The following is a 50,545-nucleotide window of genomic DNA, read 5'->3' on the forward strand; positions in this document are numbered from 1 at the left end:
AGCACTGCTATGTTCCTCCTGTATAGTCACAGCACTTTAGACTGCATTGCATGGACAGTGAGCAGGAAAGCTTCCTTGGCCAGGCTAAACTCCTAGTGGTTCATTTGCATTTCGATGGGATAGAGCTAGATCTCTTCTTCCAGAAACAAGTTAGGCATGCCTTTGTCAATCTGGGGACTGCCAGGGCAGAAAGTACAATGAGGGCAGTAAGCTTTGGCGGGGGAGGGGGGCTCTTGGGGTCAAGTCTAGTCTGTTTTGGCCATTGAAATAGTACGTGACATTGAGGACTAGGTGATGGCTAGCAGCTGGTGGGCAAACAGAACCTAACTGAAGCATGGTATTCTAATGGGGGCTAGTATCCAGTGAGAGCCTAGTCTGAGCCCTGTTGTTGGCTGTGGAACTTAGACAAGTGGTGGAGAAAGAGCTCTGCTTTCTCAGATTCTTTCCTAGTAACTTTCCTAAAGGATGAGCATAGAGAGAGTGGAAGTGAGACAGCCAGGGGAGCCTCAGTCTCTTTTGAGTTCATGGCCAAGACTTATGTCCTAAACTCACACTATGGCCCTCTCAGTTGGGAACCAGCTCCCGTTGTCCCCTTCTGGACACCATCCCCATATAGAACTAACCACACAATGTGTCTCTTATACCACTGTGAACATGGTGGTGCCACCTAGTATCTGGACAAAAGCTTGTAGATGATGCTAACATGAGAATATGATATTGACTTAGATAAGTTGGTACATAAGAGTGACATAGCTGGTCCCAGCACTTGGAAGGCAGAGGCAGGAGGATTTCTGAGTTCGAGGCCAGCCTGGTCTACAAAGTGAGTTCCAGGACAGCCAAGGCTACACAGAGAAACCCTGTATCGAAAAACAAAACAAAACAACAACAACATAAAAGAGTGACATAGCTGGGACATGGACATGGGAGTGTCACATAGATGGGATTTGCACCCAGAAGTGTCACATAGATGGGACATGGACACAGGAGTGTCACACATAGGGGATATGGACACAGGAGTGTCACACAGGTGGGGCATGGACAAAGGAGTGTCACACAGATGGGATATGGACACAGGAATATTACCTGAACAGGACATGGGCACTGATGTGCCACCTGGATAGAACATGGGCCTAGTGGTGTCTGTAATCTGGAGAGAACATAGGTATAAGAGTGTTACTTATATAGGACATGGACACAGAATATCACTTCAATAAGATGCAGGCTCAGAGGTATTAGCCAGGAAGGACATGGGTATAGAGATCTTTCTATATACAGAAGGGAAACCTTCTAGACCTTCTAGACACATAGATGGGACACATAGGTGGGACATATAAACACATAGATGGAACACAGACACAGAGGAAGCTTTTGGTCGGGACATGGATACAAAGGTGTCATTTGTATGGGGCATGGGCATAAGAGTCCCATAGGACGTACACAGAGGTGTTTCCTGAATGAAACATGGGCACATGGATTCCACAGGACAACAACACAGAGTTGTCATCTTGAATGGATAAGGGCACAGGGGTGTCTCCTGGATAGAATGCAAGCATAGAGATGACACCTGGATAGGACCTAAGCATAAAGGTGTTACCAAGATAGGACACAGACATAGCTGCCTCCTAGATGGGACATGGGCATAGGTGTCATATGGAGGGGATAATGCCACAAAGGTGTCACCTGGATAGGACATGGGCACATAGGTGTCACCTTGATGGGACATGGTCATAGAGATAATCACCTGGGTAGGACATGGGCACAGAGGTGTCACCTATGTGAAACATGGGCACAATGGTATCATCAGCATGTAGATATAGACACATTCCTATCCAAGGATGGGGATATGAATACCAGGGTATGACTTGGATAGGGACAGGACATAATGTGTCATTCAAAGAAGATTGGAGATGCCATCTATAAACCATATACAACCTAAGGAGAAATCAGTTCTACAGACACGGGCACCTTGACTTTGGCCTTGAAATCGTGGGGTACAAGAAAACTGATTTTTGTGTAGGAAGATGGTCTCTTGTAGCCCATGCTGACCTCAGACTAGCTATGTAATAAAGATGACCTTTAAGACCTCTGATCTTTCTGCCTTCATCCCCTGAGTGTTGGATGATAAGTGCACCACCATGTCTAATTTATGATTCTGCTTTTCTGAACTCTCACTTCTTAATGTTTCTTACAGCCCTTGGTCAACTAGCCTAAATAAGATTAACCTGGAGGGTGGAAGGATGTAGTAGCTTGATGGCACCCATAGGTTCATAGATTTGACTACTTGGTCAACAGGAGTGGCACTATTTGAAACAATAAGGAGGCATGGCCTTGTTCAGAGGAAGTGTGCCACTGGGCTTTGGAGGTTTCAAGGGCCCAAACCAGGCCCAATGGCTTTCTCTTCCTGCTGCCTATGGATCTGGATGTAGCAGACTAAACCTCTGAAACTGTAAGCAAACCCAAAATAAATGCTTTTTTTTTTTTTTAAAATAAGAGTTTCCACAATCATGATGTCTCTCCACAGCAATAGAACACTGACTAAAACAGAGAACAACAGAAACTGTGTGTCAGAAGGTGGGTTTCAGATGCTTGCTGCTGCAGCCCAGGTGTGTGGTGTTAGCCCTTTGCTGCTCTAAGTAGCCTACCATCTTGGGCTTGACCCTCAGCTGGTATGAGTACTGAGCTGAACGCTTTGCAGCTTCCTCTTGAAAGGTGCCAGCTTGCCTTGGCAACCCCTCACTGTTGTTTGGGAGTATGTGTGGGTATTTGGGGGTTGCTTCCAAAAGCAGGAATTTATTCTAGCACAGCTCTGGAGACCATAAATCCAAGATCAAGTTGTTTCTCAGAAGGCTTCAGGAGGGGGTCCTACCTGCTTCTTCCAAGCTCAGGAGATCCTAGGGGTCCTTAACTTGTGACTACATTCCCCAAACCTGGGCTTCTTGTTTACAGAAGCTCCCCCTGTGTGTTTCTGTCTGTGTCTCACTGTTCTCTTCTAATGGATGCAGACACCGCCATCAGATCCAGGGCACCCTTACCCTGAATAGATGAGGAAGGATCATTGAGTCACCTGCATCAACCCAATGTTCAGGTGAGGACAGGCCTGAACTGGGGAGACATATTGACGCAATCCAAAGTGGCAAGGGAGACATAAGTTTGACTGTCCACTTGGGTTCCCACATGTCCATGTAATGTCCACATGGCCTGGGACTTGTCCTGCATCTTGCACATCTTTTTTCTGACTTGGTCTCAGAACCTGAGCAGCAGTCTGCCATGGAACACTGTGACTTGCTCATTTCTGGTTTGACCATGAGCACTGTGCTTTGGTCTGCAGCCATCATGGGTGTCCATTGATGAGCCCTGGCAGGCATACTGGGTCTCCTACAATATACTAGGTAGACACAAAGCATGACAGCTTAGTCCCAAAAGAGGATTCTGGAGATGGGGATAGAGAGAAAAGAGGGAGCTGAGCATGTCTGAGGGACTGTCCAGTGCTGAGTCTGGTTTTTCAGTCACCACTTTGAGGCCATCTATACATGATATCTCCATTGTTTCAGCAATCCTGGTTGCTTTCTGACTCTGCCCTGCAGCCTTCCCAAGAGCTTTGCTTGCTGCAGCAGCCCAGGTGTATGTTAGCCCTTTGCTGCTTTAGCTAGCCCACCATCTCAGGCTTGACCCGCAGCTGGTATGAGTACTGAGATGGATGCTTTACAGCTTCCTTATGAAAGGTGCCAGCTTGCCTTGGCAACCCCATCTGTTTTCTTCCTCATCCTTCTGCATCTATTACAGTGTACCCTAACAGCCTCATCACTGTTTTTGCTCTGGCTGCAAAAGACATATGAACATCATCTTCGATCTGAGTTCTTATTCGGGGACTGAGCAAACATACACAGACCCTGACCTCGAAGACAAACTGTGTTTTCAGGAGTCCTCCCTCACTCCTGCAGGCTGGTCTTACCAGGTGGGCCAGGCCACCATCCATGTTCCCTTGCATCATAGGACCACCACTATCCCATGAGCTATCATGTGAGGTGGGTGAGACCCAGGTAGGTGAAGAAGGTTCTTAGGGCAGGTAGTAACTCATCAACTTGATTTCTAGGGGCAGAGTGGGTGCTGACCTATATCTATGTATGGACAATAACTGGAGAGAAGTGGCCCCGGTGCATAAGGGGAGAAGCTGGCAGATCAGGCAGTGAAGGGAGGCCAGGCCAAATCCAGTCTTGTGACAGTGACCTCTTGAAGGCTACCACCTCACTAACTACTTAGCAAAAAGTGGTGCTGACCAAGGTTACCACTCACAGAGCATGTGCTTGCTGGCTGCCTCTCCCCACCATGGATGCCCCAGCCACAGCTTTAGGATACATTTACTGAAGGGACCAGTGATGGACTGAGTAGAATAATCAAATGGTGCTTGGAGGAAGAAAAATAGGTCACCCTGGTCTGTCTAGGTGGAGGATACTGTCCTGGTTTGCATTCAAAAGGGAACAAGGGCCTCCTTCCTCCAGCCTTGTGGATTGTTCCTGGCCCTTCTGGAATCATCTGGAAGTTAATCCTTTGGAAAACAAATATTTCAGACATCTCAACAACACAAGCCCTCCAAGTGAGAGCTGAGCAGATGGGCCAAAAGGTCTGGAAACTCTCCTCTACACCCAGATGCTTAAGCCCCCCAAACCTCAGCAGTGTCCATAGGGGACACAGACTGCGGCCAGGAAAGTGTCAGAGCTGCCGGCCACCTGCCTGGGCCTCACTCCTGGGTCCTGTCCATTCTCTTTGGCAGCTCTGGCCTTCGACAGGACATTCCTGAAGGCTGAGGCTGTGCACTGGGGGCTGCTGTTAGAAAAGCTAGAGGAAGGTCCACCGTCACCCTGGGGCCCTTGCTGTTCCCTGGCTCTTCCACTTTCCCACACTCTCCTCAGGGCTTGGGAACTCACCAGGAAGTGGGACATTTCCCTTGTTTCTTTTCCCAAAGTCCATGTTTAGGGACCCATTTGGTCCTTATTTTCTGTGACCATCCACTGTACACTGGCGTCTACTTGGGCTAGCTACACCCATGCCCACACGCTCCTTTGTAGGTAGAGCCCTTCTTTCCCATTCCTTTACATGGGTCTGGGCTATACTTGAATCATCTAGTCGAAAGCCCAGACTGTCTCCACTCAACAGAAGCACAGTATGACCCAGCTACAGAGTCCTGCTGCTATAGGGCAAGGGTACATACTATCCTGAGCAGGTCAGCTCCATCTGCAAAGCCTACGAGGCCATCATTGTGAGCACAACAGAAGAGACCTTAGGATAGTAGAGAGAAAAGACTTAGAAGTGGAAGGCCAGGCCATGGTGGGGAGAGGTGGCTAGGAAACACCCACTCTGTGGTAATGTTCCCTGGCCTCACAAGTGGCAACACAGTCACTTCTAATCTGGCTCATAAAGGTTTCCAGAAGGATCTTCCCCTTTCTCTCCTCTGCTCCTAGAAGGAAGGGCATATTGTCCAAGGGTCCTAGAGGTGCAGAGCCACAAGATGGCAGGAGCCCGGGATTTCTTTACACACTTAATACTCTTTAGTGTTGGCCTACAGAGACATGTGTTCATGGTGCTAAATCCCACTGTCTCATCGGGGAATAGGGAGCCCAAGAGAACAGAGGGGTGGTGGGCTGCTCTACAAACAGGGAGTGTAAACCATAGGCAAGGGTCATCTATGGCATGTGAGTACTGAGGTGTCTTTAAATAATAACTGGGGAATCCTTGTTGGTGTGAACAGGCAAGGCTTGGGCGAGGTTGGAGGTAGGGCAGGGGACTCAGTTGGAAGGCCACCATCTTCATGGCCTTGTTGATCTGGAGGAAAGCAAGCTCACAGTCTCCATTCCTACTTTGAACCTTGTATCCCAACTGACCTGGATCCTCCTGTGTCACCAGGAGTTGGGGACAAGAAGAGAATGAAGGAAAATGGTGGTAGGGGCCCTGGGAAGGGGTTTCGTGATGCGTGGGGCCAACAGTGTCTGTCTTAGGGAACACACAGGCATGTCCTTTATCTCACCCCTTATGCTACATATTTCCAAAGAAATCATTTCCAATTTCAAAGGCTCCATGGAGGCGGATTTTTCCATCTGGGCTCTGCTGATGAGCTAGTTGGAAGGAACTTATGCGTTCAGTCACTTCCCTCAGCCTCATGTGGGGACTGGGAGGGGAGGCAGGGAACCCATGATGCCTGGGAGCCCCTCAGACCTCGGAGGCAGCTGGTGGCTCCAGTCCCTTCCTGGGCGGGTCTCCACCTGGCTGGTGGTGTGACTGTGAGTCAGGGGTCTGGGTCCCCCTCAGGAGACCAGCAGGATCCGGGCAGAGGGGCCATGTCTCTGCACGTGCAACCAGTTCGATGGCCTCCCACCCCTCTCCTGGGTCCCTCTCACATCCTGCTCTGGCGAGGCTGTTTCCCACACTGTGGCGTCCAAGTACTCAGCCCCCACTCAGCTCCCTCCTTCCCCTGGCTGAGATGACTGACTGCCTGTCTTCCCACCAGGGCCCCCCCACACTCCCTGCCCTGGGCCTCACCCTTGGGGCCCTGGAGAGGAGGACACTTCCATTGCCTGCACCTCTCATGGCCTAGCTTAACTCGGCTCCAGTCTGGTTTCTTCCTCTGTGGCAAGTGACCCCCGTGACACAGATCTGCTGCCCTTCTCTGCTCCTTGCTTCCTAAGTGTCTGTGGGTATCCTGCCCCAGCCTTCTCCTAATGTTTCTGCCTTGGCTATAGTTGAACAAGATTGGTGCCGTTGCTAGGATATGGAGTCCTGTGAGAAAACGGCTGGGTCTGCACATTGTAACTCCATGGCCAGAGTAAAGAGACCCAAGGTCACAATTCAGTGTCAGTGAAAACACAGTGGGGTCTCCACACAGATAGGCCATACACACACACCTCTCAGCTCTCCTCCAGACCTCCTAGAACCTGTGGAAAGCAGGCCAGGTTAGAGCTTGTTTCTGGGCAGGCCTCAGGCCTCTGTGGAACACCTGGTCAGGAAGGACTCCTCTATTCTCAGATATATTAGAGAAGAGAAGATGGGACAAATTTGGTGAAGAGCCCAAAGCCTGACTCTGGCTGAGACCCTAGGCAAAGCAGCTCAGGTGCCCAGCTCCCTTTGGCTGACTGAGAACTGGGTACTAGTCCAATTAGAGCCTACTCTGTAGGCCCTGGAAGAAGTACCTTCATGTGGTCTCAGTTCCCACATGAATATCCAGGGGCACACACTTGACATAGGGCAAAGGGGGCTTCAGATTTAGAAATGCCATGGGGATACCTGGGAGATGGATGCTGGCTTAACATGGATTGCTATGAACTAAGTTACCAGGGTCTCCTGGTACAGTAAACTTGGGGTCTCTAGGCAGGAGAGTAGTCTGACCTCCTGGCCTAGCACCTCCTTAGACACCATCTTCGAGTGGTGAGCGAGCTGTGGTAAGTGTGGGGCCTCCATTTCCCTGTCCCTTTGGAGAATGCCTGGCAAGCAAGTGCCATCAAACAATGTGAAGGCCATGAGGAGCCATTGCCTTTTAAGGGGTTACTGCCATATTACCTATCAAGCTTCCATTACAGTTTTACTAAATCCTCAGGCATGAGGCCCTTGACAAACGCAGCCAATGGCTGGATCCTTTGGAGTAACAACCAGGGGCTGTTTCACTGGTCTTCTTGGTGCCCCACTTCAGAGCCAGTGTTGAACTGACTTAGCCTATCCAGAAGACTCCAGCTCCTCACTTAGCTCTGTGCAGAGAGTTGGGTCTCTGAGGCTGACCCTGGCCCCTTGGAGCTGCTCCCCTGACCACCTGGCCCCTTGCCTGTTTCTCTTTCCTATGGGACTTCCTCTGACTTCATTGTTTTAAGTTGGTAGTTGGGCCAACAAACAGTTTGAATTTCACCTCCTGTGGCCTCCCTCCCCTCCCCTCCCCTCCTTCTTCCTCTTCCTGGACTCTTCCATCTCGTTGCTACTCTAGGCCCAAGGTGGCACCGGGGCAAGACTGGAGCAGGAAAAGTATTGCTCAGGCTCAAGGGCCTTAGGGGAGAAAACAAAAGAAAATCCGCCCCACTAATTCCTCATCCTCTTGGTGCTACAAAGAACATACTGGCTTTTCTGCTATACTGGATGCTGCTGAGTCCTTGGGTTTATTTTAGGGGGGATGTGGGGACTTGTAAGAAGTAGAGTATTTGTTTTCTATTGCGTTTGGAAAAAAAAAAGCAGCAGGCTCTGGCTGTTGCTCTAGGACTCTCTTCTGCTCCCAACCCTGTGTAAGGCATGGAAGAAAAAGCCTAGTGAAGAGCCCTTATGTTCCTTCCTCTTACTAGCCTTCTTTTGAGGGGCTGAAGTGAAACCAGGGGAAATGAACCCGTGACCTTTGCCCTCTGGCATCTTTGAACTCAATGGTCTTTAATGTCTCAACATTCACAGAGGTTTCCCCCAAACCATGGGGTAGGATCAGGCTTGGGAGAGTGGTCCCTCCTTAATAATCCCTTGGGAACCCACATGAAGTTAAGGACCCTTCCCAAGTGTCCCTACCAGTCCTCATTAGAGAGCTGGGCAAAGTGCAGATGGGGTGCCAGGCTCCCTTGTGGTCCTTCAGGTCCTTCTCCAGAGCCAGGGCTTCCTCCCTGATCCTGGGTCATCTGTGGTCCTTGCATACCATAGGCTACAAGATTCCCCCACTGAGAGAGAGCTGATAGGCTCTCTGGACCCACAGCAGTTTGCACCTCTCAGAGAATACCCTCCACTTCTGTCAGACACCTAGAGAGGCTCCCATTTACCTCTCTCCATGCTCCAGCCAGGACTCCAGCCACCTCTGGGTGGTAGGTGTTTGGGCTGAAGCAGATCATCACCTGATGCCTCTGTAGGCCTGGCCTTGGGTCCCCTGCTGACTCTGCTGTTGCTTGGGCACCTCCTGGACCCTGAGTTAGGCCTGCTCTTGATTGCTGGGGCATGCTTCTTTACAGACCAGGCACTCAGTGGGACAGATAAACCTCTCTGCTCATTTAGCAGTCACTTCTTGCAACCCTGACATTATGGGATATCATTCACTCACTAGGCACCCTACAAAGGGACAGAGAAACAGAGGCCCCATACCTTCTACAGCTTGCTCCCCATGTCCAACTAACCAGTCCCTTGTAGCGAGATAAAAAGTGTGTGTACGTGTTGAGGGGTGCTAGGCCTGGAGGCCAGACTACTTCTCTGCCAAGCTAAGGAGTCCCAGCTCCCTCCTGACTCTTTGGAGGTAGTTTAGAGATGAAACTAAGGAAGACCTGGGCCTTGAGTAATAAGGGGGTGAACCTGTACCCAACTCTAATGTGTTTTCTTTACTGCTTTCACCATTTCCTTTTCAGTCCTTCCTGAGGTCTCTCAGTCTCTTTCTCCATCATTTTCCTGTAGTCCTATTCAGGAACGGCCAGAAACCACCCTGAACATGATTGTATGTGTCCTAAGGTATGTCCTGGGCTGGGGCCAGATCACACTGGGTTTCAGTCCTGTGTGGGTGGGCCTGAGTCTGAGCTTTGCAGACTGAACAGAGAAAGAGAGCATCAGGGTTGGACCGTGGCTCTGGGCTGCTGAGGGTCCAGTGGGTGGGCAGAGGCTAGAGGCAGGGCCCCAACCCTGAATGCCAGTTAGCTCCCTGCCCCCGCCCCATCTCTACCCGCAAGTGGAGCCTCTGCCAGGTTTCTGAGGAACATTGTTGTTAATACTATTATTACAGCCACTGCAGGAACAAGCACGAAGCCTCTGAGTGATTTATTTAGTGTGTGGTCCTATTGATTAGGGTCAGCTTTCCATGGTGGTGGGGGAGGCTATGCCTGGGCCTCCAGGAAACTCTGGCCTGGGAGGGGAGCGGCCGCCTGCAGGGCGCCTCTGGGCAGACCCCAAAGACTCAGGTCTTTCTTCTCCTGCCCTGAGGGAGGCCCCTTCTGCTCAGTGGCCGTGGGAAGAGGCAGCCCCTACTCTAGGGAAAACGTCCATTGTGGGAGGGGGCAACCCCATTCTAGAAAGTTCAACAGAGACTTGAGTAGCCACCAAGCCTTTAATACTGGCCTTGGGTATGCTAGCAACATAATGGTTAGGCTTTGGACCTGGGTGGGTCCAGAACCCACTTTCTGATCATGCCTTACAGCCTTCAAGAGACAAATTGGGAAAGGGGGCTGTAAAAACCTGAGAAGCTACCCAGAACCCTGGGTTAGCTCCAGGCTTGTTACCAGGGATAGGAGATACTTGGCCCAGAACAGCAGCACTTTGAGGACTTCACACCACGTCTTCAATGAGCCCAGTAGCACCAGCCGGCCTCCCCAGATAATACTGAGGCAGAGAAGTCCTCTTGCCTCTGGTATTGGCTATTCTGAAAGACCTTGATTACAGCGTCATCCCTTGAATGTGGCCACCAGCTCTACCCACAACCCTTGTGGGATTCGAATTCTCCCATCTCCCCTCCTAGATAGGGCCAAAGTCCTGTGCTGAGAAAGAAAGGGAGCCAGTTAGAGGGGGACCTTACCAGACAGGAGTTGCCTCTTCGCCCTTGCAAAACCACTTGCTCTTCAGCATGCGGAACAGTTCTTCCCCAGTGGAAGGGCAGTGGGATTAGGGGTGGCAGCACCTGCTTGCCAACCATACTAATTCCCAGGGATGACCTTGATCATGGAGCTCAGAAATGGGCTGAGTGGGGCCCCTGGCCCAAGGCTTTACCTAGATAGATGCCTTCTTGCATTCTAGGAGGTATTCCCAGGCATCTTGAGCACATCAGACCTAGGGTTCTAGGCAGCAAAAAAGTTGGAGTCTATGTAGAAAGTTGAGGGATGGAGTAACTGAGTACAGGGTAGGCAGAGGTTAAGGCTACACACACAGGTCCCCTGTTACAGGCCCTGAGGTGGTGGCTGTCCTAGATGTCCTTCCTAGTATTTTGTCTTGCTTTCAGTCTGTCACTGGAATGCTTATGTCTTAACCCAGGACTTGGGCAAGTACCCTTTACAGCTCTGATTCCTTGAGTCAGATACCTGGGGCTCTGGCAAACTAGAGGTAGCATTGGAGAGATAAGCTTGAAGGCTTCTTATTATTTGGGGTATAGCTAGAGGTCATGGAACACCTTAAAGTTCATGGAGAGGCAAAGGAGAGGTGACATAGTGACACATGAGGCTGACATCCAAGAGATGGAAGGTCTGTGCAGCCCGACCATCCTATGTGCTTCAAAGAAAGCTCAGATATAGGGATGCCCTCAGGACAGCAGTGTAGACCCATGAATCCCCACCCTCCATATTACCCTTCTCTCTGTTCTACGAAGCCCCAAGTGTTGGGCTCTCTGGAACTCCTGGTTGCCCTCTAGCCATGATTCATGAGGGTCCAAGGGACCCTTCCCTGACTTGAAGTCCATCCATCCCCTGGCCCTAGATCCCAGGAGAGGTTCTGACTGGGACTGTTTTTGAAGACTTATCTACACAGCCTTGGGCCTTTTTCTCCAGCCAGGGCAGCAGCTGGGCTCCAGCCCCAACATGCTGCCGTTTCTCCTCCTGTCCCTTTTTATGACTAATAAAAGGGATTGTAAAACCCGTGCATGTACAAAGTGCACCCTGTAAATGGGTCCTGGTAATAATGACATCTGCAGCAGCACTCCTTGGCCAGGCATACTCAAGGAGGAGGGGAACCTGCTTTGGACTCTATAGCATCTGGCCCACCCAGGGGCAGAGTGCTGGGCTCAGGTGCACCCCCCACGACACCCCTCTCTTTGTAGGACTAATGGGGGCTGGACAAGAAAGAACCCCATATGTAAAGTCACCCTTCAGGTCTTCACCACAAAGGACATGCTTCTTCCCTGGAGAGCTGGCTTTGAAATGGGGTCGACCACCTGAGGGAAAGTGAGATGCATTGTGGTCTGTGCCCTTTTCTGTTGAGCCCTTGAACCCAGAGACTCAGTTTCCCAGCTGACTCTCTTAGCCTCAAGGAAGCCTGGAGTTCTAGCTCATACCCCTTTCTCAGGGAGCCCCTCAGGCACAGGTGACACAGGTCCTGTGTTCCCCACCTCCCACTGCCATGCCAATGGGAGTCAAGCCCCCAGGCCACGGACAGCATGGGAGGTGGGAGGCCCAGGCTGATCATGAACTGTGACAGTCTCATCAGCCAAGCTCCCAGGAAGGCTCTGGGGATTAACTCCTGTTTTCCCTCCTCCCCAACAAGCTGCTTCTTGTAGAAGGTGGCCCTGAGAGGACCCCCTCACCTTTTAAGGTTAATTTCCTATTAAGATTCTTCTGTTTGGAGAATGCTGAATGGAATGTATGTGAGCTAATCCCACCCAGCCAAGCCAGCAGGCGCCGGCCCTTCACAGTGAGAGAGACAGGTAGAAGGGACCCGCCTGAGGCAGTAAGCCTCATGAGGAACTTTTAGGGAGTATTCTGTGTCCCCAAGCATCCATGGCAGGGTGAAAGGCCTCTAGTGTGTCAGATCTGCCCTTGTTTAGATAGAATAGTTTCCTCTTAGCAAGTTCTTGGGAAACATTGCTAATGATCGTCTTTTGTAGAAGGACCTGGCCCCAGCCATCCTAAAGAATGGAGACGCTAAAACAAAGAGCTCTTGGGAAAAAGAAAATTTGTCCACTAGTTACCATGGTGTAAAGATTCCATCACGGCCACCTTTTATGTTGCTGCAGCCTAGGTAAACTCAGGATAGGCAAGAACTGTCATGGAATCTTGTGCTACCACAGAACCCATGGAGTGAGCCAGGTGCAGAACGTTCACCGTGGGACCACCTTGAGGGCAAGTCCATCTTCCTTCTCCCTTGTTTCCCAGGACCACTTTGGTCCTTCCACCTTGGCCCCTGTCTTGAGTAAGTTCCTTCCAGGTAGCCCATACCCTCCTTTTCCCAAGGCCAAGAAAGTACCATGTTGTCAAATCTATGTCCCCTCGACAGATGACAAAGGAGTAGTGAGGGAGCTGGGGCTGAGGTCCACCATTCACCCCACCAGTGGTTTCAAACCTTCAAGCAGGTGCAGACACTGAATGGACTTCTAGATGGGTGGGGTCTGGACTGCTTTGGGAGTCCTACAGGCCTTTGTTAATCTGCCCAGTGCCTTAGCACAAAGATACATGCTAATGAATGTTTGCATGTCCTGGTAGGATAGACGTATCCAGAGAGAAGGGATGCAGGGCCCTCTCTGCAAGGGAAATCTCTGATCAGGGATGCTGGGAAAAAGGGGCAGGCTTGACACCCATGCTGGCAGCCTTCCCAGCTTGGCTGAAGCCCCCTCCTCCCCTCCCTGCTGCCTCCACACCCGGTTTTCATTATCTTACACCTGAGCTATTGTGGTAGCCCTGCCTGCCTGGCCCTGGCTCATGCTGGCCCCAGTACTCAGTAGGCCCCTTCTGCACACTGAGAGCCCCAGTCCTTGAGTTGAAATAGTTGGAAGCCCAGGGCTGCACACTCTGTTGTTGTCTGTTTACAATGACCTAGTGAAAGTTCCAAGCTACTGCTCAGGAAGATGGCCTATCTCCCCAACCTTCGTGTTTAAGGAAAATTCACAGGAGACACTTTTAGACAGTGACTGGCAGGCCTAGGGGTCTCTGCTATCTTCAGCCACTGTATCAGGCATATTCAATTTGAACTCCCTGTTTTTGTTTGTTTGTTTTTTAAGACAGGGTCCTATGTAGCCTAGGCTGGCCTCAAACTTCACTACATAGCCAAGAATGACTTTGAACTTCTGCTCCTCACTTCTGCTCCTCTAGAGTCCAGGCATAACAGAACTGAGAGAGTCAGTTCATTGGTAAGGTACCAGATATGGTACATAGATTTAAGAGCAGAGCATACATGAGGAAATCCTGGCCAAAAGCCTGACTTATGATCATTGGAATTCCTGGCCACGCAGGGCTACCTAGGGTGACATCTGGGTGCTTCTATTAAAGCAACCAAGATAGAAGCCTCCAGTGACAGGAACATTCCAGACCATCACTAGCCAGCCAGGAGCCCAGCTACAGAGCTCCTGATGTATGGCTAATTTAACTCTAATTTGGTTGTGGGCAATTATGGTCTTGGATGACAGAGCAGAGGTGTCATTGCAGGAATGGTTAGAGGACCTGTCTTGCTCCAGTGAGCACTCATTCTACCCTGTGGTCTAGGGTCACTGGATAAAGTGTAACATGCTAACTAGACTTGGATCACAGATCAACCAAAAGGTTTCAGTATGAGCTACGTCTCACAATGGCTGAGTCTGTACTGGGCACACATTTGTACTATCTGTAGCCCAGGGCAGTTCTATTTCAACCAATGTGGCACAGAGGTTAGACACCCTTGTCTTAAATAGCACACATTCTTGATCTGAATGTATATTTTCCAGGCATCTTTTATTTTAGCAGTATTTTTATTTTTTGCCATGCTGGGTGCATTTGATCCACTACCCTATAGGACAGCCACTGTTAAGACCAGCTGTATAGTGGGGAGTCTGTACATTTGGTGGAAACCTACCTACCAGGTGGACCCTCTGGTGTTTTAAAGGCAAATGAAGTCTTGGCTGAGCCGTGGGTAGCAGCAGACTTGCATCCTCTGGCTGTCCTGGAGCCGGCATGATACTGCAGACATTCAGAAGTTGTGTGCCTACTCTGAGCAAGCTTGAGTAGTGAGGTTGCAACAGGAGAATCCTATCTCAGCCCTGCCTTCTTTTAATAGCCATCAATGTTGGGGAGAACCTGACGGGACATCCAGACAGGTATGTCTCACCATGCCACATGGAAGGCCTTTTTTAGGAAACCAAGACCCTTGATGCTTTGTGATTATTATTGCCCTTGCTCAGATGGGCTGACAGGTTATAGGACCCTTAGGTATCAACTCCAGCAGGTATTTAAAGAGGAACCAGTTTCTGGTCTTGTCCTAGGCCCCTCACTGATTCTCTGGGTCCCCAAAAGCCTATGTTCATGACACTCAACCCTCATTCCAGCTGGGAACACCAAGGAAGAGACCCCTCCTACCCTGTCTGTCTGAGCAGCTCTAGAGAGTGTGTAGACCTATGAGGAGAAAGGGTTTCAAGAAGGTGGTGAACCCCAAACATTTGTTCATTTCTATTGGCAACAAGGCTGAGTATATCTGAAGACTAGGCTTGGAAGGCTGTGGCCTTTGTGCACTTGTGTGCACAGGTGTGTTTTCAGAAGAGAAAGAGGGACAGGGCCAGACAACCCTGGAGGCAAGGCCAGCACTCAGCAGACACCACCCTGTGCTATCTCTTCCCACCTGCTCCTCTTCCCAGCTAGGGGAAAACAGATCCACAGAGTTTGATCTGGGCTCAACACAGACCTGGGCTCCATTTGGGGGGCAAGGCTGGTCCCAGTCCTCTCTTTTGTTGGAGACAGAGTGCAGTAGCAGGCTACCCTCAGGTATCAGTGGCTGAGAAACTCACCTGCAGCCAAGACAACATGGGGCACTTGGCCTGGGACATAAGGGGACTCTGTGACAGCTTCAAGCACCCCCCATCTTTGTCCTGGGGAATTCATCAAGCAGTTTGAGCCCCAAGGATCTCTCAGCCAAGGCTAGCTGACCCCACCAGCCTGGGCGGCTTTGCGGCCTTGACCTGACTGGTCAGCTATGAGCAGCTCCTGGCTACGGGCTGGCCATTCCACCTTCATTTCTGGCCATCTTTCAGCCCCGCTGCCCCCAGCCCCTGCATAGCCATCATGTCTTGCCTGCAGCGGAGGTTGGGGGGGGGGGAGAAGAAGATTCCTGAACTTCGTGTCTGAGGCCCTCTGTGATTTTGTACATGGAGAGCGTGTTCGGTTACATTTAATAGCGGACAGGAGAATTTCTTCTCAAACCACCTCGTTGGCTCCAAACCAAGTGTGGGAAAGCAAAGCGAACATCAATCTTTCCCCTTTTAAAACATTTTTTTTCTTTCCTTTTTTTTTCCAAAGGAAAAAATTCCAGGCACCATCTTTCCACATGTGCATTCCAGACAGGGACCCCCTCCCAGAGCCAGTGTGGACCACCAGAGCCATGGAGCAGGCGGTTCCTGGCACATATGTGGGTGTTGCCCCTTGTCTTACAGGGTTCCCTGGGGCCGGGTGTTACAGAGGCATACCAGAACTACTCTCATGGAAAGGGGTGTTCATAAGACTATGTGGACCTCACCTTCTGTGCCAAGGCTCCTACAGAGGTGACAAATGAGGCAGGGGCAGGGGAGAGTGCTGGCAATCTTCTGGAGAGGGGCTGAGATGCTATAGAAGAGGCATGCCCTGGCATACCTAGTAGGAGTGTAGTGTGCTACACTACTCAGAATTGAGATCCTAGAGTCTACATGTCTGTTCCACACAGAAAAATGACTTCCCCATATATAACTGAGCAAGTTGCAATCAACAGCCCTGAAGCAGGTGTTGGAAGTCTTAGCTATGGCCAGACCCACTACCACCATGAGCACCCAGAGGTGCCAGCAGCTCCCTTTGTTCAAGTCTTCAGCCTCCCTGTCTTGAGGTGGCAGGGGTGTCTGTTGAGACTGACCTATAAATGGTTAGGGTCCAGGCCTTGGAGAACCCTGTCAATTTTCGTGCGATGAGGACATGGGCCTGCCTGGCTTGCAGATAATATGCACCAGCCTTGCATACCCCAGAGAGCCTCTTGCTCTGAGCTATAGATAGGAAACCTAGTCACTTTAAGGAGGCTCCTCCACCGAGTGGAGACCCAGAAAGACCATGGGAACAGAAAGTTTCCACATAGACAACTGCCAAGGACTAGGAATAGGTCATTGTGAGTGTCTGTCTACATACCTTGCCCACTTTTTGCCAGTAAATGGATGTGAGTGGCCATATCACTGTGGGGAGCCTATGAGAAACCCCAAGGAGACCCCCCATGGCCCCTCTTCACTTCTGACTCCAGCACATAGTTTTCATGTTCCTAGAAGGTTCTGGTTATCTTCCACCATCCCAAGTGGATGCTAAAGAGGAAATATGTGTTGTATAGGGCTTTGGCCTCTCCCACAGGATGCTGGGGAAGGTGTTGTGAGGGCCCTTCATGCTGGTCCAGAGCCTAACTGGCATGTGGCCTCAGGAAGGCTCCTAGTAGACAAAAACTGTACCCACCCGTGGATGTCACTATCTCTTTGTTTAAAGGACTAGCCAAAGGCCAGGTTAACCCTGACTCTCACATAGGTCCCTGATCCATGTCCATCCACCACATGCTGCCAGAGGAAATTCCAGAAAGGGGCTGCCAGGGACAGAAAGGGAGATTGAGCTCTGGTCTGACACATGGGTTTGGACTAAGAAAACCAAATTAGGACGGGACAGTAGGGATGTATACAGAGCTGGGTAGGCCCTTAGCTAAGCTGAGACCCTGAGAGAAAGGGCAGAGAGTAGGGTTTTTAGAGAAGAGTGAGGATCCGCTTCATAGGAGCCTCAGGGCTGGCTATAGCTGGGTGGAGCTGCTCTGCCTTCTTCTTTAACACACGGAGAAACTGAGAGCACAGTGCATGGAGTTGAGGAGCTCAGTTTTGACTCTGAGGACATTTTTCCAGAGTACAATTTTATTTATACCTGGACTCCCCAAGTCGGGGCTCCGGGCACGGGGACAGTGCTAAGTCTGGACCTCTGTCCCACCCCGACTTTACTTGCACAGCTCAGAACCCTCAGCTGGGTCCTGGGTGTCTTGCCTGGGAGTGGAGAATGAGGCTGGGAGGAGGGAGAGGACGGTTTGGTTCCCAGGATAAGCCCTGCCAAGTGTTCCAGGAAGCGGTCATCGGAAGAAGCCAAGTCGCACAGAGCCGGCTCCCCGGCTGCCCATCCCAGACCAAGGAAAGCAAACACGGGCAGCGGGATGCAGTTGAAAGAAAGAAACTTCAGCAAGTGAGGGTGCTTGAGGCCAGGGCCTCCAGGAAAGAAACATCACGCGCAAAACATGGCACAGGGCCGCTGCCCCTGCTGGGCCGCCCGCAGTGCACGTTCTTTCTGACCCAACAGCTGCTCCAGGCTCCTGCCTTGGGCCCTCTCCTCCAGCCCACCCGCCTTGCTCCCCACAAGTCCAGGACCAAGGACCCCCTGACAAAGGGAGAAGGCCAGATGCAGGCAGGCCAGAGCTAGTTGGGGCAGTGTGAGTGACTACTTAGGCTCTTTCTGAGGTACCCCTCCCAAGCTGTCCCTCTAGAGAGGGATTGCTGCCCCTGATGTCCTTAGGGGCCTCCTCAGGACACAAGGCACAGCTATTTCCAGCTTGAGAGATCAGCACCTTTCCTCAAGAGGTAGGGAATGTGGGCATGAGAGACAGCTGGGATGGCCAGGCTCTGAGAGACCCCAAAAAGGGCATGAGCTGCTGAGCTGACAGGAAATAAAAATGGCAGAGCAGCTGGCCTTCTCAGGTTTCTCAGATCAGCTCTCTTCTTTCTTTGCTGGTGCCCCCCTCAGCTGCCCTTGTCCCCAGATCCGTTTATGGGACTGTGAAGGGAAGGAGCTGTCAGCTCTGGCACTGGGTTCCATGGTTACACCCAGAGCAGAATTTGGGGACCCTCTCTGGAGACATAATAGTTAACTAGCTAAGGAGACCACTGAGCCTGTGTGGGGGCTCCAGGATGGAGGGAGATGGCAGGCAAGATGGGTTCTGGTCAACATGGGCTTGGCAACCTCTCCTTCCTCACTCTCTGTGCCCTCTTCCCCACCCTAAGTCCTGCCTCCATGGACAGAAGGATGCTCCCATTGTCCTTTCCTGCTCAGCTGTCTTTTTCCATCTCCATTGGTCCTGACAGGTGGAAAATGGCAGCCTCAGCTGCTATGGCTGCTTGGCCTGGACCCACTGGCAGGTACCGCTGCCAACCTTGTTCTCAACTCTCAGGCCCCCACCCTTCCACTTGGGGAGGCTGTTGTCCTTGTTTGGGCCTGTTTGTTTCAGGGTCACATGTGCCACTGGGAGCAGACCAATCAGCACAGTCACACTGGCCATGGAAGAGTAGCTATTCCCAGCCTTGGTGTGGATGTTCCTGTTTGATTCTAAAGAGGGAGAGAATATAGACACTACCCAATAGGCTCCAGCCAGGCACTCCAAGACCCCCAAAAAGGACAAAGAAGGGAGCAGAAGTCATCTCGGGCTTATCTGGTGTTCTTTTCTTCTCCTGAGCTACTCCAGCAGTTTCAGGGCCCCTCACCCCAGGTTTGGTTACAGCCTTCAGGAAGCCCACCTCTCCTCCAAGTTGCTAGGGTGGGCTTGATTGCCCTTGATTTTCATCCCATCTTATACCTCTCTGCCCCTGGGAAGCAAAGGGCCCCAGCTATGGATAACCCTTAGTATTCAGGTTCTTCTGGCAGCCATTGTTATTCTCTGGTCCACCTGGCCTTGGTGCTTTCATCATGGTGGGACCAGGCTCAGCAGGTCTCAAATGACAAATGAATTTTCTTATGACTTGTCAACTAGTGAATGGCAGAGCTGACACAGGTTAAGAATGATTTTAGGGATAAGCTGCTCCAGGACTGTGAGGCTGGGCATCTACAGTCACAAGCACTAAGAGACTGTGCCATCCAGTGCTTTGTGGTACTCCTGGGGTGGGGGGGGTGCAATAAACTGTTTCCTTTGCAACTGGGTGTCTCTGCTTTCACTAAGCCTGCACAGTCAGAGAAGCCAGCCCTACTTCATGGGTCTTTTCCACAGTAGCAGGATGAGAAGGGCAGGTAAGAAACGAGGCTCTCCCCACTTCACCCAAAGAGGTGGGCAAGAATAGGTACGAAGGCGAGCAAGTGGAAGCATGTGAAACTAGCTAGCATCACTATATCTGCTCCCAAGCTTCTAGAAATGCCTGGTCTCACTAGAAGGCTATGTCCCCCAAGGAGACACCCTGGCTAGTATTTCCCATGACTAGAGATGTTCAGATGGAGTGTGCTTTTTCTGGGGAACAGGTGAAACTGACACTCAGAGATGGCAAGATCATTAGAACCCAGGGCACTGGGATACCAGGCAGAAGGAATCCTGGGAACTCTCAAGACTAGTTATCTGGGCCCTATCACAAACACCTTCACAACAGGCCGACTCAGTCAAGGCTGTTCCAGCATGGGAATCCAGGAGCCCACAACTGACTATACCCATTGTCTCCCTGAATTAATGTTCCTCCTGAAGTGGTTGTGGCTTTTGGGGGCCAGCTGGTCTAGTTAAGCTAAAGATCACTAGGTCTTGGGGTTCTGCAGTTTCTGTGCTACCTCATTCTTAGACCTGGGGATAGTATAGTCCTTCATCAAACCTAAGCTGCAGTTAAGGGGCCTGGGAAGTTGGATGGAGGATGCTGAGGACAGAAAACAGAGAGAAGTTCTTGGGGGGAATATCTGGGCCTGGACGATATGTCACAGACACCAGGCTCTGGAAAGCACAAGATTACTGGGGCTATAAAATGGACTATTTTTCAGGAGGGGCTCAAACTTGGGATCCAGTGCTCAGTCTAGGAGGGAGCTTTGGATAACAAGCCTTACATCTCTCTCTACAAAGCCAGAAAAGTGGTATGAGGTCTTGGGTATTCAGGCTCCATATCCTTGACCACCATGTCTGAACTCCAGACTCAACCCTTGGTACTACTGACACCAGTCCAGGCCCTGTGCAGGGACAGGGGTTGTCCACACATAGTCAGAGTTGGCCATTTCCCCATGGAGTATGTGCCCAGTGGCTGAGGCATCTTGGGGCTTTTGGGAGCTCCCACCCCCTACCATCTCCTAGGGGAAAGGGACCTTATTCAAGTTTCCACTTCCCCCACCTTCCAAAGCCATCCAGGGATTCCATCAGTCCCTAATGATCCCTTCCTGCCCTTTACATTTTATGTCAGACTCAGTAGTGTGTAAAAGTGTTCCCAACCATTGCACTAAGCTCACAATGCAAAATCATGGGCAGATACTAGAAGTTGAAGATCCTTTCTCCCAGCTGAAGGCCTGTCTGGTGCAGGTGAGTTCCAGACAGGTGGAAACAGGTAAAAGAGGGACCAGGGGCCTAGCACCCTAGCTGGGGCTATAGTCTTAGGCAAGGCCACATGGTTGCCTGAGCTCCTGTGGGTTCCAGGGACCCAGAGATGCCTGCTGCCCACTGGCCCATGCCAGGAAGTGAGTTCTCTGCCAAAGAAGCCCAGGCTAAGCGCCTGTCCTGGCGGCTGCTGAAACAGCCCGGTGTGTCAGCCATGTGTCCAGAACAAGGCACACTGGACCGGTGTCTGCCCCAGATTTGTGCCCTCAAAACCGAGCCTTGTGAACCCTACAAAATGGCCCATGCTCTGACTGCTGTGCATGGAGAAGCCATTCCCTTTGCCTTGCCATGGAGTTTTGTGAGCAGCTGAGAGAAGAGCAGGGTGGATAGAGAGAGTTTGGGTTGGGATAGAGGGTCTTGGGAGTCCAGACAGACAACAAATCCTGGCAGATGATGGTGAAGGAGCTCTGGCCAAGGGGAGTCTGGGTGGGTTGATGGTGGGGCTGTGGGGTCCTGGCCAGGGTGGCAGAGCAGATAGATGAGCCAGAGCTAAGAGTGATAAATGGCTTCCCTGAGTCGAGCAGCTCTGCCAGGGTCTTAGGTCTTGGAATTCAGTCTTATTGACCCTGAGGCCCAATGGGGGCCCTTGCAACAGGGCAGCTTTGTACGATAGGGTGATGATTTGGGGAGTGTTGCTGGTAGTGGGTTTGTATGTGCAGAACTGGCATGGGGGCACAAGAGGCTTCCAGAGGGCCCTGCCAGCCCAAGGTAGGAAGTCCAGCACTTGGGGTGGGGGTGGGGGAGCTTCAGACTGGGAGCCTGGGGTCCTATAGGCTTGGAGATCTAAGCTCCAAGCACACAGTACTATCCTGTATTGAGGCTAGTTAACCAATAAGCAGAGATCTGCTAGGGATATTGCTTCCTCCAACCATGTGGGGACAAGGGTCCTGCCTGCAGAATGAGGTACAGCGGGTTCCTTCTTCTTGATTGGCAGTGTTGTACAGAGATCTCTTTCTGGTCCTATCTCTTGAGTCCTTAAAGCCACGGAACCTAGGAGGTATCTTTAGTAGGCTGTTAGGTATCCTAACCACCAAAGGTGCCTAACCCCACTTCTAACTCTAACCCTTAGCCCTCACCAAATCTCTGGTCCTCGTGGCTCAGTGCTCTATGTGGCTTTTCACTCCATGCCCAGGGGAAGCCAGGGGACAGATTATGCTTTTCCTAAGCATATTGAAGGTGAGGTAATCCCACCATCTCTCTTCCAGGATTCCTCTCAGTCCTTCTGGCTCTGGGACACATCATGTGGTCTCTGCCGCTAGAGGAAGCAACTCCTCCTGGCTCAGAAATACAAAGAGTTCTAGGGGTCCCATGGCCTCCTTTTCAGTGCTGTAGTAGAGGGTCCATATAGCCTTTCTCTCCCCACCAGCCCTACGTGTCAAAGCCCTGGGCTTCATGGGCACAAGGAAACCTGGACACTTGGAAGGTGGACTCCTGGTGGCTGACGGGGTGAGTTGTGATGCCCCTTTTTCATCAAGGCTCTCCCTGCCTGTAGTTCTCCCATGGGCTTTGGTTTCCACTCCACACAGAACCCTTGGAAAATGGAGAGGAAGGAGGCCTGGTATTGGGCGGCCACAGTGGTTTGGGTAGGCTGGCCGCCTGTGTCTTTGGCTCCGTGGGACCCTTTGCACTCCTGGGCCAGGGAGGAAGCGGGTTGGGCCTGCCATGGAGTCTCTTGGACCTCACAGGGCCTGTGGCTCTCTAATTACTCTTTCTAAGAAATCCCTCAAAGTCTTTTCACAGGAAGGCAAGACCTAGGAAGAGTGGGCCAGGGGCCTCTTCCAGGCCGCTGGTGTGTGAACAGGTTGGGTTTGGGGAATGCAGAGATGCCTTGAGCTTGGCACAGGGTTTAGAAGCCATCTCCTCCAGAAATGTGTTTTTCTGGACCCCAAATTCCATCTCTTGGCCCCCGATACCCCAAACTCCTCCTCTGCAGTGGCTTCTTTTTCTCCCTCACTTGCAGGACCCGCCCAGTCTGGGTGGGCCACAGGGCTTGGGCAGCCTGGCTGGTATTAAGGGAAGAGGAAAAAGTGACGGGTGGGCGGGCAGGAGACAGAACCGCCACATGTCCATGATGCCCACACACACGTGTTTACCCACCAGAGCCTCGCTGTACTGTAGGGCCAATGGAAAGCCTGAGTTGGGCAAATCAGAGCTGCCCCAGTAGCAGCCTGGTGTAGGCATAGAGCCCTGGAGCTTGTCTGGCAGTCTTCATGTGGCCTCGGGGAGGGCAGGACAGTGCTCTGAGGCCTGAGCAGGCTGGAGGGGTCAGGCCTGGGCTTTCAAGGAGCCCTAGGAGACCAAGAGGCAACCTTGCTCACACCTCCTTTGTAGTCTATATATCCTGTACCCCTGGCCTAGGGTCACTTTTGACAAGGGATGTTTGAGGCTTAAAGACTCTGTGTGTGTGTGTGTGTGTGTGTGTGTGTGTGTGTGTGTGTGTGTGTGTGTAGGTGGGTGGGAAGGTGAACTGAGAGGCAGGGCAGACTTCCCCTCCAGGCTACCAAGTACACCCATCTTTAAAGGCCACTCACAGGAGTTCTGGCCTCTCCACCCAAGAGCTTTTGCAGTATGGAGACCCAGCTCTTCTGACAGTGAGTGACTCGAGATAGGATACAGAAATACTGAGGCCTAGGCCAAGGCCTGCTGGGGTTATGCTGGCCCCTGGAATAAGAAAGGAGTCAGCTTCTGTAGGCTGGGAGATAGTCACCTATTCACGATGATAAAGAAGGGAGAACAGCGGCATTTCCTTAGGAACAAGGCAGCGAGCATGAGGCCAGTGATGGCAGCAGGAAGCTTGCAGTTCTATAAGCTGTGCACAGGGAACAGGGCAAAAGGCAGCTGTGCCCCTACACTGGAATAGCACTTCCTGCCTCGGGACCTCATGAGCTTCCTTCCCATGGTCTCACCAGTTCCGCGTAGGAAGGGTCCCAGGATCAGCTCACTCCACAGAACTTGGTTCTTGCATCTGCTGTGCATATTGTTGGGAGAGACAGTGCCCATCCTGTCCTTCTGCCCTGCAATCATGGCCCTTGCTTTCCAAAGTTTGGTCTTGGCCTTGCGTCTCCGTAGCAGGATACCCAGGGTCAAGTCCCAACACCACCTGCAACCACAGTAAGTGTTGCTTCTGGGTGTCCCCACCTTGCATCGGGTCACTTCTGTTATGCCAGTGCAGTATGGTCTCAGAGCCCAATATCCTCTTTCTCTTTGGTCCTATATACTATAGGAGCTTCTCCAGGGGCCTTGGAGAAAGGGTAGTTCCTGATCAGGGCCCTGTAGGAGTACTGTGGAGCAGACCCACATCCCAGGGGTCACCAGGGTCTCTGGGAGGAGGAAGCTGATAACAGCACAAGGAACCTGGCATTGTGAATACTTAGAGAGGTGACACAAATGTGTATCATGACCAATGAGTGGAGAGAGCCTCCTGAGAGTGCAGGTGAAGGGAAGAGAGGACCAGAAGTCCTGCAGGAGTGAGGAATGGGCCAAGGTGTGTGGAGAGGAGAGGTCATGCTGCTTTGAGTCCTGACATGGGCCACCCTGATAGCCTCTGCTCCTCAGGAATGTGGGAAATGTTGTTCTGGCCACAGAAACCCTAGGGGTGACCAGAGGGGTGGGTAGTGTGGCCTAAGGACTTCTGGCTGCCTACCTGAGACTCTAACCTAAGTCACACCTGAGACTCTGGGGCCTTAGACCACTTAGTCTCTCAGCCTGAGGGATGCCACATGCCTTCAAGGTCACCAGAGGGGATAGACGTCTAGGCACTCATGACTTTTACCCAGGACCTGGGTTAGGGTCTTCCTCAGGGTAGATGAGAGAGATCTGCTACCACCACCTGGACTCTCCATTTCTCCTAAAGATAACACCTAAAATCCACCGCCAGGTTTCTTATGACAGAGAAAGCCTTTGATAGGGAGAGGTGAAGGTTCCTTGATGGAGGGAGTGGTCAGAGAGTGACTAAGCTACTCAGCACTCTAGGATCCCCAAGGAAATTGTTCTGCAAATGATGGAGGGACTTTGGGATACCCAGGGCAGGCCAGGGCCCTTTCTGACCAGATACAAACTTAGAACTGGAGAGGCAGCACTGGCTTTTGGCCTCCAGGATTCCCTCTCCCAAAGTCCAGAAGGCAGAGGACAACTACATGGTCAGGGAGGGGTCAGTGCTATATAGCTTGGACCTATATTACTGGCAGCCTTGGAAGGAAAACAAATCCTGAGTGGCTGGATCTAGAGGTAAGGTTAGAAGTGGCCCTGAGGACACCGGATCCAGGTAAGATTTTGGTGTAGAGAGGTACTCAGGCAAGGTATTTGCAGAACTTGACAGAATGGTGGAAAGACATATCCTGGTTACTTTTTTTTTTGGTCTTTTGAGACAGGGTTTCTGTGTGGTAGCCCTGGCTGTCCTGGAACTCACTCTGTAGAGCAGGCTGGCCTCAAACTCAGTAATCCACCTGCCTCTGCCCCCCAAGTGCTGGGAGTAGAGGCATGCACCACCACTGCCTGGCCCTGGTTACTTCTTAACCCCCGGGTGCTGATGATTCCTATTGGGTTTCCCTGTGATGAATGTCTGCCCAATGACTTGGAGTTGACCCTTAGAGAGCATCTGGTGCTCAGGCAGGAGCAGGCTCCATCAAGATCATGTTTTTTTTTTGCCTGTTTCGGGGGGTGCTGGGGGATGAGCCAGAGCTTCAGGCGTGGTAGGCAGGTGCTACCTAGGGAGATGCACTTCACTCCCTGAGATGAGTATACGTTGGGACATGTCATACCCAAGTGGGACATGTCCCCCAAGGAAGACTAGTTCTCAAGACCTTGTGTGTTTGCAGTTGTATTGGAGTCCAGGGCAAGGAGGGGCCCAGGCAGATGGAATCTACTGGCCTCAGGAGGCACTGCAGCTGGATTATATGGCGTTGGATGTGACATGAGCCATCATAGCTCATGAAGAGTTTTGGCATCTGGGGCCATGTGGAAGGCTGCCTTCTTGGAGATAGGCATCCTGAATCTAGTTCTAGAGAGGTTTTCTCAGGTGGGTCTGTCACCCCTTTCCTTGCTGAGGCTGGTCCTCTGATTCTGCAGAAGCCTAGGGGCCATGGAAGAAAAGTGACACGTGGTTAGGGATATGCATGGGGCCACAGAAGTGGTATGGAGTGGGTCTTTAGGGGGCAGTGGCTAATAGGGAAGGAAGAACTTGGCATCACGAACACATCGAGAGATGGTGGTTTAGATGCTGATCCAGATGGTGGCCCAGGGTTCATCTCTCTGGGATGCTCTAGGGCTTGCTATCTCCCTGAGCCTTTGAACTGCTGAACCCTCTGAAATCCACAGGTATGACCTCCTTGAAAAAGTTGAGTCTAGGGTCAAGGACTCATGTATAACCCTTATTGGTGAGTCCTTGTTTCCTCTCGCTCTTTGTGACAGGACTTTGGTGAGCTCAGCTGACCAATCAGTTGTTCAGCCATGGCAGCCTGTGCCAGGACCAGGGTCACCATAGATCAGTAGTGATGGGGAATGTTGAGGGACTCTTAGTCTCTTGGTTAGGGTAGTAGGGAAAGGACGACTTCTGAGCCCCAGTGGCTACATGACCTCCATGTTAGCACGTATGTCTCTTCCTAGGGAAGTATGTGTTAGAGTCTTGTTTCTGAGATGGTCTTGCTTTGGCCACTGCCAAGAACTGAGGGTAGAACAAAATCTATTGGGTATCTAGGTCCCTTCCTTTTGCCCATCTAGAAGGTTCTGGAAGCCCTCTGGCTTCTCTTTTGTTGTGGGCACAACCTTGTCCCTTCTTGTTAACTCTGCCTTCTACATGGGACTATAGCCAAAGTAATCGTGCCCCTGACCTGCTTACCTTTACTGCAGACTAGGCCATGTCAACATTGAGTAGCACCAGCCCTCGCTCAATAGACCCTGACTACAAAAAAAAAAAAAAAAAAAAAAAAAAAAAAAAAATACCAATGTAACCATTGCCTTTGTTGGGTCCCCAAACACAGGCCCCAAGCAATTTTTCCCAGAATTCTTTCAATCCCAGCCCCCTGCTCAGCCTGGGCCTTCTGACCAGCTCCAAGCTGCTCACAGCAGGGCAGGCAAACCTTAGCCTGACCCGGGATTCCAGGCTTAGGGCTGGCCACCGGCTGCAGAGATAAATCGAGGAAGTCTCCCCCGGCCCTGGCCCCAGCCAGACCCCTGTGGTGGGCAGGCAAGGGAAAGGAGAGACCCCAGAGGTTTGTTTGCTGTCCCAGCTGGGCTGGCTGTACAGCCCTCTTCCTCTGTCCTGGCTCTGGCCCCGTCAGATCTGAGAATACGGACATCCTTTCATGGGAGCCATCAGTACTCTGGCCTAGAGAAAAGGGACATGAAGGGACATGGAAGGACAGAGATCTTCTCCTGACAAGGAGATGTGACTCCAGCTCTTCATTGAGGACATCTAAGATAGTGAGGGCTCCAGAGTGTGATCCCAGCCCTTCTCAGTCTACCCCAGGCTTGCTCACTTGAATCCATAGTCTTCTCTATTGGATGTTTTGATCCTGATGGGGGAACCCCTTAGCTTTCTCCTTGGACAGTAATGGAATCCTCCTCTCCAGACGGGGACAGGGACATCCCCAACCTGGACATATGTGCTTCCTATACCTCCAGGGACCCTTCCACATCCACCAGGAATCCTGGTTTGGAGAGCTCTGTGGTGTCACAGGATCTGTGATGTGCACACCACTAGCATGAGTGTCCAGTGTCCATCCAGACAGGTGTCCTCCACCAGTGATTCCGTCTCATCACATGAGCTGCTATCTTGCAGTGTCTACCTAAGTATGGAGCCATGTCCCAAGCTCTTGGAATCTGGAGGTTATGTCTTCCTCAAAGGGTGAGAGACCCTAAAGACCAGGAGAAGAGGGGAGACTCTGAACCAGCAGGCTGTTAGGAAGGTTGGGGTTCCTTTCACATTTTTTTAGCAGCTTATTGTCAGAGGTGGATTTATAGTGCTGGGGGCTGCAGCAGCCCGAGGGGATGTCATTTCCTGAGAGGCCCAGACCAGCCTTCTACTAGGGCCTTAACTGTAGGGGCTGTGTCTTTAGCTATGCTTGGTGTAGCACCCTGTAACCCCCAAACCTTTTAACAAATGTGACTTCTGAGAGTAGAATTGGTAAAACCCAGGGACTCTGAAGCAGCAGGAAGGTCACCGAGAGGCTAGACTGGGGCTCCATGGGACAAATGGGCCCAGGACTTGAAGGGTGTGACCAGCTAAGATGAGGGTTCTATGTAAGACAGAACAAAAGGAGGCAGGAGTGGCAATCCACGCCTCCTCTGAAGAGACCCTGAGAAGCAGAATGATGTGGGAAAGCCTGATGTCTTCAGGACCCCTAGAGGACCTGAGGAGAAGAAGAACCCCAAGTCTGAAGGCAGCAAGCATGGGCTGGGGGCATTTTCTACCTGCACCCCCCCAGGAACCCCACCTCAGTCGCCAAATGGTTGTTATGCTAGCCACTGACCTCACGGGGGCGCAAGAGACAACAAAATTTTAGTTTGGAGGTGCAGTTTGCCTATGGCCAGAACCTCCAGAGCGGGAGTCTGCCTAACAGGGTTCCCCCAGCTCTGCTGGAGACCCCACTCCTGGGTAGCTTCCTGATAGGCATCCTGTCCCTGCCGGTTCTCTGGCCTCTAACGTCTTTCTTCCCACTCCCCTTCTCCCTCCCTTCCTCTTGTCTTCCTCAGGGCTCTCTCCCACCTCTTCTCCACCCCCATCGACCCCCCTTTCCCCTTCCTGCTTCTCAGGGGCCAGGCAGTGGAAGAGGATACTTTTCTGTATGCCCTAGGCTAGGCAGGGACCAACCCCTACTCCCACCCTACAGACAGGCAGGCCCAGCCTTTCTTTGCTGTTATAGAGCTGGAGGGCTCCCATCAGGAGCTGTGAGGGAGGAGTGGTAGCAGGAATTCTAATGACCTTAGGTGTGGGACAGCAAAGGGAAGCAGTAGCTCAGGGACAGCCTGGGAGGGGGGCGTGGCCTGAGACAGGCTGGGAGGAGATAGCGCTGAGACAAAGCCCTGGATAGGGGCCCTGGACAGAGAGCTGGGTGGTAAGATACCTGATAGCAGAGGGAGGGACGAATGGGGTGGGGACAGGAAGGCTGGCAGGGTTCCAGGGAGGGCTGTTTCAGGGGATGGTGGGGGAAGGGAGGCCCAGCTTTAGGCAGGAGCAGTGTGTGTGTGTGTGTGTGTGTGTGTGTGGGTGGGTGGGTGCCACTCCCAGGTCAACCGGGCACTGGCTTTGTTGGGGAGGGGGGTCTTGAGAGAGGCTGAGGGAGATTGTCCAGGGTCTGTTAGGGAGCTCCTCGCTGGTGTGGGCTGGTAGAAAAAGGAACAGAGACTGGAGAGTCATAGAAAAATTTTAAGTGAGAGTTGATGGGGACAGGAGCTACTTGGGAAGTTAGACATTGCTCCTGGGCCTTGTTCCTCCAAGGAAAGTTCTAAAGCAAACTCCCTAGCATGTCCTTTCCAGGACAGACCACGGCCCTTGCTGGATTTGTCCCTCACCTTTCTATGTCCTTCCACGTGTGTGTCCCCAGGCAGATGCCTCTTCCTCTCAGCACTGGCTGCACTCTTGGCTAGAGGTGCAGTCCCCAGGACTCCCAGGCTGCTGTAAGCACACTTGATTGGAGGACAGCCGATTTCTTCTTTTTTTCCCAGCTTAGAATCTCAGTGGAGGCACTCATGGGGGACAGTCCCGAGGAATGAGGAATACAGGGTGGACAGTGTATTCAGCAGCCCACAAGGCTAAGTGGAGAGGCCAGCAGAAAGCTCCTCGTGGGGTTACTGAGGTTGGGGTCATTTGTCCAAACCTGAGGAGCCGTGGAAGTCTTCACAGTCAGGTCAGGAGCAAGCATGGAAGCAGGGAGGCCCGGTGGAGAAGTTGGTAGGAACCAGGTAGGTTCAGCTTGTCTGGGAAAGCCCATGCTTGTCCTGTGTAATAGTATCCCTCTGTAGGTGATTGTGTCAGGGAGAAACTGAGGCTGAAGGACCCTAGTGGCCACTGCTGGACCACATGCTACATTCTGCTCTCTTATTGATTTCAGGTCAGGTCTCCAGGGAAAAGTAGCATACCCTCTTCTAAATCTGTCCTCCCCTCTCAAACCTCAGTTTCCCCTTGAGTGCTTAGCTCCAGGCAAGCTGATCAGGAGGTAGGTTCCTATAGTCTCAGCATAGCTTAGAACAGAGACAGCATCTCTGGGAGACAAGGGGCAGAGGCAGAGACCAGGAAAGGGGTACATGTAGATATGTGGGTTCCTTTGGGCTCACACTTGGATCTTCTTTGAGATTAGTGGCTCAGGTCTGGTTCCAGCACAACCCAGGTTTCTATCTTTCCTTTTGTTTCCAATCTTTTCTTTCATCTCTCCTGTCTAGAGAAGGGTTGATGGAACTTGGGTGTGGCAGAGCCCCTGGGAACTAGAAGAGAAGGAAAGACCCAAGACCAGGGGACCAAGCCCCATATGGAGCATACTGGGGACAGAAAGGTCCCACGGATAGACTGGCCAGTAGGCTTGGTGGGATTCCCTGCTAACTATGGGCTCTGTGGACAAGAAGAGGGTCTTCATGTCTGAAAGTAGCCAAAATGTGGCTTTATCCCGTTTGTTCTTTAGCCTTTGCTTCCCACTGTGAAGGGGCCTTCATCTTTGCCTGGGAGCCAGTGCTCCCAGGAACCTCTATACTAGCTAACTCCAGCAAGGGCAGTTGGTGGGGGGGCTTGTAGCCCCTCACTGGAACTGTGTGAGGGTAGGACCATGGAGTGCAGCCACCTGCCTATGTCCATCACTTAATCCCCTGCCCAGCCTACTGCCTGGTCCCAGCAGGCAGTGCACTAGGGTGGGTGTGTCCTCCAAGGGTCTTTTTGTCTGTTTAACTCCTTGAGGCTGGGGCTGAGGCTGGCCATGTGTTGGTAGGCTGTGTTAGGAGGTTTGGGGAAGGTCTGTGAGTTGGGGGAGGAGCTGGTCCTGTCCTGTTAGCTATTTGCTAACTGAACCACTTTAGACACTTCTTAAACTTCATTAAATGGACAAATCTTTGTCCTCTCTGACAGGATTTCGCTCATAGAAACACCCAGAGGCACTTGGAGCTAGAAATGAGGAGGCACGGATGAGGGAGAGGCCTGGGAAGGAGGAGACCCTAGGTGAGGGAGGTGAACCATGAAGGTGGCTGCATCAGGGACAAAGGCTCTTAAACCCACAACTCAAGTCCCTGAGGCCATTGTGGAATAAGTGAGGCATGGGTACCAGGCCACTGGGGTATCTGAGGGGTACCACCAAGGTAGCACCTTGTCTTCAGGCCTCCCTAGGAGCCCTGCCGTGCAGAAGCACAACCTTGAAACTTCCTGCCCCTGCATTTTTAGTCTAGGACTTCAGAGTGATGTGCTAGGCAAAGAGCCTGTCAATTACACCTGGGGGCTTCCTGTCTCCATCTCCAGCCTTACCAAAATCTCTGTCTCTTTGGTGTCTCCAGACTTTCACAGCCCTCTTATCGGGGCCCTCCCGAGATACTCGACATTCATGAGAGGTGACATGGCTATCTCTCTAGAAACATCAAGGAAATTGAAGCCTTCTTTGCTTACCATCACAGGAATCATGTCTGGCATGCCGTGGCAATCAGTTGCAACAGGAACAGCATGAATGAACTCAAGGGACACACCCAGCAAGCTGCCTTGACCAGAGCCTGGAAGGATTGGTGAGTGTTCCCCAGGGCACCATGCAGTAAGCACTTGTCCTCACAGCTAATGACCCCTGTATGCTGTGTGTCCTCAGACCACCTCCCATAATGGAGAGCTGGGGTCTAGTTCATGAGAACCCACAGAAATTAAGGTAATGTGGTTAGGGTTAGTGCTAGAGAAGGCTCTAGGAGTTCCACCCCAGGATCGGCAGGCAGCAGGAAGAGAGGAGGAAGCTACTGGGCCTGGCTTGAGCTTCTGAAACCTCAAAGCCTACCCCCAATGGCACATGTCCTCCAAGGCCATGCCTCCTAGTACTGCCACTCCCTATGAATCAGTGGGGGCCATTTTCATTCAAACCACACCACAACCTGGTATCCTCCACCTGGAATCCAACATTTTCCATTTGAACCCTTCACACTCCATCTTCCACTTTGCAGCATCCACTATCCTCCCCATGCTCTCCATCCTCCATCTTTTACTCTCCTCTCTCTCCACTCTAAATCCTATCTTTTATTCATCTGCATCCTCCATACTCCACTATTTGCTCTCCATCTTCTCCACCATTCCTCCTGCACTCTCCACATCAGCTCTCCATATTCTTTTTCATCTCTCCAACCTCCACTTCTCATTTCCCCTTCCCCATTCCCCCTTCACTTCCATCCACCATGCACTCCACTCCACATGCCAAGGACTAGCTCCGAAATTCATTCTACTCCACCCACACAGCTTTGCCCACTCTCTGTGATCCGTATCCTCCTCTAGTCCCCACACCCCACTGTCTCCATTCTGTTTTTTGTTCTCTGCTCTTCATCATGCATCATATCTGGTGTTCATGTTCTATTTGTCTCTGCTCTAGTCTAGTCTCTAGTCTCTGCTCTGCATAGCTCTTAGTCTGTTTTCATACCAGAATCCATTATCCACACTCTACCCTGCATCCTACATCCCAAGCTCCAAACTTGAGTCTCCATTCTCCTTTCTCACACTCCGTACTGCATCCTTCATTCTGAATTTCGCTCAGTTTCACGCAGCGTTATGCATGGCCCATCTTCTTTACTCCATCACGGTACCAACACCTCCTACTTGACACTCTGCTCTACAGTCCGTTCTCTATCCTCCATGCTTTTGCAGGCTTCGATACATCATTAGACATTCCCTGTACTCCATACTGTATTCTTCTTACATATCACATTTCCCTTCCCACCTTCATATTGTATACCTCATTGCTTCCTCTCACTTCTCCATTCTGTAATCTATTTCCCAGCCCTTCTCTTGATGCCATTTCCTATACTGTATTTTATACTACATGTTTGCATGTTTTGTATATGTTTTCTAAACTCTGCATTTCCTTCCTTGTTACCCATACACTATTATCTTCCTCCATTTATTTGTGTATTTATTTTTGTTTATTGTGAGTCTGTGCCTATGTGCCTGAATATGCATATCATAGCACATGTGTGAAGGCCAGAGGGCAACTTTGTGGCATTCTTACTTAGTATTCTGTAATGTTTCCTAGTTTCTCCATTCGCCATTGCGCATGCTCTAGCTTCATTTGCTGTGGGCCATATTATGTTCTCTACGACCCATATGGAATATGAGATATTCTACCTCCTACCCTTGAGTCTCTCTTTACACACAAAGCTCCATTCTCTGCTTCCACAGTCTGTTCTCAGGTCTACACTCCACACACCATTCTACACAGTTTTTCTATTCCCTGGACACCATAATATATTCATCACAATCTATTTGTTCTACATGTTGTGCTCTCCACACAAACATTCTGTTCTCAGTGTTTATACTTTTTACTTTGTTCTACATTGCCAATTACCAATATGCTCATCATCTATTCCCCATATACCATTCTCCATACGCTTCACCATTATTCTCTCTATTCCATGTTCCTAATGCCATCCTCCACACCTACTGAACATCATGCTGTTCTCCTCACCCCATTTACACTGTTCCATTTCCCACATCCAATGCTCACTATGCACATCTTCACTCCCAGTGTACACGATGCCCTCTCCACTCCGATGTGCACCTTGCCATTCTTCAAGCCTGATGTACACCATGCCACTCTTCACACTGATGTATGTCTTGCCATTCTCCATGCCTGATGTTCGCTTTCCACATCGGGAGCACACCGTGCCATTCTACACTCCGTTCTCTGAACACCACACCCTCTGCATTCCACTCTCCAGATCTGCTGTATTTTACTATATTCTTACATTCCTCATACTGCATAGAACTCCTGTTACATCCTCCATCTTTCACGATCACATTCCACATGTCATTTTTTATTTCTGAAGCTATGTTTCATAGGCTGCACTCTTCATTCTCCAGAACTCACACTTCATCCCCCACACTCCTGTCTGTATGCTATCATCTTCTCTCCAGTGTCTTTCTCCTTAATTCATTCTCTGCTTGAAACAATTCAACATTCTCTTATCATAACTCCATATGCCACACTATATCTTCTTCCACCCCTCCTTTATACCTTGTGTACAGTCATAGTATCCTCCCCCTACATCCTCCGTTTTCTCACATGGGTGCTATGCCCAAACTTCATGCTTCATTTCCTGGACCCTAGTCTCTGCAACATCCTCCATTCGGCATATTCCACCCCACATTCCCATTCTGTCAAGTTCCCACATCGTTCCCATGCTGGAAATTGAACTCAGGACCTCTAGAAGAGCAGTCAGTGCTCTAAGCCTCATGTTCCATCCATAATATTCTCCCATCCATCCTTATATCTACCACTCAATACTTCATGCTTCTTACACTGCATTCTCTTCTCTAGACTTCATAATTCATCCATTGTGTTCTTCCCTCCATTCTGAATTCTCCTCATTTCACATTCTGTTTCCAGACCTTCACAAAAGTACTCCAGTCTCCCAACCTCAGGCTCAATTCATTATATTCTTCCCCTTGTTCTCCATCCTGTTTACTCTATATATCGCCCTTGTACTCCATACTTCATTCTACATTTTCTATGTCCATGTCACATATTCTATAAGTTATAGGTAAAATGGACATATTTTCAAATTTTGAGACAGAGTTTCCCTGTGTAGCCCTGGGTGCTCTGTAGATTGAACTCAGAGATCTACCTGCTTCTGCCTCTTGAGAGCTGGGATTAAAGGAGTATGCCACCACACCCAACTGTATTTTCAGTTTTTAATGAGCGAGCTTATTAAGTAGATAGCAAACAAATAATAAGGAAATAGATGGCAAGTAAAAGAGAGAGGGAGATGCATCATAAAGATAGTAAAATATCAAATCAGACCCTTGCAACATCTAGCAGAGACAATTGGAGTAGTCGGCTTGAGAGAGCAAACAAAAGCAACATCATCAAATTGGGGACTTACAAACACCCAGCAGAAACCAATTGGGAGGGGGACCCCACTGAGGCAGCCAGCTGGGGTTCCCAAAGAGGAGAATCCTGGGCCCGGCAGAGTATCCCCTAAGGCAAGGCTTTCAAGTAAAAGGACAAATAACACCAGATAGGCACGCTCACAACATGCAGCAGGAACTTCCAGAGGCTGAAGCAAGCATGCTGGAGTTCTGGAACAAGAGTTTTGTTGGAGCAAAGTGTTCTCTCCAAAGATGAGCTTCCAGCTTCTCTTTGCACCACAGGCATTTTTAATGTCATGGGATTAAATAATCACAACCTCTGTCAGAATAGTTTACTTCCTAGCCTTTCTCAAAGGCACAATGATTGCATTGCCATTAGCTGTTGCTGAGTTCTGCTCTCACTGTTACAGAGCACTCTTGGGTCTGGGATGGGGGGCAACCCCACTTACAGAGTCGGCTTCTCCAAGAACAAGACCATTTAAACAATGTAGCATACATTACACCATAATGGCACCAATTCTTCATGTTCTCCCTTCTGTTCTCCTCACTCCGGGGCTGTGTGCTATGGCCAGCGCTGTTCTCCACACCTCAGTCTTCATTTGCTACATCCCCTCTTCATTTCCTATCCACTTCATTCTATAATCTGTTCTATCCCAGATTTCATACTGCATACTAGGCTAGGCTACACACCCTGCATCCCATTTACCATCTTCTTCCCTACATTCTCATGTCCTTGTCAGTACTCTCTGATTCTATGACACACTTGATTCTATGTCATTGTGCATAGTGTCTTCATGGCACCTCACACTGTGTTTCCCGGGCCCCTGGCATTCTTCACGTAGCACACTGCTCTCATTCCACATGCTACATTCTACACAGCATCTTTCATACCCTATGGCTGTTCAAGTTCTTCCCTACGCTCTGCACGCTCCTCTCTTCTCACTCTGCCTCATGTGTCTGTCAGGCTTTGTTCTCCATAGTCTGTTTTCTATACTGCATCCTCTATGCACTGTTATTAAACCGCTCTCCAGTCTTCTTGCTCCACCTTTCTCCCCACACCTAATTCTTCACTCACTCTACTGCAGGCCTTGTGCTCCATTGACCATGGTCTCTCTACTTCACCATTTGACGGCTCCACATTCTGCTCCCCACAATCGATGTCTCATTTACCTAGTGTTCCCTCCACACCTCATACTCCATTCACCATGTTTGTCCTTCCATTGCCTGTGCGCCTCCCTCCAAAGTCTATTCTGCATTCTGTTCTCCATGTCTCATGCTGCATAGCTATGTCTATGTCTCTGTCTCTGTCTCTGTCTCTGTCTCTGTCTCTGTCTCTCTCTCTCTCCCTCCCTTTCTTTCTGTATATACCAGTCATGGCCCCAGGCTTTTGTTCTCTTCACACCATGCTTTATTCCCTTGCTTACCTTCAGTGTGTATTCAGTTCTCCTTCTACCCTGTTCTCTCCCCCATCTTTAGTTTCCTCGTGTTATACTTTGTTGCTCTCCTCCATACATCATGTACCTCCGAGCACTCCCCCCTCCATTTTACATTCTCTTTACACTATCTCTATGTCTATCTCTATGTCTGTCTCTATGCTACACACTTCATTCTACATAGATTCATTGTACTTCCATTGTACAGAGTTTGTTCTTGTCACCTCTTATGCCAATCACCAGGTTCTCCCCGCCATTCTCTATCCACCTCACTCCATATTGTGCCCCCAAACTTCTCTCTACTTATTTACTCTCTGTAGCTCATGGCTGCTCACCGTGGTACCTCCTCTATTCTTCTCAGCCCACCCTCCACACTTCTTTCGGTGGAGTCTCATGACATTCCTCACATGCCACTGACCAACTTCTCTCTTGTCCGTTCTCCTCACTCTAGTTTGTTCACATGACTTTTCTACCCGACTTCTGTACACCACGCCCCATTCACCACATCCCCTTTCCTTACACTCCACTGTTGCCATATTCCATAGCTATGTCTCCATATTCTATCCTCCTTACCCCATGGTCCGTTCCCAGTGTTCTTCCCTCGGTTGCCCATTCCCCTTGCTTTTCTCTTGCTCTGTACCTCATCCTGTACACTCTAATCATACACACCCCACACTCCGCTTGCCGCATCCCCTCTTAGATCTCTCAGTTTATCCCATACTCTACACTTGATACTGTGTGCTCTACACTGATCGCCTCATGCTCTAGTCAGTATTTTTGCCTGTCTATTTGCTACCCCCCCCCCACACACCTCACTGTGCATAGTCTTTTCTAAATAACTCACACTCTGGTCACCGAATTCTCTACTCTTCCCACACAGTAGTACACTAGTCACACATTGCATAATTCTTTCCCAACATTCTATTCTCTGTACCTGTTGCTCATTTCACAGAATGTACCATATTCATCCACTCTCCTCTCTCCATGCTGGTCCCATGTGCTGTGCCTCATTTTACATAGTCTGTTCTTCATACCACAGACTATATTCACCAGGTCACTCACCCCCTTGTGTACTCTTTATCCTATTCTGTACCCACCTCTATGCCTCATTGACATGGTGTTCCTTTGTATTTTATTCTCCACTCATCCTTTCTCCCTTCTGTTTTCCACTGTGTGTACTCTCTCCCAGAGACCACAGTTCACTCTTTACACTATTCTCCATGTGTCCTGCTGCATTCACCATGTTATAACCTCTGCATCCCATCCATGTGGTTCCCAAGCTCCCTTCTGCAAACTCTGTACTTTATCCCTAACACTTCATGTGTCACGTTCTCCTCCTACTTTTCATCTCTGTTGCTATACTTACACATCACCATACACACTTACGTCTATGCATCGTACACTACTAGCCATGTTTTCTCTCCATCCTCCTCCTTCCAAATGACACACTTCATTCTGGGTAATCTCATCTCTGCAGCTCAGCCTTTATTAACCAAGTTTTTACATCTCCTGTCCATTCTCTTCACTCTGTAGCTGGTCTCCTGTGCCATAGGCCATCGTATGTACTCTATTCTTTCCAGCCATCACTTTCTCTGTGCCCCTGTCTCCAATCTCTGACTCCATATTCTGCTCACATACTTCTGTATACATTTGACTCTCTGTACATCAGGTCCTATTCACAATCGCTTCTCCTTTATTCTGCCCATTCTACACTCCATTCTTTGTTCTACATAATAAAACCTCCATGCCTTGCCACTCCAATTAATCAAGTTCCCCTCTGTCCTCCATTCTCACCAGTATCTATCCTTATACTGTCTTATATTTGCTTTATCCTTTGTACATCATGCCAAGAAAGGCAGTGGCAAGTTTAGGATTGGGACAGAATTTCTAACAACTTCTGAAATGGATTTGAACTTCCTCCTGATACTCCGTACTATGTCTTTATTCAAATCAGCATTCCCAACACTAACAGTCAGAAGATCAAAATATTGGACAACTGTGAAAAATATTGAAGATGCCAGCCTGTGGTATCAAATGCTCAGCCAACATATAATTCTTTATGTTAAAGAATAAATATATCCATGTCATTAGCGGACAGATCTCTTTCATTGTTAATGAATGGTAAAATGATACGTACATCAAGGAATTGTTTTGAAATAAATTTCTTTATGATTGATGATGAGTCTCTGCTTGCTTTACACTCCATCTTATATTCCTATATGCTGGAGGTCATGTAAAGTTTTCTTGAGCAAAATAGAACGGAAAGTAGAAAGTTACAAATCTCTGGCTTAGCACTCACTTTCCAAGGGTCTGGCCCTCAGGAGAGATGGAGGCGGCTATGAGGCTGGTTACATGCCACTTGTGATAATGGAGCCAAAGCTTCAGCTCCTGCCGTCCCCACTGCTGATCCATGCTGTGGAGCCCATTCTCTTGCCTCTTCCTGCTTATTGATCTTTGGCTCCAAATAATGAATTTTAGCATCTGAGGTGCGAAGTCCCTCATCCCCTATGAATCTGTTCTTTTCTAAAATGACAGTTCACCTGAGAAGCGATCTTGTCATTCAAGTTTTCCTTTCTGATTGTCCTGTGAGCTCCCACTGGCATATTTTTTTATGTTGAGACCTGTAATAAGGGCATGCCAACATCCAGTCACCCCATTATATTCCAGGTAAGAGGGGGGAGTGTACCAAAGAGGTTGTAGACGGTGGATCTATTAGAATATAATCTTGCAGAGGGAGGCTGAAAGGGGTCAGGGGGCTAAGGAGAGGAGGCCTGGGACATGGCGCACCACAGAGCTGGAAACAGGATAGGAGCCCATTCAGAGGGCACAAGCCACATGGCTGGGAAGGGCCCATGGGACCACTTAGAAGAGGGTCCCTGAAGTTGAGCAGGCCTGTGCCCTACACCCTTCATACATACTGACCCACACTCATATGCTCACACACTAATACAGCACACCTGAACACAAAAACATTCACTGAAACACATAAGTACAAGATGGAGTCACACCAGAGTACACAAACACACCTCCCAGGCACACAGAGTTACAGACACTTACATCCACTCATATCTACACTCTGACACACACACAGACACATCATTAGCCAAACACAGGTACAAAACAAGTACACACACACACACACACACACACACACACACTTCATAGCCCACCACATTCACCTGTCTCTTCACTTTGTGATACTAGGTGGCAGGTGATTACAATGTTTCTGTTTACATGTGGGAGAAACTGAAGGGGTGGGGGCTTCTTGAGAGCTCAAGGATTTGGCTTAGTCTCAGAACTGGATGTGAGACTCCATCCTCCTGACACCCAGCGTGACATGGATACACTAGGAGCACATAGGGACACTGTTGCACCATAACAGCCTTCTTTCACGTGAGACCTCCCAGGGACAGAAACACTGAAACCAGGTCAGGGCCATCAGGAGCTAGTCTGTATCTAAGTAACAAATGATCCCAGGTCTTAGGGTCTCAACCAGGGTCCTGCAGGGCCCCACATCCAGAGGTTTGGAGCACCGAGTCCTGTCCACTGTGATGTCTGTGCCACTGGGCCAGAAGTAGGACTATGTGTGCAGAGCAAGAAGACAGTTCTCTAAGAATGTCCTACCGCCCACGCATGCATGGTGGCAGGAGATGAAGCCAGCTGTGGCCACAGAGTTCTGGTTCAGAGCAAATATTGTCCTAAAGTGGTTCTGGAACGTGCCTTGTGCATTTGTGTTTTTGTGTGTGTGTTTTGGGAGCGGTTGCATTGACAATGGCTGCCAGCCAGCCTCCACAGAGGAAAGTAGGGTAGCTAGACAGCCTCTTGGGGGCCCAGCACCTGCACCTCCCATCTGTCTCTGCTTTATGTCTAGGGCTATCCATCCACCACGAGTTTGTACTGGTGAGGCAGTGCAGGTGCCCATAGGAAGGACTCTCCCGCTAGAGGCTGGGATGCAGGCCAGACCCAGCTGAAGAACTGAGTCCTATTACTGAACCAGGTCCAGCTGAAGAAACTACTCTCACCAACTTTAGAATTGGCCACCGAAGTCAGTCACCAGATACTTGTTCTAGAGCTTAGAGTCCTCTGCAGCACCTCAGGGGCAGCCGCTAGACCTAGCAACCCTGGACGTGGTCTTGGGGACCTGGCATTCCCCTGGAGCAGGCAGAATTAGGCAAGTGGTATGGGGCCAGTTCTCTGGTCTTCACGATTCATGCACAGCTGAAGGGCTCACTACCCTCAGCCCCTCAGATGGAGAGATGATGGTAAGTCACATTTTGTTCCCATGAGTGTGTCTATCATCAGTGGCTTCATGGGCCTACCCAGTGTTCTCAGGAATGTTCTAGAAGCAAAGGTAGCAAGTTCCCTAAGGTTAGGATAGGTGGAACAAGGCAGGCTATGAAGGAAGGAACTCAGGGAATGGTGGGGACCAGAGCAGTCACTGCCCATGGAACTGGAGCTAGGACTGTCCTTGACCCTCTACTTGTGTTAGACACCTGGTATCATGAAGTCGACCCATATGCTATTGTGGGATGCCAACCCTACCCACTCTTGCTCCCCATAAAGTTACCTCGAGCAATCACTAGATAGGTTTAGCTGGCATTTGTAGGTTGACTCCTGCCCAAGAGGCTCTTCATTGGGCCTTAGAATTCCTTGTTCTCTTTCAAGGACACCTAATTTTCTCTTCCAAAGAGAAAGCCTTCAGATAGACTTGGGTCCCCATATATAACTCCCAATGATGCAAGCCTGCTTACTTTTCAGTGAATTTTGTTTGCTGACTTGGGTGAGGAGGTGGGTACACAGAGGCAGTGGCCAAGTGGGAATGTGAGGCTCTGGGGAAAGTGAGGACCCTTCAACCTGAGATCATTTGTGCACATCTTCTCCTTTGTGTTTTGGGTTTTTTGCAGGGAATGGGCTGGGGAGTGTAGTATATGCTCATGTGTATGTATGTATATGTGCATGCAGATGCATATGTGTGTACACGCATGTGGAGGTCAGAGGTCAACATCAGATGTCTTCCATTATTGTTTTTGCCTAATTAATTAATTAACTAATTAATTAATTAATTTTTGAGACAGGGATGTTAGAACTTGGAGCGTTCCAATTAGCTAGCCTGGCTGAACAGTGAGCTCCTCTGTGCAGCCTCCAACTCCCAGCTAGGGTCATCCCTAGTTCCCAGCCTAGCCATGTGCTCTCTAAGGCCCAGTTTGTTAAATTACTAGACTTGTCAAATCTTCAGAGTTGGTACTGTGAAGCAGAGGTGAGGGATGGGCCTGACAGGAAACCAGGTGAGACCAGCATGATTTTTTCTGTGTAGCTGGCCCATCTGTGGCCCTTTCTACAGATCTCTCTTGGTCTCCCCTTGTTCTTCTGGAGCCAGACAATCCTGCAATATCCTGTTTAACCATTACTGAATGTTGGGAGTGATCTGTGATGGGAAAGACAGAGCTTGGGACTCAGCCAAGAGATCCAGATACCCCTGTGTATTCTAGGCATCATCTTGGAGAATGTGGAGGACCTGGAGAGAAATAAGTGGCCCCCACAAACCAGAAAGTAGCCCAGATGGGCACGGGCATGCAGGCAAGGATAATTGTCTGAGCTGCGAGGAGGAAGTCAGCATGTGTGGGTAGCTGTGATCTCTGTGGGACTGATACAGATGTTCATTACTGTAACCATTCCTCCTTTGAAGGCATCCTGGGAAGTTCAGGAGGTACTCCATGGCATTGCAGGAATGCCTCTCCCTGCCCTTCTCAGCCCCACAGCCACCTCTATGCCTTCATCACCTGGTCATCTCAGGCCCTTGAGAAACAAAAAATTTCTCCACAAACACCTTCCACCTGAGATGCCAACCAAAGCCACATGGGAGACATGCCCTGACACTGAGCCATTACCCCATAACCTGATCTTGAGTTTCTCAGACCTGGGGAAGGCCTTTGAATGGGGCAAATCTCTCCAAAGGTTCCATAGGAATAGCAAACTGGAGCAAATGTACACTGGAATGAGAGGACCTTTGTGTATGTTACACAAGCTGTAACATCTCCATGGGCTTCCCATCCCACTTGTCTTATTCCAAAGCAGACACACCGGACTTCAGAGAGACTGTGGGATGCCTTGTGTTTAATTACAACCAGAACAGTTTGAAAACTCAAAGAAAAAGTCACTGGCCTTCTCCCACATCATACCTCAAGCTGAGAATTCTCGAAATGCTCACACCACAGGTCCTAGAGCTTTCCTTTTCTTCTTTCAAGGAGGTTTTGGAGACTTTGAATCCATTCTTCTGCTACCTGCTCTTTTCTTGAGACTCGAAGTAGGGCTCCTTTCCTGACTGGTATTTTATAATAGTAGGGCAACTGGTATTTTGTAATAGTAGGGCAATCAGGACTGACCAGAAGGTCAGTTGCCAAAAGCAAGGCTCAGGGACCCCAAGGCTTTGCCCTGTGTTCTCCCTTTGACAGCCTCTGAGGTATGATGACTTCAACCCCTGCTCCCATAAACAATTCACCAGGGACTGGAGAGATGGCTCAGTGATTAAGAGTGTTGTTGCTTTTGCAGAGGACCTGGGTTCAGTTCTGTGGCTCACAACCATTGGTAGTGGAGAGCCCTCCCAACTGTGCCCTGTGCCTCATAAACACAGAGATACATTGGTGTCCTGTGTGCATCTCTGTGAACCAGGTATACTAACAATCTGGCTAGAGACAGAATAAGAGCAGTGGATTTGATAGCTCGTGACTCCCGGAGTGGGTTCCCTGAGGCTGCTGCCAGTAAGATTGCCACAGAGATGCCACAACCTGGGTATTCCTGCCATCTTTGGATATGGGGGGGGTCATGGTCTATGGAGAGCAACTCAAAAGCTCCAGGATTCCCACTCATACTTGTCCCCACTTTTCTGGTAGCTCTTTAATTTTGACTATCAGCCTGATTGGATTGAGATACCTAGGACATTAATGAGCTGTCTGTGCAAGAATTTCCAGGGACAATTACCTGGGGAAGTGGAAAGGCTTGGGTATTCATGGCACCATCCATGGGCTGCAGTCCCTGATGGAAGAAAAGGAAAGGAGAGGAATCAAGTTAGACACTAGCATTCCCCACTCGGCTCCCTAGTCTGCTGAAGTGAAGACAGGCAGTTCAGGTTCACACCCTGTCATGGAGCTGCCTACAGCCATGCCTTCCCACCAAGATGCCCTGTGTCCCCTAGCCCATGGAAGGAAAAAAATCCTTCCTCCTTTAAGTTGTTTTTGCCAGGTCTTTGGTTATAGCAATGAGAAGTAATATATTCCTGGTTTGCTCATACCAGAAAGGCTCACCCCATCTTTCAGACCCTATGAAGCACATCACTAAACAATCACTCGTTGCTAGAAGCCACCATACATGACATTGTGTACTGGCAAACAAGGTACTGAGCCAGAGTGGCTTGCGGAAGGCACATCTTCCCAGGGCCTGCACTCCTATGCCCTGGCTCTGGCTCTGGCTCTGCCTCTGGCTCTGGCTCTGGCCCTGACCCTGGCCCCGACCACGGCTCCACATCACCCTGTACCACAGAGGGCCATGAAGCCATGTTGGCCCCCTGGACCACAAAGGACCAGACCATGACACTCATGTTGTCTAGGCCAGACTTCCCCAGGTATTGAGTTTACCCTGGACCTGTGCCATTGAACACACATCTGCCCCTTGGCCCCACCCACCCATCACTGTTTTTTTTTTTTTTTTTTTCCTTTTTTTTTTACCTGGAGGCTTCCCTCTCACCTGCCTGAATCCCAGTCTGTAACCAAATTCCCTACTGGCCCCTCTTTCCCACTTCACTGCTTCATGCAATCTCTGAGAGGGTAGGGAGCAGCTCCTCGTACCTGGTATTCAGAACCCAAAGACTTTGAAACTCCTTCAGATCCTGACCCTGGATGCCTGTCACAGAGGGGAAGAGCAATGAGTCTCAGAGCCCATTAACCAGCATTTGTCAAGTTCAGATGATTTCCTGATAAGAAGGAGCCTTACAGCTCAGCACTCTGGAAGGTACTAGATGGCAGGAAGTACTGCCCTCCTTCCTCCGCCCCCCCCCCCCATGTGATTCAATTCCTGGGAGACGCAGCAGCATCGATTTTGAAATCCCTTTGAAAATGTTTGCTTTGTTTTATTTAGAAATTTCCCAAATTTTTACCAAGTTAAAGAGATGACCACAAGAATGTGTAGCCTGGGTAGATGTCTGGCATAAACAGCCCCTCCCCCACTACCCAGCCTGCCCCTGCAACCGCAGACCCCCCAACTCAGCTTCAAAAATGTCAAACGCAAGTAAGAAGATACAGGGCGATGTAGATGTAGCCGGGTGAGGGGCAGATAACATTTCTGTGACCATGGCACACATGCACTTCTGCAGATATATGCATGCCACACATATCAGCAAACACTTGTATGTGCTCTATATTCAGGTGTGTGTGTGTCTGTGCACAGGTATAACATATGCATGTGTACACACATATGGGTGTACACATACGTATACCAGCTGTTCCTAATCCTAGTGAAGAAGTAGAGGGTTGAAGACAGGCTATTGGATTGACAAATGGGTATGCCAACAGTCACTTGGTCTCTCTTTGCCTGATTCTTCATCCTTTCCCTGTACCTCCCATATTCCTTTAGTGAATCCAATGGGATGGATTGGTAAGCTCTGTGTTTCAGCCAGCACAGCCAAGTGGTGGGAGATACAATCCTGTATAGCCCCCAGGAGATCCTTGCACCTGGGAACTGAGGGGCTACTACAGGGAAAATGAATGGGCATTTGGCTTTTGAAATCCTGCTCTGATCAAGCCTCTTCCCTTAGAACACTGAGTACCACTTCCCAGAGGCAGTTGGGACTGAAAGACCTAGAATGGTCAGTGGAGATTAGAAATAACACTGAGAAAGGCCTCCAAGTTTCACTCTCTAGGCTACCTCCAAGGAACTTTGGCACCTCTCTGGAAGCTTTCTGGACCCTTCCAGAATTTCTCTTTTCTGCAGAAGCTGCCTGGACAGTTGGTTCTGGCAGAGACCAGTTTTGATGCCTAACGGGTTCACCTAGAGTTATGGCCTTCCTCGGCCAGGGAACTTTAAGTAATCAAGATGGAACTCCCTACCCCAAGAGCCAAGGATGTTGCCTCAAAGCCCAGCATATGGCTGCTGCACAGGACCAAGACCCAGGTCAATCTGATGGCATAGCTACAAGCCAACAGCCTGGCCTCCTGGAGAGATGCTCTGTCCACCCAAGAGGCAAGCATGGAGCCCAAGGGGAACCCCCCTGAGCTGGTTCCCATACAGGGGAGACTTTAGGGTACAAGTGTACCCTCAGAGCCTGTGGAATTTCACTTCCCCCCAGGCATTTACAAAAGATGATTTGGGTCTGTGGTACTTTGCTGGCATATAAACTCTTAGCCTTGCAAATGGTTACTATACCAGAAAATTAATTCACCATGAACAGGTTCCAATAGTGAGAATAAACACATGCCATCACTCAAGGCAAATGTGGGCTAACCTGAGGCTCCTCACCACGAGTGAAGGTAGGACAAGATGAGTCATATAGGTTTCTCTCTGGCCTGACCCTCCCCACCGTGGCACAGGCTACCACCCACAATGTTCTGGTCTGTCATTGACACCAGTAAGGCTTTTATTATTGGGTCTTACCCTACTGAGGTGACTATACCCAGCAAACCTCACCCTCAGTCCTCAGCACTGTGCATTACCAGGACCAGGAGGATAGAGACCTATACTGGCTCTGTGAGGACATGAGGCTGTCTGGTGAGATGGGGGAAGCCTGGCATGCCTAGTCATTGGGATTTTCAGAAACCTGGGCTGGTTTAGACCAGGGGATCTGGAGGTCAACCTCCTGGTATGATGTCCTGGTCAATTCTGAACCAGGCTGAACCCAGTGCCCATGGAACTCACACTTCATATGCCCACAACAGCTCTAAAATGGGCACCTGTATGAAAGAGGGGAGTGAGGGACAATTGTCTCACCAAGTTCTGGCAGCCAAGAACCTGCCATGTCCTGCTCCATCCACCTAGGTAGAGCTAATTCTCCACTGGCTAGCAAAACCATGTTCCCTGCTTAGTTATGCATCACAGGACACTTCAGAGGAAGGGACCTGATCCCTCACCCTCTGGCCAATCACTTCAGCTTCCCAGGAGTTTTAGACTGAGCCACAATCCTTTTGCCTCATCCACCCTGATATCCAAGCCACCTCTAACTCTCTTACAAAGTCAAGGTCTCTGTTTCAGGATCCATGGAATTTTTGAGCCTCTACTTGGTGCATACCACTGTCACAGTATCTGACCTGCAGGACTCTGTTCTAGGCTCGAAGACCTATATGCATTCATAAGGCAATGGATGCCTAGGATACCCATAGCCTGCCCAGCTTCTCCAGGCTCCATGAGCATTGCTGTCCTGAATACTTTGTTCCATGGTCCAGGAAGCTACATGGTTCCCAAACGATATGTAGGAGTGGGAGCATGGAACTTGTATATAGCTTTAAGGAGGGATATAGCTTTAAGTTGTTCTCAAAGCAATATGGGAGCAGGGAGGTCCCTGGTGGCTATAGGAGATGTAAAAGACCATCTAGTTGGCTCTCCCTCTGGCCACCTGCCTGCCATAGTCATTTCAAGAAGCCACGGAAAGGAGAACTGGTTGTAAGAGACATTTTGACTAAGAGGAAGCAGTTATGGGGTCCATGTCCCACAAGACCAGGAACAGTGCAGAACCAGAGCTACCAGCAATACTCTCAGGATACCTGGAACAGGACAGATTATCAACATTCTCTGAAGTCCCTTCTCAGGGCCCCATGCCATCAGCTGGGTCACTATGCTTTGGGTGGGAGATCCAGCAAGAGATCTCCTGTATCCCTCATGGACAGTCTCTATCTCAAGCTCCAGCCTAGCTTGGTGTTTGAAGTTAGGCTCTCTTCTTCCATGGGACCAGCTCATGCCGACCCTGCATGTCTGCTGAGCCCTGTCCTGCCTGCCTCTTGTATACTCCCACGTAACCAGGCCAGGGTGCAGAGGTACTGCCAATTCTGTGTTGGCTTTGGGAATGTGGGGCTGCTTTTTTCTTTTCGTTGATGCTGGGGTGGTAATTGGTTAAGGAACTGGGGTAATGGCTGGGACAGAGCAGCGCTAACTGCTCAAAAGGCGGGTGTGGCTGGGCCATTAATAGGGCTACATCATCTGTGTTCAGTCCCTGCCTTCACCCTTGAATAAGGACTACCAAGCTGCCTGCCAAACAGCAAGCAGAGCTGAACCAAGAGAGCTAGCACATTGGGGCAGGTATAGGCTGAGGTCCCAAGCTGCCAGCGACAGCTAGGCACACATAAGCGCCTGCTGGATACACCCTTCCTTCCTATGTCTCACTCTGCCAGCACATTTAAAAAAGCACCCAGGATATCAAATATATGCCAAGTTCCTGGCCCCAAGCCATGACCCTGTTGGCTGCCTCAGCCTGCTTACGAGCCCAGAATAGGCCCAGGCAAGCCTAGAGAGTCCGTGAAACATTGGGATCCTTGGAGAGTCGTTTCCAAGTGAGAAAATCATTATCCTAGAAAACATATGCACCTCCAGCCCAGCCTGTGTCCCGTCTCCCACACAAGTTCAGGTGAACACTTGGGTCCTTATCTCTATAGAGCTACCACTGTTTGTTATCTCCTAATCCAGCCAGGCTTCTATCTCACCTTGACTAGCATTCTCTTCAGCCACATCACTAATTCTGCCTACTTCAAGCTCTGATTTGCAGCAGATACTTCCCAACCCTTCTAGCCAGTCCCCACCTCACAGCCAGCATTACCATTTTCTGCCAAGAGCCATACCATAGCCTCTTCCATCCAGCTCCCAGTGCCTGCTCAATACCTTCCCAGTCATCTCTCATTGCATGGGCATCCAACTTCAGGCATTCCTTTCCACTTCCCCCACTGACCCCGAGAAGCTGAGGTGGTATGTAGCTGCCTCCACCCCACTGTTTTTACCCATCCTGGTAAGCTCTGTGTCCTGCAAACTGGTCCAGCCCTCTATCTTCTGCAGTCTATCTGCTAGAGCCCCACTTGGCTTCTGTCACTATCTGTGTAAGCACTTTCTGATTGAGGCTTTCGCTCTGGCCCCTCCCACCCGGGGTCACTTGGGTCCTCAGCAATTACTGGTCTCACCAGTCTGGCGTATGTAGTCCAATCTAAGCCCTAGCATTCTAGGAATAGCTTCTCTGCCCATGGTTTTTTTTATTGCAAAACACAATTAAACATCCCCAGGTAGGCCCTGCCAGCTGGCACAGGGCATCTCAGTGAGGTGTGGCTTTTGGATGCCAAAGAGACTGGCTAGTGCCAGGAAACTGAGCCTGCGTGCCCCCGGGATACTGTTCTGCCCATTCATTTGCTGGCAACACCATTTGCCACAGTCACAGATGAGACGAGGAGATCCACGCCACACTCAGTCTGTCTGGAGGTGGCTGGAGCTATGCTTTCCTTGGGTAGCACAAGTGGGCTACAGGGAGGGGTGGCCTATGGTCAGGCCTTCCAATAGCACCACAGATCCAAATCAGTAGTGTTTTAGCCCCGGTGTGTCCACTGTGGTGCTCAGGCATGGAAAAGCAGACCTATAAGGCTACCCTGGGCAGAATGTCCCCAAACAGGCCCAGATATGGCCCTGACTCATCCCTTTTGCCAAGTACCTTAAGACCACACTTATTTATCCATATATTAATTGAACATCCATTGCTTATCTAGCTGGGCTCCAGGTCCCATGTGCCTCCAACAAAAGACAGCTAGGTTCTAACATACAGCAAAGGTAACAAGGGCAGAGTGGTACACAGTCCTCCCCAGATGGGACCTGAAGATCTGTCACAGTGACCCAACAAGAAGCCCATTCCAATGGTGGCTTTTCCCTAACTGAGGTGGCCTCTTTGTCCCAGCCATCCCAGATTACAGTGAGACTATGCCAGGGGTGGGGATGGGGGTATACCAGGACAGCGCCTTGTTATTTCAGACACTGATGTCACTGTCTGTAGTGGGGAGTATGTAGGTGTGTGTGTGGGGTCCATTTCCCAGGGCCAGACAGGAAACCTGTTCAGCACAGAAGGAGGTTCCCCCTGAGTCCAATATACTGGGACCCTCTGTTCCCATCCTGGTCCTCGCAGGCCAGCATAGGCCTCTTTTCCACTCCTCACAACCCTGCCATTCCTCTTCAAGTTCAAGGCCTGGTGGACAAACATCTTACTTGTTCCTTCTAGTTTCCTAATCTCCCTTAGCCTCAATTTGGAGGACAGATGGCCTTAGGACAGAGGTCAGTGAATCATTTCACAGGTTCCTTTACATCTGGATACATGTTGGTCACTGTCGAGAAAATGGGGAGCCACTTAAGAGCCTACAAAGAGAGTGCCTCAGCATACAGGCTGTCCCCATTTAGGTAGATGGAAACTAGAAGGGAGGAAAAGATAGAGAGAGCCAGCCCTGAAGACTCAAGAGTGTTGGGAGGGAGGATCAGGATGACCTAAAAGGTAGAAGGGCTGGGGTCCTAAAGATCAGCCCAAGCCAGACCCAAGATTCCATGCTCGGAAGCACTATATATTAAAACTGAAAAGTCATGAGGCCTTCCACACATGGCACCAGAGAAGTAGCCTCAGGCCCAGACATCTTAACAAGGCAACTGGATGCACCATTTTTCCTCACTTGAGTCTTCCCCATGACAAATTCACTAAATCATTTCAGGGATTCTGTTTGGGGCTGAAAGTTTAGTCTCAGCCCCAAGGGACTTTAGAGAAGGCTCAGAGAGAGCAGTGGCTTTTGCCTCAGGGCAACGTTCTGAAGGTATCTAGCAGACTTTCCTCCTACCAACCCTCACAGCAATGAAATCTGTCTACCCCCTTTACAGAGAGGGCCAGACCAGAGGAGAAAGACAGTCTAACAGAGCTCAGAGTGATCCTTGCCCACACTGGCAGCCTTGGGAACTCCAGCCTGCTTAGCATCTCCTGTGTGACACCATCTCCATTTATATAATGAGACAGTCTCATATCCCTGACATGGTGCCAGGCATCACTCGCAGAGGCTCAAAGCTACAAGTCATCAGCATGGAACACAAAAGGAGACAACACGACATTGAAAAGGTGAAAACAAAACCAAACCAACCAAAAAGCATTTACTGAAGAAAGGTTCTTTTTTTTTTT

General features: G+C 50.2%; 1 long non-coding RNA gene across 1 annotated transcript; it reads left to right on the forward strand.

Annotated features, from left to right (window-relative positions):
* Window positions 1-9,414: 9,414 nt before the first annotated feature.
* Window positions 9,415-31,768, forward strand: LOC110297277. Its single transcript, XR_002378263.1, has 3 exons — window positions 9,415-9,441; window positions 22,140-22,380; window positions 31,522-31,768. It is a non-coding gene; the product is annotated as an uncharacterized LOC110297277 (long non-coding RNA).
* The last annotated feature ends 18,777 nt before the right edge of the window (window positions 31,769-50,545 follow it).

Source organism: Mus caroli, chromosome 7 (genome assembly GCF_900094665.2).
Source record: "Mus caroli chromosome 7, CAROLI_EIJ_v1.1, whole genome shotgun sequence".
NCBI lineage: Eukaryota > Metazoa > Chordata > Mammalia > Rodentia > Muridae > Mus > Mus caroli.